We start from the raw sequence: 70,418 nt of genomic DNA on the forward strand, positions 1-70,418 counted from the left end.
CAGACTCTCCTGCAGGCAGCAGCAAGTGTCATCAGGGCTTCCTGGGAGCCCCGAGAGCTCTCCTGGCTTCCCCAGCCCTCCCATACCAGGCCCAGGAGAGGGCAAGGCCTAGATTCAGGACCTTCATAGGCTGACCCTGGGCTGCCCAAATACACATTGGGAATAGACGGATGAGAAGGGACAGAGAATGTAACAGTTCAGGGAGGGAGATGAAATCAGCTTAGAGTTTTAAAGGAGAATCAAAAGGGAAAAAGCATTTGCCAATCAATCCAGTCAGTGCCAATCAATCAACGGATTGCCCCGCATCTGGCCCTCTTGCCCTACGTGTGGCGAGGTGCTACTGTCCCCAGCAGAGCAGAAGAACAGGAGAATGTGGGCTCAGAAGTCAGCTGGGCCCTGCAAACTCCGACCTGAGTCATATTTTCCTCAAAAGGGAAATAATTGCTCTCCAAGGGCTATCATGAAGATGAAAGATTATGGTGCATGTAAAACACTTGGTATGGGCTTGTCACACAGTAAGTGCTCAATATATGTTTACTGTGGCCGTTATCAAGGGAAGGAAGACATGTAAAGGAGGAAAGGCAGGGAGTTTGGGGGTGCTGGGGGAGAGATAGGAAGGAAAACAAGGAGGAGGAGGAGGAGGGAGAGGAGGGGCAGGAGGGGGGGAGGAGGAGGGAGAGGAGGGGGAGGAGGAGGAGAGGAGGGGGAGGAGGAGGAGAGTAAGGGAACATGCCATCAGTCTGCATCCCCAGACACACCCAGCCATGCCAGCCTGGCCCGGGCTACTCCCCCAAGGGGCCATTAAGACTACTCACGCATTCCCCCTGCATCCTTCTGCCACATCTGTCAGATGTGGCCCTAGATGCCAGCAAGAACAGCTGTCCCCAGACGTGCCCCGCTGCAAAATGAGGACCCAGCGGTGTCGTGAAGGACACAGAGGCCTTGGAGGGGCGGCCAGGACGCAGCCACAGCACCGCGATCACTGCGTTGGACCTCAGTCTCGCCGGTGGTAAATGAGAAGCTAGGAGATGACGTGGCATTTTGTATCAGGGGATGTCAATCCCATGATGTGTCCACAGCCAGAGACCTTGGCCCCCTACATCTTGTCCTGGAAGGTATAGGTATGACCCTGCCCTCCTGGGTCCTGGGAACTGTCCCGCCATTTTGCCGGATAGCCCTTCTAGTTTGTGTGGGAGAATCTCATCAGACAAAACAATTCTCAGATTGGAATGTAAGCTCTGTCTTAGGATTTTTTTTTTTTTTTTTTTTTGGTAGATTGGGGCTCACAGAGGGAGGCAGTGGCTTCCCTAAGGATGAATAGGGAGGTGGGTTTTGTTGTGTTTTAGACCTAGGATAAGACCTAAGTGCCACAGCAGGGGTCTCTGAGAATGGTATCTTAACAGAGACCAAGTTCATCAAGGAGCAGTAGAGTAGAGCAGATAAACGTAGTACCTTTGACATCAGGCAAACCTTGGCTCGAATCCTCTCCATGGCTGACTCTTTCTGTGACCTTAACCAAGTCCCTTATCCTCCCCAACTCTCAAGTTTTCCATTTGTAAGATGAGAATAAGAATGTGGTAAAGAACTTGAGCTATGGAACCTAACTGCCTAGGGTTGAGTCTTCAGTACTTACCTGCTGTGTGACCTAAAGGAGCTTATTCTCTGGGCCTCAATTTCCTCACCTGGAAATGAGGGTGATAAGAGGACTCGCCTCATGGGGTGAGTTTAGATGAAGTGACGCACGTACAAGGCCTGGTACTCAGTAAATGGCAGCCATTCATTATTATTGGTGCTGATGTTGTTAACAGAATCCCTTGGTGCCCAAAATGTATTTTAACTGCCTGGGCACTGATGATCTGTCTACCAGCCCTTCATTCCAGCTCAAGGACCCTGGCCACAGAGTTCTCTGGCATGGAATGTTCCTTGCCCTGCCCACACTGGATGTGCTAGAATAGGAGCTGGCACTGGGGCAGCCCATCAGAGCTGCATAGATTCCTGACTGGAAGAATGCCAGAAAGGCTCTTTCTTGCTGTCACTGCAGAGGCCCAGATAGAGCCTGATGGTCAGTGTTAAAGCTGGCACCAATGGGACAGCCAGGCTGGTAGGGCCAGGGGGAGCTGCTGACCAGCTTGTGCCAGGAAGCCGAGGCCGGAGGGATAAAAGGGCAGGAAAGGGTGGGAAGATGATGCTGAGTCATGAAAGAGCTCACACACAGGCAGGTGCATCAGGAGCCTTAGGTGTTCCTGGTGCACCTGCCTATACATGACCCCACCCTCTAATGCTTGGGCAGCCCCACCGGGTGCTCAGAAGCCTCCCTCAGGTGTAACTGAGTTATTCCTGAGCCTCAGCACTGCTCACACTGACCTTCACACCACCTCCGAGGGGCCAAAATGTCCTCAGCCCTTCGCCCTTGCCTCAACTATGGCTCAGGTGTTTGGAAGATGTCATCAGCCACTGTCTATGGTTCTAAAACATCCCCAAAGACAAGAACTGCGCTGGGGACTTCTACCCAGCCTCTCCCAGGAGCTCTGAACCAGGCAATGATCTTTTTTTTTCCTGTCTTGATCAAAGGTATGTGGTTACTTTTACCGAGGCAGAACCAACAGACTCTAGGCTTAACTGTGTAACTGGTTTCGTGTTCTTTTGGCAGTTCCATCACATTTACCATTGCTGCCATTCACCCTCTTGAAAAATTGGGGATTCCATACTCCCCACAGCTTCCTACTCACCTTACACTCATTCCCTCTACCCACACTCTCTTGGAAGATCGTAGTTAGAGGGTCTCTAGAGCTCATCTAGTCTCATGCCCTCATTTGTCAGGTTGGAACAAGAGGCCAGAGTGGAAAGGGCACCAAGACCACGTTGTAAGTTGTAGCAAACCTGGGGTCAGCATCCAGGCCTCCTAACTCCCCATCTACCTCATTCCCCATCGCCCCACACTTCCACTCCCCTGCCAAGGGAGAGGGAACTCACAGGAAGCATAGAATCTCTTTCCAGGGCTCCTTCCATATAGAACACAATAGCTACCATTTATTTCCAGCTCACTCTGTGCCACTAGCTGTGCTACTATGTGCTTCTGTGCGGTATCTCCCTCCTTGGGGAGGTGTGGCCACTGTGGCCAGTTTATAGGTAAGGAAATGAGCTCAGAGACATGAAAGGATTTTCCCAAAGCCACAGTGCTAGTATGTGACTGAGCTGGGATTTAAACGAGAACTTTTGGGGTATTTCTGACCTCTTCTTTTCAAGCCAGTTCTAACAATAAACCTGCATGGAATCTACTTAAAACCCACAACCTGGAGGTTATACTTTCTCCCTCAAAATGAGACAGTCTCTGGCTAATGCCACACTGTCCAGATCTTTGGCAGGGTCCTGCTCTTCCCTGCTAGTGCTTTAGCCCCGCTATGTACGATGCCCCTTGGGGTCTAACCCCTCATTGATGTTCACTCTTGAAGGCCTCTACTTGGTCTTCTCCAGATGTTGAAGTCAGAGCAAAGGCCTCTGGAAACATGGATGGGGAATGAGGGGACGGCGTGTTGGGAGAGGATTATGTGGCAGCATGAACACTGCTGATGCTGTAATTGGCTCCCTCTTTCCAAGCCGAGGTGTCAGCAGGCCCAGGCGCTGGGGCTAATTGTCGCAGGCAGTTAATAACTTGGATTGTATTCACTCTGGCATAAGTTGCCTGCTTCCTTGGAGGAGGCAGGCGAGGCTGGGAAAGGAGTGCTAAGCCTGCTGCTTGCAAAGTTCTGGAGAGGCAGGAGTGAAGGGCTGCCACCTGCCCAGCCTCCCCCAGGCCCTGTCTGCAGCATCCCCACCCCAGCCTGGCCCCATCACCTTTCCCCAGACCTCTTTTTCTTCTCTTGGATTATTGGCCCCTCTATCCTCTTCCCCCCATAAACTCACACTCACTTCCTGAACAGAACTTCAGGGAGAAGGGGGCTGGGGAGAGGAAAGACGCTGTCTTGGCAGAAGCTCGAGACTGAAGGAGGCCTGGGTCCAACCCAAACTATTCCACTGACTTGCTACACGACCTGGAGTCAGAAATTCATTCACCATGAACTTGGGCAAGTTTCCTGAGCTCTTTTGCATCCATTATATCCCATGATGAGCAATCGACCTTGAAAGTCATGGAAACAGGGATTGTTCTTTCTATCTAGCATATGGCTCTCCAACTATATATAACTATATATATGACTAATTACCTAACTGTTACTTATAAATCGGTGCTCCACCTCAGCTGAAAAGATAATTGCAGGTGTATTATAGGCAGAGTTCATTATTACTCCCATTTTGCAGTTGAGGAAACTGAGTCTCAGAGAAATGAAGTGACTTGCCCAAGGTCATACAGTTAATAAACAACACATAGAAAAATCAAACTCAGTTTCGTAAATCCAGAACTCTTTACAGCACGCCCCAGTTCACTGGCCTCTGGGCATCCTGGAGAAGGTGAGATTAGAGGGAAACCTCTAATCTCTTTGGGTTGGGGCCAAACTCAGTGTGTTAGCAGACTGAAGAGGGAAGCACCTATAAATATAGTTACTCTATTCCTTGATGTGGGAACAATGGAGAAATTGCTTTAATCTACTGCACTGTTAAAAATAAACACCCCATCCATCACCATATACTCTTTCCCTTAGCTGCTCAAACATTTAGTGGGAGGACTTGATCTGCACACAGTACCCCCACCAGGGGTGGGGCAAAGAAGTGAGAGGTATTATGGTCACCTGTAGGTCACTCTTGCCCAACAGGCAAGAAGAAGAAGGAGGTGGAGGAGGGGGAGGGGAGGAGGAGGAGGGGGAGGGGAGGGGGAGGGGGAGAAGGAGACGAAGAAGCAGCAGCTAATATTTATTTAGAGCTTGGTTTGTGCCAGGCACTGTGCTAAATACTATTTTTTCACTGAGATTATCTCATTTAGTAAACTCTTTATAGCCACTACTGTGAGATAGGTACTTTTACCATCCCCATTTTATAGATGAGATGATTAAGGCTCAGCAAGGTGAAGTGACTTTCCCCTGGTCACATAGCTGGTAAGGAATGGAACAGAAATATGGCTTTACTGGGAGTAGTGGAATCAGATGCTGGGCGCAGAGGCTCTGCTTCAGACATGGTTGAAGAGAAACTAGAAATAAAGGGATAAGAGCTAAGGACAAAGCAGCCCTTTATAGCTCCAACTTCTTTCAAAAGAAGGCCTTACAATTAGTCATGAAGACAGAACAGGGGAAGCAGCTTATCGGCACCAAGAGGCATTTAAATCAGACCCTGGAAGAACTTCCAACAGACATCACTAGAGTGGGGGGGGCCAGGGGAACGTAGAATCTCATTCTCTGCAGCCCTGCAGTTGGGTGGATCATTTGACTATCGGAGTCATCTTTAATTAACACCTGGAGGGAAAGAAGGCTTCAGGGAGGTGCCCCGAGGTTGGGCAGGGATCTCTGAGTCCAGCATTCCCAGGCCCCTGTAAACAGGCATTCTCTCCTGCGGGCAAAACGTGGAGTAGAGGGCAGAGAGTCTGAGGCTGAGGCTCCAGGAGGGGGATTCTTGTGACTTTCCACACCGGCGCCAGCTTCCGCGGCCACCACCAGTTCCACTTTATGGCAGGCATATTTCAAAGGCCCAGTTCCATTTGCATTTTTAAAACCCCGCTGATGGCCTGAGAAAATTGCATGCTTCCAGTGTCCATGGGTACCACACTCCCACCTCCTCCTTTACTCCATTGGGCCTCTGCCTCTGTACCTTCTGTTCCCAGAAGATCCCACATCAAGGGCTGACCAAACCCAGCCCCCACTGGAGATCATCTGGAGGCCCCAGGAGACCAGGGAGGACTCCAAGGAGGGTGTGGGTGAGGTGGCCACAGCTATGACCAGCTAGACAGCATGAAGTTAGCACCCAAATGCGCTAAAACTAGTTCCCAGGGAAGTGAGGGCTGTGTCCCCAGGCATGGGCTGAGGGTGGCACATGGAGCACATCAATATCGCTCCCTGTGGATTTGTCCGACTGGGAGGAACAGGGAATGAGCCTTGGAGAACTTTGAGGAGGCTCCTGGAAGCAGCCTTCAAACCAACGGAAAAGAGTAAGCCATTCGCCTGCAAAAGAAAACCCTTTGCTCTCAGCTGGGCTTGGGAACACACTTTGTGTCTCCCTTATAAACAAATCTTCTCCTGGTTCTCCTTCCTCCCACCCTCTCCCATGGTGCCACGTTCTCTGCCCTCCCTCTGGGATGTGGCAAGAGAGACTAGACATCTGCAGGGCCAATCTGAGTCTGTCCCTCCGTGCGCATGTGTCAGATTCGGCCTCTGATCTGGGGGCAGTCACACATGCGCTCTCCACTTCTCGGGAAAGGTCTCCTGTCTCTCTCTCCGCTCACAGCTCAGGGAGACACCCTTCACACAGGAGCTGTCCTAAACCCTAACGTCTTCGAGGCCAGATGGGACCACTGGGAGTTCCCTGATAGATTTGGCCAGCCTGGCAATGGTTCCCACGACGATCTTGAGTACATAGGGAGTGAGTGCCAGGGTAGGGACATCGGCTCGGGCCATTTGCTTCTGCATAGATGAGCTCTCAGGGCATCCAGAATCATAAACGTCCATGTGTCCGGTTGGCAGCCAGCCACTGGGAACAGCTCCCAGGGGCTGCACACCAGAGAGACAGAGCAGGGATGCAAGGTGAGGAACAAACAGAAGCTCCACTCAGCCCTTCGATGTTAGAGGTGCTCCCAACTCAGTTTTCCTCTTTTAAAAAGAAGGGCTGCGGTACGGATTGAGCATCTGTGTGTGGGTATGGGGCCTGGTGCTTCATTTTGGAATTCAACCATGTTTCTATCTGCCCTATAAGCTGGGAACTTCCTAGAGACAGGGGTTGCATTTCGACCCCCTCTCTATTTCCTCTGTTCTGCTCTCAGCACACAATGAGGATGTATCATAAACTCCTGGCTCACCCCTCACACAACAGTAGCAATGGCCTCCCTTCGTTCTGGCTTCTATAAGTAAAACCCCTCCATCCGGCTGCTAGGGGCTGGCAACCGGTCCTCTTTCAAGGCATCCCCCTTGGCTCTCCCTGGGTGACACCAATGCCAATGTCCTCTGAGTCTTTCTCTCCTGATGGAGAGAAATGAGCCAGGCAATAGCCTTGGCTCCCCGGCCCCTTCTCCTTGTGGCCCGCGAACCAGGGATATAGGCAGACCGTGTACTAAGGCTGGAGGGATGCCCGGTCCCGGGAGCTGGCATGGCTCTGGGCTCTGGTGCCAGAGAGATGAATGGAGATGGGAGGAAGGGACGGCGCCAGGAGCCTGGGCTTGGCAGCTCCCTCCGGAGGAGACCTGAGGATGCCCTCCAGTGTCCAGGAGGCTGGTGACCTGCCAAGGCTGGGCGGACGGGGAGAGGAGCGCGGGCTAGGAGAGAGGTGGGAATCTAGGAAAGGGGGGGCGGGGCAGGGGACCCTGTCAGGGCCGTTTGCAGAAGCGGGGACTGACCCACAGGGGTCGCTGCGCCCCTCGCAGTCCCCGCCCGCAGGCTTTGAGAGCCCGGCTATACCACAGCGCAGCTCTCGCAGGGGGTGCGGCGGCCGCCGTGGCGCCTGGCGGCGGGCTTTGGAGACAGCAGGGAGCGGCGGAGCGCCAGCCTTCGCCGGCTACTGACTCAAAGCCCGGCGGCGCGGAGGCCGGCGGCGCCAGGGTCTGGGGGGCGGTGTGGCCCCAGAGCCTGCCCTGCACACCCCCACGCCCCGTGGTAGGAGCCCGGACCCAAACAAAGGCGGGCGGCGAATAAAAGGCGGCGGCGGCGCAGCGAGCTCTCGGTGCGCGCTGGGGAGCGAGACACACACTTGGTCGAGCACTGTCTGTGCGCTCTGGAGCGGAGCGGGAACCCCGGCCTCCTGTAGCTCCGAACAGCTTCTCCCTGCGACTCCCGCGAGGGGACAAGTCCGCGCGGCAGGGTGGCCGCAGCCCTCGGCCCCTACGACGCGCCTCCCTCCCGCGCCCGCGGCTCAGCCAGCTCAGCTTGGCCAGCCGAGGTGAGTGCGACGGCCGCTGGGCGCCGTCCGGGTCGGGGCAGGGGGATGCATTGCTCGGAGGAGGGGGGGCAAGTCCTCCGCGCCGCCCCCGCCCCGGCCTGCGCGGCTCTGTATGTGAAGTTCTCCCGCTGTCCAGCCAGCCCGGGATGCGGGCCTCGGACCCTCCGGGAAAGCCGGCTGGTGGGGGGCAGAGCCCAGAGCTAGCCCCCCGCGGCCGAGCTCCAGCTCCGCACCAACTCCCCGCGGGGCCCGAGCAGCCTGGGTCTGCACCAGCCTGTTTGATGCCCACAAACGGCGAGGCTTCCGACCTCTAGTCCCCTGCTGGTCCCTGCGGATGGATGACTGATTCCGTAAAAGTTGAGCATCAGTGTGAAGCCGCCCGGGATCAGTCTCTCACCCCAGCTGGAGCTCAGGGAGGGGACTGGAAAAGGTTAATGACCTCCTCTCCATCCACTTTCTACCTTAGCGCGCTCATGCTCTCGAAGGGACCTTCCCGGAGTGCTGGGGCCCAAGTAACCTGGCAACCGGTCCAGCCGGGCGCGCGAGAGCTCTGGGGCAGACCGGGTAGGCTTTGGAAGCTGAGCACGCACGAGAGGGTCTCCGGGCCCTGCTGAGAACGCTAGTGAGGGTGGAGATGGGGTGGGCAGCCAGCAGTGGTGGCGCTGAGGGTGTGGGGAAGATTCTCGGCGCGAGTGGCGCTGACTCCTGGGAGCAACCCCGCCACTGGGAGAACTTTTCCAAACTCCCTGGGGGGCCCGCAGCTGGGCTAGGAAGGCGCCTCCTAGGAGGCGTCCTTTCCTCGGCCCCTCTTTGCTCCACAGTTGGCCCCAGGTTCGTCTTGAGACTGGGCGCAGGTGCCCGCCCGTCCACGCCCGGGGTCAGTTCCGCGGACAGCACCTGGAGGCGGCCTTGGAGACTCACAACCCCCGCGCACGTGCCCACGGACCCAAGAACACACAGACCCCCAGTCCATGCACACGCTCACACAGGTCTACCCGCAAACCACAGACCCGCAAACAATCCCCACACAGATTCATAGTGCACTCACGCGATATACATCCACCCACACTCCACACAATCGGCACACGGAGGGAAGATCCACACGCACGTGAACAAACACAGATCTTCCCACAAGCACCAGCAAGCCGAGCAATATCTTCAGTCAGGTCCTGCTGTCTCTGGACGTCTGACTGAGCCTCAGACTTCAGAGCTCACCTCCGGCTGCTCACAGGGATGCCCGGTGACTCACAGAACTGCTCAGGCTCCGTCCCTCAGCCTCAGCCCTCCCCGCCCCCCCCCCACCCCATGCACACACACCCTTTGAGGGAAGCAGCGGGTCACAAAGAAAACCCTCCCCCCACCCCAGTGCAGACTTGGTCAGGAACCAGGGTATCTGCCAGATGGAAGGAGTAGCCTGGCCCAGTGGAAGCGGCAAACAGAAGCCCAGCCTTACAGAATCTTGGTATTGGGCTCAAGAGTCCATTTTTCTCAGCTCACCACCCTCATGCCTGCTCCCCTTTCTTACTTCAGACAAAGCTCCTGCAACCAAGGTCCACATCCGTCTCTCTGCATCATTCTTTGCTTGCACTTTCTGTCTCTTTGTTTCCCTGCTCGGTTCCCCTCCCCCATGTTTATCTTTCACACACACACACACACACACCCCTTTTGTCTTTCCCAATTCCTCTTTCCCAGCTGCCTTCACTCTCTCCCCAACTTTCCTGCAGCCTGGGTCTGATCCAGTCGGTGTTTGCTCCAGTGCGGCCACAGCTGACCCTTAGGGGGAGCTGACTTCATTCTCCCAGCAGAATCTACGCCCCCATACCTCTCTCTTTGGAAGTCTGACCTTCCTCCCCATGGGGAGCTTCTGCCCCCTCCCCGGGAAAACCTCCAGGGCCAGATGACACAGATCCCTCACAGTCTCTCCAAGGGGCCAGGATTCCTCAGTTCTGGAATCGCAGCAAGCCCCTTAAAATCCAGAAACTGAGCTGAGGAAGAGTCACAGAGTGATGTAGTGGGAGGAACACTGGAGTGGAAGTGGGGAGTGGGGAGGCAGGTCCTAGATTCAGCGTGGCCACAGGCTCCCAGTGTGTCCATGGGCAAATTCCCTTCTCTGAGCCTTAGGCTTCCCCATCCGTACAAGGACAGGGCTGGTTGAGGTGACCTTCAAGGGTTCCAGTTTGGCCCTAATAATGTGGGACATTGGCTTTCTCCTGAGTCTCTTGAGTGTGGGTGGGATTGAAAATTGTGATTCTAACCCCAGAGTTTATGGTACCTTTCCCCTTCCTCAGAGCACCCACCACCGGTGAAGGCATCCTGTCCCCTGAGCAACGGATGTTCAGATGATTTCCTTTATAGGACCAGAGATGTCAAGTAATTTTCTTGAGGTCACACCACTGAAGTGCCATCTCCACTGGGGCATGCACTGATTCTACTGTCAGTATATCCTCTGCATGAACCACTGGTTGTGCTGGTGGAAGCTTGGTGAATGAATGAATGAGTGAATGAATGAATGAGAGGAAGGGTCAGGACTAAAACCTGGATCCCCTGACCCTCGGAATCTTGGAATTATGGTTTAAGGCCTTTTCTCTGATGGTATAGGCATGTTTCCCTTGTCTCCTCATTTCCCCTTCCACTCACCTGGTCATTCAAAGGCAGATGGAATTGTCTGAGTCCCTTCCTCCCTTAAGGCAGACTCTGGGCTGGTTGCAAATGACCACAGAGAAGGGACTAGCTGAGAGCAGCTTTAGAGGCCGTGCCTGGTGGGTAGAGGCTTGGCAGTCAACTCCAAGTCCCGAAGACTCTACCAAGTAGGCTGTCCACGGGCAGCTGGCCAGGATCTGCAGCCGGGTGGGAAGACAGTCATCGCTACCATTTGGCTAAGCAACCACTTCTCACAGCCCCATGAGCTGGGTACTGCGAAAATCACCTCTACAGATGAGCGAAGCGAGATGCTGAAAGATGAGGTGGCTTCCCTAAGGGCGGGCAGCCAGCCCACTCTCAGTCATAAAAATAGGTGCCCCCAAACGGTGGTGGTGGTGGTGGCAGCAGTGGTTGATAAAGATGTTATTGGTATTGATAATGATGTGAGCATCATGGTGCTTGGAAACTCAATGATTTGCCTCTTTGGTTCCCTTCCCCCTCTTTGAAATTGCTCCCCACCCAAACCTCTTGTATTCTTCCCCCACCTATACTTGGAGAAACTGAGAGCTTGGATAGTGAGGCAGGGGTGTCTGATCATCTGTCACTCTTAGCCAAGGAAGAGGGCTTGTCATCTGAAAGCTTCCTTCTCTTGCCCACCCTTCCCACACCTGAGCATGTCTCCTGCCAGAGAAGCCTGGAGCAGTGTCAAAGTCTGTCAGAACACCCTTGCAAGCTGGGTTCCAAATGCAAAGCCCAGGGAAAATAAGTAAAGAGGGCAGTGCTGGCCCGAAATAGAAACATGCACCAACTCACAAATATGCATGTTTTCCAAAAGTCGCATTTCACGGCCAAGACAGCGTGGCTCACGTTCCAGCTGCTCGACTAAGGCCGGAAGCAGGTATGCTGCCAGGACTGGTCCAGGGAAGGTGGCAGAGCCTCCCCCGCCAGCTCACTCCCTGCCTGGCCCTGGGAGACCAGACGGCGCTCCGCTCCTCACCAGCTGGAAGGTACACAGTTGGGAGGACTGAAGTAACGTGTCTCTGGTAGTCAGAGCTCTTTGGAAATGGGCACCAAACAAGGCTGATGGCCTTGGTTCCTCTGCCTTACAATGGCAGCAGCAGGCTTGTAATAACAATCCTGATAATAATAGCTGCCATTTGTTGAGTACCTACTATGTGCCAGGTACCAAGCATTTACACGCGTAAATGGAAGGGGTCACTTAACCTCGCAACCATCTCATGGCACATGGATTGTTATCCCCATTTAATATGAGGGGAAACCAAGGTTCGGAGAAGTCAAGAGGTCTGCCCAAGGCCACACAGCTAGAAGGGGCCAAGTTGGGGTCAGATTTCCATCTGAATGAAGCAAGAGCCCCTATTTTGCCCAGTACTCTACATTGTTTCTGCCATTCATTCATTCAATACATTTTTTTGGTCAAGAAACTCACTTATGTGATGGTTTTCAAAAGAATGTAAATTCATCTGCCAGCTGGGCCAGGGGTAAAGGGCAGACTTTAGCTCTGGCCATCCCAGGATCGGTACTCCAGGCTTCCAAGCTGGGGCTGGAACTGGGTGTCTTACCTCTGCATCTTGGGCTCTGTCCCCAACCATGAGAGCCCAGACCTGTCTGCCTGGCGGGATGGGCTCAGGCGGGAGTCCCACTGTGAAGCCTGGACTATGAAAAACAATTTAACTCCATGAGAGGTTAGGGCTGCGAGAGGCCTCTGCAGATGGGGAAGTTACTTCAGAGAGGGCAAGTGAGCTGCCCAGCATCACCCAGCATGTTGGTGGCAGAGCCTGAATCTCAGAATCCCAGGCTGGCGTGCCATGTGGCCAGGCTGGCCTCCCTGAGTATGTGGGAAGCGTCCACATGGCCCCAGTGAAGGGGATTGAACGGGTGCAGGCAGTAAACCTAACGCTTCCCTTCCAAGCACAGAGGTGAGATGCAGCTGGTTTTCACTGCCAAGTCCTCTCTTCCGCATCCCCCCTTATATCAAGACTGACCCTGCTGACCTGCCCAGGTGCCCCCGTTCATCACCGTGAACAACAGCATTAACAGATACAGAACATTTGCCATGTGCCAGGCACAGTGCTAAAAGCTTGACGTGGGGTAATTGATGTAACCCCCACAACGACCCTGGACGGTAAGTGTACTTATTCCACTTTGCAATCGAAGGACCCGGGCTTGAGAGGTTGACTCGCTTGCCCAAGGCCACACAGCTAGGAAAGAGGCATGTGGAGACCTGCAGAGCCCCTGCCAGCAGGTTTACTCTGGGGGTGAGGAGGGAGAAGGTTTGGAACCAAAGCCAAGGGGAAGGAGGAGCCGATGGGCAGCAGCAGGCTATTTATATCACACCTCTAGGCCTCGTCACGCTTGCTGGCATTGGTGCCAGCAGCGGCTGACCCTCTGCCAAAACCTGGAAGGAAGAAGCCCAGCGCAGGGTCCTGGGACCAGCCCCTGGGGGACGCTAGCGAAGCGTAGGGTCTGGGTATGTTTCTCCCTGAACTCAAGGGAAAGAACCCGCTAGGCATGTGGGACTCCCAGAGATGCCCTTAGTCCTGGCATCCTGCTTTCTCTCTTTGCTCCTCCCTCTGAGGGAACTAGACTGGGAATCTGGGCAATTTGGAAAGGGCCGTTGGGTGGAAGATTAGGGTCTTGCTGTATCAGTGAACCTGACCACTGGGAATGAGGAAGTAGTGGTGACAATGGGAAGGACTGGCTTGGATTTAGATACCAGCAGGTGCCATCCAGGTCTCTTATAGGGGGCACTCCCTGGAACTAGGGAATGGTGTCCTGGGATACAGTGTCCAGAGGCTTAAATCTCCTCTACCAGAAAAAGCCTTCTCCTTAATCCCGCATCCCACGAGTGTCTGCCTGAGCAGCCCCACTGTGTGCCAGGCATGCAGAAGTGGAAAAGCCTCAGTCTCTGTCCTTGTAGAGCTCACCAGAGTCTCCCATCCCTGCCCCAGCACCCCCTACCTGGACCAGAGGTGATGAATGATAAGTAATAGCTCACCCAGGTCCCCCACCAGAAGTAGAAGAGGGACCCAGGTGCCCTCTGGGGCTCAGAGAACATGATCCAGGCCAGTGGTCATTTCACAGTGAGAAGGAAATTTCCTGTGGGTGGTGCCTGCAGTACACTTGGGTGCCCTCCGCAGCTTGATGTCTTGGTGGGAGAGGGGGTACGGTAGGGAAGGCTCATCCCCGCTCAGCCATCTGCTTGAGGCATCCAACACACATACTGGCACCTGGACGATGCATCCTTTGCCAAACCTTGTTAATAGAGGAGACATGACTGCCAGCTGGAAGCCACTCCTGTCATGAAGGAGAATGTGGCGATCGTGTCTCGGGGGAAGGCAGCTTAAATGGGGTCGGAGTTGGAACAGTTGTGGCAAACTGGAGTTCCTGGGATGTTTGGGGAGGAGCATGTGTTTCCCCGCCACCCCCTTCCCACTGTATTGGCCTTTGCACGGTCCTGGAGGATTTCTCTTGTTCTTAGTCGGGAGGGTTCTGCAGGGTGATCACCCCGATGATAACGATGATTATCATAACGGCCAACATATTTTGACTGTTTACTACCTGCTAGGCACTGGGCTTAGGGCTTTATAGGTATTATCTTATTGCATCCTCATACCTGCTCTATGAGAGAGTTACCATTATTGTTCCATTTTAGGGATGAGAAATGTGAAACACAGACTAAACAGCTTGCCAGTAAGCCACAGAAACAGGGCTCAAACCCAGGCAAGCTGGCCTCAGTGCACGATCGTGACCACCATATGATGACTGCAGCTCGTGCTTTGGCCTTTATATCAACTTGATTTGGGTCCTTACAGATGAGTATGATTGAAATCAAACGACCTTTTGGATCCTTCAGTCATCTGGGTGATTTGTACATATGGGCTCGGTCTGCGTCCTGGTTGACAGGGTGACGTGGATTGACCATTTGCTCCTTGACTACCAAGCCACCGAACAGATCACTTTTTGGATATCCAGATGTGGGCAACATCTGGCAGACTGGCAGGGCTTTTCTGGCTTTCATCCAGAAGTTTCCCCTTTTCATCCCATGTAGATACAGCTGAGACTTGCATCCCTCTGGACATAATCATATGTGAGAACTTTCTGTTTGAAATATTATTTGCTGGTTTTATAATATCATCTTGTGACTTCACAAAGGCAGGATGCTGGTTTTGGTTCCTCTCTGCAGTCCAGGCCTGGGAGACATTCAGCTGAGCTAGAGAGAAATCAGGCTTTGATCTCTCAGCAGCCAGAAGAAAAATAACCCCCTTCCCTTCTCCAACCAGAGACGCTGGGAAGAGGCTGGCTGGTGAAGAACATTGTAGGTTAGTAGCTGCTGCATGTTCCCTGCAAGGGTTCCTGACTTGGTGACCTGGTCTTCCAGAGGCTTTGAGTGGAAGATCCCAGAGTAACAGAGCCAGGAATTTGTGATGAACAGGGACGAGTCAGCCAAGAGGCACTCTTGGGCATTAATGCTCATGAGAATAGACCTGGGATGCGAAGGTTCATGGAGCCTTACAGAGGAAAGGAGTTCAAGACACCACAAAGTTAAGATAATGATGATTTAACAGAAAGTCCTTATTTTATATAGCAAACACCAACAAGTGAATGAATGAAGACGATGAATGAATGAATGAATGAGTGAATGAATGCATGAACATAGAATTGGTGAATGGGGCCGAGAGACTTTGACAGCCAGGGCTTGGATTTGGCCGCACCGGACCCCAAGTACTGACAAGGCAAAGGATTCTTTTCTTGTCCGCTGGAACACCCTTCAGCTCAGAGGCAGGGAGACGGAGTCTGAATCCTTGAACCTTGCCCTCTCACTGCATATCCCATCCCCACCCCATTGTGCAGGGCCCTCTGGTCACCGGGCTCCTCTGGCTCTTGGCCGTGGCAGGGATTGGAACCCAGGAGACTGCCAAGCTGATGGAGACTGCAGCCCCAGTACCCTGAAAAATCTGCAACCCTCTTCACCTTCCCAGCTGCTTCCCTAGCCCTAAGCCACCCCGTCTTCTCTGTTATCACACTTTTGTGTCCTGGCTTTTTGAGGACTCCAAATGACAGAACTAGGAAATACCTGAAATCTCATTGAGTCCAGCCCTCCCATTTTACAGAAGGGCAAACTGAGGCCGAGGAAGGAAGAAAGACTAGCCCAAGGTCATGAGCAAATAGGACACTGAGCCCTATCATTGTGGGAGGATTTGAGGGAAGTTCCTATGAGGCCTCGGATAACACTGCATCAGAGAGCAGGGTGGGGGTGGGACGGAAGGGGCCTGACATTCTGGAGCCCAGGTGGCTTCATTGGGTCTTTCCTGGCCTCTGAAGCAGGGCCAGGAGCAACAGTTCTGAGTTCCTGGGGCCTTGAATCTCCCAAGCATTTCATGGGAAAGGCAGCAGAGTTGGGAAGGGGTGCTACTTGGGGTCTGTTCTTCATCTTGGACCCTCTGCTCCAGCAGCTGAGCTCCAACCCTCTGTTCCTGTCTCTGTAGGCAGCTACACCATCATGGAGGGTGGGCTGAGGGCCAGGGTCAGACTCCCAACCCTGCCAGGGGCCTCTCTGCTGGCTCCGGCTGTGGAAGGGCTCTGAGTGCACCTCCTGGACTGACCCCTCCCTCCCCACTATACGCACCTGCACTGCCAATCAGCAGGGTAGCCAGGAAGCACTTCCCCGTGCAGGCACGGAAGGTGCATTTCCACCCGGCCAACTAAGATGATGAAGTTGGATGTCACCCCCTGGTGCTTTTTCTCTCCTCCTTTCCCAGGAGCCAGGGTTGTGCCTGTGGCCAGAATGACTCCTGGGGGCAGTGGCTGGGCGGGGGGATGGGGGGCAACATGTGCGAACACCAGTGGGGATTGGGAAGGCAGACTCTAGCACTGTGAGAGTTTTCCAACACATGAGACTCAAAACCTAATATAATGAGACGAGTACTGAGCTTATCAGAAGTCAGGTTCAAATAAATCCCTTTACTTCTTTTAGCCTCAGTTTTCTTGCTTGCAAATTGGAAATAATTCCTAAGACTAGAAAACCTGTATGAAAATCACCTACAGGCTGTAAGTTGCTGCAGAGATGAAGCACCATTCAATCCCTCAGGATGAGACGATCAAGGACAGGATCAAGGCTATGGCTTAGGGACACGAGAGCCCCAGCAGTCACCAACATCTCCTTGCTGTGCTGCTTTCATCTGGGGCTGGCCTCCTTGGCCTTCCACGAGTCCAGGCAGCAGGGGCTGGGGGAGTCCCAGGTTCTCAGAAGGGGAGATTTGTCCTAAGACTTCTCACTTTCTTTCTGGGCAGTGAGGCTGGGGATACAGCCTCTTTCTACAGCTCCATCCCAAACCAGCCGTGGTGGCCAGTCGGTGGGTTTGAGTACTTTGCGTGTCTGCTTTCTATCTTTCAGCTTCCAATTAGCCCTCAAGCTTCGCTTTTGTGGTATGGGGCCAAGAAGAGTCTTGGAACGTCCCCAGACCCACAGATGTGGTCTGGGTATGTGGGGGGAGAGGAGGGGTAGTGGTCTCCAAAGCGTTCCTCAGAGCTAAGGACTGGCAGGTTACCACCTGCTATGTCCCAGCGAAGCCGATGGCATCCAGCCAGCACACTTTATTGGCTGTTCCTGCTTCTTGGCCTGATGAACATCAGGACCCAGCCTGGGTGTCCCCACCCCCACCCAGTTATATGTTAGCTTCTGAATAGGGATGAAGGGGAACACCTCCCCTTCTTCTGCCTCCCCCTCTTGGGCAGCAGCTAAGAATCAGAGGTGGAGAGTTTAAAGAGCATCTCTCACAACCCACCATCTGACAGATGGGGAACCACCCAACCAGAGATGTTAAGTGACTTGTTCTAAGTAACACAGCAGGCTGGTGGCAGGGCAGGTCCCTACTCCCAGCCTCCAGGGCCACTGCTGCTGCCCCAGGACCCCTCCCCCACTGACGCCTCCTCTCTTGTCCCTGAGCTTGAGCTCGCAGAAAGAGCCGGCTGGAGCCGGAGAGGAGATGCAAGGGGAATTGTTTTACATATTTGTTAATTGGGTCTCAGAGAGAGAGAAGGGCTCTGAGCTCATCAGCCAGGAAGGAATCCAATTTGGCTTTTATGGCCATTGTTATTGGTTGTATTTTGTGGGGATCTTTTTATTTTTTATTAATCCAGCGGTCTGGGGGCTGGGGAGCCGACCAGCTGCTGGGTCCCGTGGGCCCTCCTGCTCCCACGAATTCCAGGCAGCTCAGGACTTGGGACTGGGGGTGGGGGAGAGGTGGTGGGAAGGGGCGGCCTGGACAGGTTGACCAAGGTATGCAGTGAGGGTTTTCAGGAACCTTCTGATCCTTCGGGCGAGGGGTGTCAGGGGCCCTGGCTGTATTTCACAGGCTCTGCAAGTATCGCTGGGTTTATTAAGCTTTTTTTTTTTTTAATTTATTTATTTATTTTTGGCTGCGTTGGGTCTTCATTGCTGAGTGCGGGCTTTCTCTAGTTGCGGCGAGCGGGGGCTACTCTTCGTTGCAGTGCGCAGGCTTCTCACTGCGGTGGCTTCTCTTGTTGTGGAGCACGGGCTCTAGGCGTGTGGGCTTCAGTAGTTGTGGCTCATGGGCTCTAGAGCGCAGGCTCAGTAGTTGTGATGCACGGGCTTAGGTTGCTCCGTGGCATGTGGGGTCTTCCCGGACCAGGGCTCGAACCCGTGTTCCCTGCATTGGCAGGCAGATTCTTAACCACTGCGCCACCAGGGAAGCCCTTAATTTATTTTTATTTATTTATTTTTGGCTGTGTTGGGTCTTCGTTTCTGTGCGAGGGCTTTCTCTAGTTGCGGCAAGCGGGGGCCACTCTTCATTGCGGTGCGCGGGCCTCTCACTATCGTGGCCTCTCGTTGCGGAGCGCAGGCTCAGTAGTTGTGGTGCACAGGCTTAGGTTGCTCCGTGGCATGTGGGATCTTCCCAGACCAGGGCTCGAACCCGTGTCCCCTGCATTAACAGGCAGATTCTCAACCACTGCGCCACCAGGGAAGCCCCCCTATTAAGCTTTTATTGCCTTTTTCTCAGAAATGCAAGACTGCTTGGAGGGCAGGCCTGATGAGTCTGGGCCGTGAGGCCTGAGTTGTGCATGTGGAACAGGGTGGGGAGGGAGGGACAAGAGTGGGTCAGTGAGTGGAATTCCCTTGGGCAGTGGAGCACAGTGGCTAAAAGGATGGGCTCTGATTCAGGCCTGCAGAGGCTCAGATCCCAGCCCCACTCCTGCTGCCTTGTAGAGCTGAGGCTGGATCAGACAAGGTGTAAACAAGTAAAGCACCAGTGACGGCACGCAGCAGTGCTCGGTGGATGGGAAGCCCCTTGCGTAGGGCCTTCTATTTTCTTTCGCTGCCTGCCCCACCAGAAAGAGCTGGATGGCAGATCTGGACGGCCTGTGTGTGTCCTTTCTCTGGACATAAAGTACTATTCCTGGCCCAAATGGCATCATTTCTCCCCTCCCCATGGCTGAAGGAAGGGGTGCTTGGAGGAGTGGGCCCTGGCCAGAGATCCAGGAGCCTGAGTCCATCCCTAGAGCCGAGGGGGTAGGACAAGCCTGAGGAGAGGCTAGTGTGAGCCCCAGCAAGAGGAAGGCCAAAGGCAAGGTCACCTGCTGGAGGAAGCCACTGGGAATAGGGGAGGGTGGCCAGGGCAGCAGGGTCTTTCACAGAATAGTCCTGGAGTACCTGCAAAAGAGTCACCTGGGGAGGTGGTGTAAATACAGATTCCTGGGCCCCATCCCCTGAGCATCTGATTGACGGGATCTAGTGTCTGGCCCAGGAGTTTGCCTTTTAACAAGTGCACCTGGTGACTGATCCATATTGAAGTCTGAGGGCCGATGTAGCAGAGAATAGAAAAGTCAGCTCCAGCCGACTTGTAGACCTGGCCACGAGCAGGGGACAGGTTTGGGGCTCTTCCCATCTTTGAAGCTCATCATGACAGTACTAGCTGCTGTGACTTAGCCAGCAGGGTGTCACCACCCCATTTTTCAGATCAGGAAACTGAGACTTGCCCAAGGCACCCCGTTAGTGGCAGAGCCAGGGTTTGAACCCAGGGCTGTCTCTCCCCCTTCCCCCCAAAATCAGGCCCTGGTGCTCTTAATACCTGACATCCCTCTTAGTGTTGGGGGACCAGTTCTGTTCCACTGAGCCCACCAGAGAGAGAACACACAGAATGGGGGTAGCTTAGGCCGTTGTGACCATTAATGTTGGGTTCCTCTGGTGCTGGCCGGGATGTTTCCCTGGGTGATATATTGATGAGATCAAAGCTTGTTTGCCTGATACATATCGAGCTGTTGGGCTTCTGAGTCAGTGCCCACAGTTTCCTCACCAGCTGTCAACCTGGGGAGGCCAGCCGTCCTTCATGTGCTCCATTGCCGCAGCCTGCCCTTCTCTGAGAAATGGGGCGCCTGGACGGGCTCACCACAGAGCCCCTCTCCCAGATCCCTTCCCTCTCCCACCACACCTGGGCTCCCAATAGATAAGCCCAGACTTTCTTTGGGGGGAGAAGTGGTCGTGTACATCCCTCTTCCTGCCCTCTGTTGGCAAATTTAGCCGATAGAATGGTATTTCTTAGGGGGCAGGAGGTCTAATGGGGGGTAGGTGCAGGTGTTTGCTTCAGCTGCAGCTGTGAAGCCAGATTTCTGCAGGGCTGGGGCAGGGAGGATGGGGGTGATAGATTTAGGGTCTTCTTGCTGGGGAGAAGGCTCAGAAAGCCACCCAGCCACACTCCTTCCTCTGTGGATTTGAAGGGCATGCCCTGTCTCTGTTGCCATTTTCATCTGAGATTCTGGATAGGACTTGGGGCTTCTTGAGAGAAGAGTCCAGGAGGATCCTTGGATCTAGCTGCTGGGATGGGGCTCCCTGCTTTTCCTCTGGGGAAATTATATTAGTGGGGGTCCTCCAGAGAAACAGAACCAATAGGATGTTTATTAGGGAGAGAGAGAGAGAGAGAGAGAGAGAGATTGAGAAGAGTTGAGGCATCCCAACATCTGCAGTTGGCAAGCTGGGACCCAGGAGAGCTAATGGTGTAGCTCCAGTCTGTGTCCAAAGGCCTGAGATTCAGGAGAGCTGATTATGTAAGTTCCCGTCTGAAAGCCAGCAGACTCGAGACCCAGGAAGAGCCAATGTTTCAGTCCGAGTCTGAAGACTGGAAAAGACCAATGTCCCAGCTCAGGCAATCAGCAGAAAGCGTTCCCTCTTACTCAGCCTTTTTATTCCATTCAGGTCTTCAACTGATTGGATGAGGCCCACCCACACTAGGGGAGGCCATCTGCTTTACTCAGTCTGCACATCCAGAATCATGTTTGGTCAAATGTCTGGCATCCCATGGGCCAGTCAAGCTGACACATACTATGAACCGTCACATCCATGCTTTCCTTGAAGGGAAGGCCAAGCATCCAAGGCTGGTGGAGACTTCCTTTGCATCATGCCCTGAGCTGCCTGTCACCTACTAAAAGCAGAATTGCTGAGACTTGCGTGCTTTCAGATCTTACGGGAATGCTACAGGCTTGCTAAAGGGCAGTGGGTTTCCTCAGTGAGTATTTACATCTCAGCTCTCAAGGAACTCGAAGGCTGCTTGGAATGGTGAAAAGAACATAGGCTTCGGGATTAGTAGACCTGAGGTTCAAATGCTAGTTCCATGCCTTATTAGCTGTGTGACCACAAGAGAGTCCCTTAACCTCTCTGACTGTTTATTACTCTGTAAGATGGGGATGCTTATAAAACTCCCCTGCAGAGCTGATATATGAGAGAGGGTGCTTGCACATGGTAGGTGCACAGCTAATTATTATGTTATGATTCTCTTCCTGGGTGTCAGTTTCTGCATTGAGCTAGCTGGGTTTCTGGCTTCATCCCATCTGCGTGATTTTGACCCAGTTTTATCACCATGTCTCCAACGTATCTGCAGCCTCCTGGCCTGAGATGGAGTACTCAGGTATCCAAGAAGAATTTGGAATTCTGGATAGCAGGCACATAGTTGGGGCATATGGAGGCTGGCAGACTCTTAGAAGATGGGGTATTAGGATTTAGGACAGTGACGCCTGGTAGGGACCAAGCCCTCGTCTTTCCTTTCCTCTCTTCTCCACCTCTGATGAGCTAAATTCACCAAAGTGGTAGATCCATAACCAGAGAGTGGAGAAGGGCACAATGTCCCCACTGCAGCACATCAGGAGGAAATGGAGCTGTTTGACTCAAAATATCCCATTTTGAATTTCTGCCCAAATCTCTTAGCCCAAGAGTAGGAAAATCAAAGACCCCAAGATGTTTCCAAGAACCAGAGCTGAACCAGGGAGGCAAAACACCCCTAGACAGGAAGAAAAAGCTGATGAGCTCCTAATTACCATTAAATTATATATACATATACGTGCTTTAAGCCGAATCTGCAAGGCTAATGTGATTTTTTTATTACATTTTAATAGTCTGGCTGGGATGGGGAAATGAAGAAGGAAGGGTTCTGTTACCCTTCATTAGAAGGAGGGAAGTTGTAAACAGGGATACAGGCAGCTCAGGCATGGGGCCACATCCTTTGGAGCCTTTCTGGAGAAGAGCAGGGCCCAGTGTGGGGCTGAGGGTGTCTGAGAAAATACCGCCTCCCACCAAAGCCCCGTTCTGTCTGGATGGGGAAGTCCATCTGGCTTGTGACTTGAAGAATACCTCTTTCCTCGACCTTAAAAATAGCTTCCCTATGTTGGCTCTTTGGGTCCCCATGTCATCTTCCCCAGGCCTGGTTCTTCCCTAGGGCTGCCAAAAACTGCCTCCAGAATCTGGTGATGGAGCAGGTAGAGCACTCCTTTGAGCCAAGTGTCCTGGCTCTGCCACTGAAATATGACCTTGGGTAAGACCCTTCTCTGGGCTTAGTTTCTAAGCTGTGAAATGAAGGAGTGGGATCAGGTGTGCTCTGATGTCCCTTCTGAGTCTGATAAGACAGGATCTACTTCCTGGTCATTTTAAAGACTCCTCTGTCCATCTCAGGGGAATAGAAGATTCCACACTCACTCACTCATTGGGCATTTGCCACCTCCCGCTCTCCCCAGGTCCTTCCACTTTCTAACCAGGATCTCTCTTGCTGCAACTCTCCATGTTGCCTCTCCTTGGAGGACAGAACCCTCCCCCCTCCCATGCCTATTATAGTAACTCCTCAAAGAGTCGAAGGCTGTTAACAAAATCCCTTCTACACACATACACACATGTTCTATTTTTAAATAACGTTTATTTCTGATTCTAAAAGTCCAGCTGTACCTGATCATTGTAGAAAAATTGGAAATAGACAAGTGTAAAGAATAAAATAAAAATCACCCATAATTCTCCCAGACAGAGATAACCACTAGTAATGGGGTTTTTTAACGCATATATATGTAGATTTTTTTTTCTGTTATAAAATTGGGATAATGCTGCAAATGTGGCCTTGGGTTGCCCCAAGCCTGGCCCTTGAAATTGGGCCAGGTTCTTTCTTCTGAGGCTCCTCAGGGTCTGCTGTTCCCTTTTAGGCTGCTGTCTCATTTGCTTTTCCCAAGAGGAGGGGAACCATGTTCCATGGCTGTGTGTTCACCTTGGTTCATGGGCCCCCGGGAGGCCCAGAGTTTTGACTGTCTCTGAGTGTGTGCGTGCGTGTGTATGTGTGTGTGTCAGAGACAGATGGAGAGGGAGGGAGAGAGCAAACATGTCCGTCACTGAGCAGGAACAGCACCCTAATGGGAGATCATGAAGGCAGGATGACGGGCCCCCGTGATCACAGCCCTAATGGGAGATCATGAAGGCAGGATGACGGTCCCCCGTGATCACAGCCCTAATGGGAGATCATGAAGGCAGGATGACGGGCCCCCGTGATCACAGCCCTAATGGGAGATCGTGAAGGCAGGATGACGGGCCCCTGTGATCACAGCCCTAATGGGAGATCATGAAGGCATGATGACGGGCCCCCCTGATCACAGCCCTAATGGGAGATCATGAAGGCAGGATGACGGTCCCCCGTGATCACAGCCCTAATGGGAGATCATGAAGGCAGGATGACGGGCCCCCGTGATCACAGCCCTAATGGGAGATCGTGAAGGCAGGATGACGGGCCCCTGTGATCACAGCCCTAATGGGAGATCATGAAGGCATGATGACGGGCCCCCCTGATCACAGCCCTAATGGGAGATCATGAAGGCAGGATGACGGTCCCCCGTGATCACAGCCCTAATGGGAGATCATGAAGGCAGGATGACGGGCCCCCGTGATCACAGCCCTACTTTGGGCTCTTTGTCTGAGTCAATGAGAGGTATTGAAGGAACCATCCTTATCTCCTTTCCATGGTGCAGCTGGAGCTCTTCACTAAGCGAATCAATTCCCATAATTTGAGAAAGGAAAACAAATTTGCGATTTGCTGTCCATCCTGGGAGGGGCCGCTGAGGACAGAGTTGCCAGCTGAGGCATTGGTGTCTGACCCCAGCTGCCAGCCGGGCCTCCCTTGGTTTGGTGGAATCTCTCAGATTGCACCCACCCCCCCACCCTTGGCCTGCAGACTAGGGCTTCTCAGAGAGTCTGGAGGTGTCACAGCTGGAGGGACCTGGGCTTTTACCATCCCACTGCCAGATGGGAGAGACAGGGTACCAAGAAGGGATGGGACATGCCCAGGGCCACACAGAAAGTTGGAGGCTGAGCCGGGTCTGGAGCCATGTGTAATTTCCCACCTGGCAACTTTCCTTTTCAGGAGTAGACTGAGAAGGCGGGCATGGTGGTGGAGGCAGGAAGTGGAGCGCTAGACAAGTCATCAGGTCCACTTCCTCCTCATCCATCTCATCCTCTCCAAGATCCTTCCCACCCCAGGCAGAAGAAACCATACTCTCTGCCCTACGCTTATACTGTTTGGTGTCTGACTGTCCTCTGTCCAGGGGAAAGTTCTACCTAATATCAAACCCAGCTTCTTCAGAGATTCCCTTTCCTTCCTTCATTTAACAAATATCTGCTAGGCACTAACCTCCCTCCCCAGAGTATTTTAGGCCACAGGAACACAGCAGGGAACGCGACAGCCAAGTCCCTGATCCCTTGGAGTTCATGTCCACCGAGCTGTGGGGCTCTCACTGGGAGGCAGAATGGGTCACTTAAATCTAGCAAGTACAGTCTGCAGGGCAGAGTCACACATATGTGACAGCGCTCCACTGCAATTGTTCAGTTATTGTTGCCATGGAACAAACTATCCCAACACTTAGTGATGTATGACAGCTGATATATTATGTTCATGGATTCTGTGGGTCAGGATAAGGCACAGGAGAGGGTGGCTTAGCTCGACTCCACAGTACCTGGTCCTCAGCTGGGAAGGCTAGAAGGCAGGGGGTAACTTGATGGCAGGGGGCCCAGAATCACTGGAGGCATTTTCATTCATATGTCTGGTGGTTGATGCTGGCTGTCAGCCAGGTTGTCAGCAGGAGCTCCTACATGTGGTCTCTCTGCATGGGCTAATTTGGGCTTCCTCACAGCATGGTGGCGGGGTTCAAGGATGAGTGTCCCAAGACAGCCAGGTGGAAGCTGCATCTCCCTTTTTACCTAGCCTCAGAAGTCACAGGGCACCACTCTGCTGTGGCCACAGCCCACCCAGACTCAAGGGAAGGAATGCAGACATTACTTCTTGATGGGAGAAGTCTTAAAGTCACATCATGAGAAGAACATGTGAGGTGGGAGATACTGTTGTGGCCATCTTTGGCAAATACAATGGGCCCCATGGGTGTTTTAGGAGTTCACAGCCTTTGGGGAGAAGCAGAGTGTAAAAGAATAGTAGCTGTCATTTCCCAAGCACTTACACCTACCAGGCACTGTGGTTGGCCTGCTCTGTATATCATCTAGCAACCTCGATGGTGAGTACTGTGAGCCCCGTTTTGCAGATGGAAAAACTGAGGCTCAGAAATGCTACACTGTCTGCCCTAAGTCATACAGCTGGGATTTGCACCCAAATCTGTCTACCTCCAAAACCATGGCTCTTAACAATCTGCTACACTGCCTCTCCCTCCCTGTCCCTAAGTAGCTTTTACCCCCAAAGTGTGGTGAGAAGCTTAGACAAGTAGCTTGGGGGTGGGGGGTGGGCGGTGTTCAGATCTGGGAAGGCTTCTTGGCAGAGGTGACACTTGAGCAAGGCCTTGAAAGATGTTTTAAACTTGGACATCTGGGGAAGGGAGTAGCATTCCTGATGGAGTAGCAAAGGGATAGAGGGATCACCCAGGGAGTGCTGACTTGACTCAGAATCCTGGTCTTAGGCCCGCTCACACACCAACACATTGTAAACTGTACCCTGGGCAAGGCAGGCTGAGGCTGGAGGCCAGTGGATGAACTTAGTCCCCAGAAAAAAAATGCAAAATTGGCCCCTGTCCCTTTCCACCATATTACTTACCATCAGCTTCCTCCTTCAGCGGCTGGGAATGGGGTGGAGGTTCCCCCAATCCCCCACCTCCACATGCAGACCTGGGTTTGCCCTTTGGAGATGGGGTGAGTCTGAGCTGCCTCTGGTTCACTCCCACAAGTTTCTGCTAAAGCAAATTGGGCTGCAGTGCAGGTAGAATCCCCTTGGCAGGCTTGTGTTAGGGCCTCAGAAATGGGAAGTTAAATGTTTGCATCCATAGGAATCTCGAATATTACAGAAGCAGTTCCCGCCCCTTCCAGGCCTCTCTCCCTTTCAAGTCTTCCTCTCCCACCCACCCTCGGCACCCCCTCCCTCCTCTTCCGTCCCCTAACTCCACTCTCCTGTCCCTCTCCAGTTTTCACCTTTCTCTGTCTCGCATCTCTCCCAGGTCCTGTCTCTCAGTCTCTGTTTCCCTCCTTCTCCTTGCCCTCTCTTCTTCACTTTCTTTGGGCTGAGGGCAGCCCCCTCTCTTCCTGGACAGACAGTCTAATTGAAATGGAGCATTCTAGAGAATGTTAATAGGAAAGACAGCATTAATTAGCCAGCGCTGGCATAATTAGCTTCCCCTTCTCACTGCCTGGCCTCTAACTGGATAATGTGTCTCTCTCCGTCCAAACAGAGGGCAGGCAGGACAAGGGGACAGGCCATGCCCGGGGATGCCGGAAGGCCTCTTGCCTTTGGACCACCCTGCTGGAGTCCTCAGGCTGCCCTCTCCTGCCAGGCCCTCCTGCTGCTTGTGCCCACATCTTGGGGAGACAGATGCCCGGCCCCTGTCTGTGCCTAAAGGTTTGACGTCCCTGGAGCTGCATATTAAGTGGTCTGAGCCTGACAGACAGTGGCCACAGCTGCAGTGTCCCAAAGAGGGGGTGGGGAGCTATTGAGAGTTCTTGAGCAGAACTATGACAGGCATCTAGCCCTGGCAGAGCCGCATGGGCAATGGCTGAGCACATTACAGTCCTCAGAGAGGAGCAAAGAAATCTGTTCAAGTGACAGATAATATACTACACAGACTGAAAGTGCTTCCACCCTTGACACTCCCCGCAGTCGTGTGAGGCAGGAATGGCCACCTCTATTTTATAGATGAAGACTCTGAAGTTCAGGATGCAAACTAGGGTCTGACTCCGAAGACCATGTGCTCTTTCCCTTCTACCCTGATACTTTTGGATGCCTTTATAGTTGCTCGTTAAATAAAAGTGATTGCAGCAAAGTCACACCTCACATTGGCTTTGAGTTCTAAAATCAGAGGATGCAGCAAAAATTGGGAAATCACACATCGTCAAAATTCCGCTCGAATATCCCTTACACGGGGAGGAATATCTCTTCTGTTTGCAACTGGGCTGTGATTCTCCTCCTTCTGTGACCTTGAAAGCCCTGATCTAGCTGGGAGATGTGATGGGCAAATAACAGGATTTTTCTTTCTGTTTTGTACACATGTGGTTGAATTCAGTTAAGTGCCTGCTTGATGCAATTCCATTGCAGTATTTGTCTTGGTTATGAGTGGGCAGGGTTAACACTCAGGGTGGGCGACTGCAGCTACAGGGCACCATCCTCTCCTTCTCTGCAGCCTGCTGACCCTCTCCCTCTCCTGTAGGCTATGGACTCGGAGGATGACCCCTTGCTGCAGGATGTGTGGCTAGAAGAGGAGCAGGAAGAGGAGGAGGAAGCAACGGGTGAGGCCTTTAGGAGGGCCCAGAAGCCGGGGCCCCAAGCTGGGGCAGGGGGGCAGTGTTGCTGGCGGCACTGGACCTTGCCCTCCCGGCCCCCAGCGTCAGGCTTCTGGAATACACTGGGCTGGGCCTTCACCAATCCGTGCTGTGCGGGGCTGGTGCTCTTCCTCGGCTGCAGCATCCCCATGGCTCTTTCAGCCTTCATGTTCCTCTACTACCCGCCGCTGGACATTGACATCTCCTACAATGCCTTTGAGATCCGCAACCATGAGGCCTCCCAGCGTTTCGACGCCCTCGCGCTGGCGCTCAAATCCCAGTTTGGGTCCTGGGGGCGCAACCGGCGCGACCTGGCCGACTTCACTTCTGAGACGCTCCAACGCCTCATCACAGAGCAGTTGCAGCAGCTACATCTAGGCAATCGCTCGCGGCCGGCCGCCCGGGCCCAGTACCAGGTCCCTGCGGCGCTACAGCTTGGCCCAGGATTGTGGGACACCTCCACCGCTCAGAAGCCAGCAGCCAATCGGAGCGGGCGTCTTCGGCGAGAGACTCCACCCCTGGGGAGCCTGGCAGCCAACCAGAGTGAAGCTCAGGTGAACCAGGGGCTGGACAAGAATGGGCGGCGCCAACCCAGCGCCCCTCCCCCCACAGCGGCTGCAGCCAATCAGAGCCGTGCCCGCCGCGGCGCCTCGCGTTGGGACTACTCACACTCCTATGTGAGCGCCAACACCCAGACGCACGCGCACTGGCGCATCGAGCTCATTTTCCTGGCGCGTGGCGACGCAGAGCGCAACATTTTCACGAGTGAGCGGCTGGTCACAATCCACGAGATTGAGCGCAAGATCATGGACCACCCGGGCTTCCGGGAGTTCTGCTGGAAGCCCCATGAAGTGCTGAAAGACCTGCCGCTCGGCTCCTACTCTTACTGCTCCCCGCCCAGCTCGCTCATGACCTACTTCTTCCCCACTGAGAGGGGTGGCAAGATTTACTATGATGGCATGGGCCAGGATCTGGCCGACATCCGGGGTGAGCAGCCCTGGGTGTGGGTGGGGCGGGGCCTGTAGGGACCAGGTCTGAAGGAGGCTGGAGGCGGGGCTTGTAAGGGGTGGAGACTGAGGGTAGGTGGGGCTTGTAAGGGAAGGGGGTGGTTAATGAGGCTGGGAGCGGGGCTTGGAGGTTAAGGGAAGGTTTGATTCTTGACTCAGTACTTGACAGACTGGTCGGAGGATGGGGTCAGAATTGGCTGTGAGGTAGAGTCAGGCTGGAGCTGAGTGCTGGGCGGGCCTCGGGGCCATCATTGAGGAAGGGCAGGGAGCTGGGTTTGGGTGTAAGATGGGATCTGAGGGAGGCAAGGAAGGAGGTTTGTGTGCACACCTGGATTGAGGGAGACTGGGAGTTATGCTGTGGCCAGAGTTAGGCTTGGGGTGGGGCTTGGGCGTGAGGTTGGTTAGAGGGAAGGTGGGGTGTGGTTACAGAGAACTGGGCATCTGGAGAGAGGCTGGGGTTGAAGGAAGATCAAGGTGCATTAGTTTGAAGTACATTAGGGATGGGACTTGAGAAAGGATAGGGAGGGGCCAGAGGCTAGCTGTGGAGGCGGGGCTTGGGTTTGCCTTTTAAGGGGCACATGGGCGGGGTTCTAAGCAGATGGAGGCGGGATGAGAAGGAGTTACAGGACTGCAGAGACTGAGCCTTGGAATTAGGTGAGGTTCAAACTGAAATGAAGGTGTAAACTTAGTGGGAGCCGCCTGAGCATATCTGGGGGGCTGCTCCCCTTGGACAGCTGTGATTTCTCTAAACCATCCATTCTATTAGAGACAGTTGGAGGTAGCCCAAGCTGGGACAGTTTTCCATTTCCTTAGAAAGGGGGTGAGGTGTTGAGGAGGGCAGGATGACCCTGGTGGAGGGTTGTTGGGAACCGACCCACTGAGCTCCTTGGACCCCTTGACCTCTGTCCCTGCAGGCTCCCTAGAGCTGGCCATGACTCACCCGGAGTTCTACTGGTATGTGGACGAGGGCCTCTCTGCAGAAAACCTCAAGAGCTCCCTCCTGCGCAGCGAGATTCTCTTTGGAGCACCCCTGCCCAACTACTACTCGGTGGACGATCGCTGGGAGGAGCAACGGGCTAAGTTTCAGAGCTTTGTGGTCACCTACGTGGCCATGCTGGCCAAGCAGTCCACTAGGTAGGCAGTCCAGCTGCACCCAGTGTGTGCCTGGCCTGTCCTTGTTTGTACCAGGAAAGGGCTGTATTAGCGTAGGGAATTGGTTTCCAGGTGGTTCTTTTCTCATGAACCCCAGATCCCCTTACCTGCAAAGCTTTTCCCTAGGAGGTCTTTCTTTTCAGATCAGGGGCAGAGCCAGATACATCCTCATCAGCACTCTGACAGATGAAAAGACGCTTTTCCTGATCAGTGCTGATGGTTTAGTGAACATGACAGCTCTGGAGGAACTTCTGTCCTGGAGGTCTTTGGTATTGATTTTCTCCTGAGGTGGTGCTAGGAGGCTTTCTGGAAAGAGTATTGACCAGGGCATAAGGAGTTCCTCTCTGCTTCTACTATCCAGGGAGATAGTGGGCAAGTCACTTCACTTCTCTGGGCCTCTGATACTGGTAAAACGGGGATGATGACTCCTGCTACCCTTCTGCAGTCATTAGGAGGAGACGAACTAAGAGATGTGAAAGAGCTTTTGGGCAGTGGGTGCTTTGATCGTCCTCCAGCCCTTGGGATGTGTGTCTGAGAATACAGCTGGGCCTCTCCCCACCAGGAAAGAGCATTGTATAGTTCATCTGTCAGTCCTGCAGGGCAATAACTCCAGTGCCTCTTGGTCTTCTGCCCTGACAAGTCAGCCCCTGGCACAGGAGGAATGATTCTGACTGAAATACCCTCGTTCCTTTATTGAGCAACTACTGTAATAATCAGAGCTAACATTTATTGAGTGCTTACCCTGTGCCGCACACTGTTCTGAGCCCCTTATACACACCATCTAACTTAATTCTTACACCAACCCAGTGAGGGAGGTGCTGTTAAGATTATCTCCATCCTACAGTTGAGGAAACTGAGGCACAGTACAATTAAGGAAGCTGGCCAAAACTTTAAGCCTTGTAAGTGGTGGAATGGGATTAAAATCCAGGGTTTCTAATTCAGAGCCTTCGCCCTGTGTGTTTTTACAGCAGTTGCTTTGCTAAGAGTCTTCTCCCAGTCCTGCTTCATTGCCAGGCAAACCCCTGTTCATCCACTGAGATCCAGCCTGGACAACTTTTACTTGAGGCCTCATTAAATGACCACCCTACCTATTTCCACAGTCCCTTTCCTTCTCCATAGGGAGGCAGGAAAGAGCATACACAGGCTTTGGAGTCAGATGTATCTGGGGTCAGATCCCAGTTACTCCACCTAATTGTGGGAGATTCAGCGAGCTATTTCACCTCTGAGCCACAATTTCCTCAGCACTTGCCACTCTGTATTTTAGTTTTTTAATTCCTTGTCACTCAAAGTACAACTGTTGAATCAGCATCACCTGGGGACTTGTTAGAAATGCAGAATATCAAGGCCTTTCCCAGACCTACAGGCTTTGCAGGTGACTTGTTTGGATATTAAAGTCTGAGAAAGTTCTGGTTTAATTATTTCTCAGTAGAGTGTGAGTTTGTTGAGGACTGGGGTTGCTCCTGCTTCCTTTCTGTAGGCCTGGCCCCTAGCACAGTATCAGGAATATCTTACTAGGGATTTGTCTGGGGAATGAATGAATGGATAGATGGATGATGGATGGATGGATGGATGGATGGATGGATGGATGGATGGATTGGAGGTAACTCAGGGAAAAGTACTTGGCTGGGTTGGGAATCTGGGAGGGACTCGCTGTAGAAGGATCTTCAAGGTTTTAGATACCAACAATTACCTCTGCTTAATATGTTCAGCTGCTGAGACAAAACCCCTGTCCTGGGTAAAAAGAAAACTCTCCTCCCCTTACCATCTCCCCAGAGCTTCATAGGAGTGGTGACAACCAGGGCCCCTGTAGACTTGACTTTAGTGCCTTCTTTTGGATTAATAAAATCTTTTTTATCAGTCTATTGTTGGTTACCCAAGAGATGGCAACATGCACTTTGACTTATTACAAAGAATAATACAAATTATCACTTTTACTACTTCCCTGATAATACCAGAATCCTAGAACTCATTCATTGCATTTACACCCCTTCAGCCTTTTGCATTTTTGTTGCATGCATTTTAATTCTATATATACGTTAAACCTCATAAGACATTACATTATTATTTTTCTGAGTCAGAATCCATTTATATTTACTCACATATTTACATTTTCTGTTGCTCTTCATTACTTTCTACAATTTCATGTTTCCCTCTGGGATCATCTTCCTTGTATCTGAAGAACTCTCTTTAGTTTTTTGTTTTTTTTTTAGTGCAGGTTTGCTGGTGATAAATTCTCTATTTTGTTTGCCTAGAAGGCATCTTTATTTTACTTTAATATTTGAAGTGTATTTCTGCTGGTACAGAATTAGGAATTTGCAGTTATTTTCTTTTAATACTTTAAAGATGTCAATCCATTGGGTAATGACTGCCATCATTTTTTTGGGAAAAGTCAGCTGTAAATCTTTTTGTTGCCTCTTTGAATGATTGTCTTTTTATCTCTGGCTGCTTTTAAGATTTCTATTTGTTTTTGGTTTCAACAGTCTTACTATGATGTATGTCAGCATGGTTTTCTTTGTATTTGTTCTGCTTGAGGTGCACAGAGCTTCTTGAATCTGTGGGTTGATAACTTTCATCAGTTTTAGGAATTTCCTGGCTATTATGTCTTCAAATATTGCTTCTACTTCAGTCTCTGTCTCCTCTCCTTTAAGGATTCTAATTACACAAATGTTAGATATTTTCAGAGTCCCATGTGTTTTCTTTTTTTTAATGAATATGATAATAAGAGGTGGGAGCTGGAAAGGTAAGCTGAAGAGTCTGGGTAATTGGCATGCTGCTTTCTTTATTTTTTAATTTAATTTAAAAAATTTTAATACAATTTTTAAGGTTACACTCCATTTACAGTTATTGCAAAATATTGGCTATATTCCCCATGTTGTACAATACATCCCTGTAGCCTAACTTACACAAGTTCCATGTGTTTTCAATGCTCTTTTCCAGGCTTTTCTTTTCTTTCTTTTCTTTCCATGTTTTGGTTTAGATATTCCAATTCACTGATCCTGTCTTCTGTTGTATCTAATCTGCCATTTAATGTCTATTGAGATTTCAATGTTAATGTTATGTTTTTCTGTTGAGAATTTCCAATGATTCTTTATTATAGATCTAAATCTCTGGTGAAATTTTTCATCATTTAATTTATTTTGTCCATATTCTCCTCTGTGTTCTTAAGCATATTAAGTTATTAGGTTATTATGGATAACTTGTGGATTTGTTTCTGTGGTCTGTTCTTTCACTTGGTTTTTGGTCATGTGGTCCTGCCTGTGAGTATGCCTGGTAATTTTTACTGAGTGATGAACATTATATATAAAAACATTGAGGTCCAAATGATGTTATTTCTTCCAGAGAAAGTTTATCCTTCCCTCCACTAGGCAGATGGAGTTGTGACTGATCACCTTAAATAGTCAGCAGTTACACGAAGTCGAGGCAGGTTTGCAATACTGAAAATTCTCAGCCTACCTCTAGTTTGCCCTTGGTTCTCTAAGATGTTCAACTGAGAGCCCGGAGTATTCTGCAGAGCCCCTTCCCTGGGCAGGTTTCAGACCCTAATCTTTGTCTCTCAAAACTGCTAAAAATATCTCTACTCTGGTTTTTCAGAGCCTTTCTGCTTAGGTTTGTAGCCTCATACTCCACACGGCCCCAGTATTTGGCAGAAGTGCTGAGGAAGATACTGGCTTTATGCTATGCTGGTCTGCAAGTCTCTGCCCAAAGCTCTGCTAGTTTTTCTGACTCCCCGCCTAGATTTTTAGCCTCATGCCTGTGTTCAGAATCAGCAAATACCTCTAGGGTAAACACAGCTATAGAAGGGAAGCTTACCTTTTGTAGGTTCTTCACTTTCTGGAGTCTTAGCCCTCTAGTTCTCATTGCTTCAGGAAGTCTCTAATGTCATTAAACAGATGATTTCTCAATTTTATCTGATTTTTTAGTAGCTCTAGGCAAGAATATTGTTCTTGCATGAGCTATTCCTTTCTACTTGAGAGTAAAAGTTTGGGCCCATGTCTTTTTATACCCAGTAACTAAGACAGGACCTGGAACCTAGAAGGCATTCTATAAAAGCTATACAAATGAATGAATGAATAAACAATTGATTGAACTTTCAGTTTTCTACTCTAATGAAAGATCAATTAATCCATTTAGTTCAACAAAGTAGGTAATCCAAAGATCTTTTCTACTTGGTTTTTAAATGTCCTGTTTGGTTTTTTAAACAACTTTATTGAGGTATAATTGATATACAACCAATTGTATATCATATACAGTTGCATATACTTAAAGTTTACAATTTGATTAGTTTTGACCCATGTATACACCATGAAACCTTCACCACAATCAAGATAATGAAGAGACCCATCACCCCCAGAAGTTTATTTTTTTAATAAATTTATTTATTTATTTATTTTTGGCTGTGTTGGGTCTTCGTTTCTATGCGAGGGCTTTCTCTAGTTGTGGCAAGCGGGGGCCACTCTTCATCGCGGTGCGCGGGCCTCTCACTATCGCGGCCTCTCTTGTTGCAGAGCACAGGCTCCAGACGCGCAGGCTCAGTAGTTGTGGCTCACGGGCCCAGTTGCTCCGCGGCATGTGGGATCTTCCCAGACCAGGGCTCGAATCCGTGTCCCCTGCATTGGCAGGCAGATTCTCAACCACTGCACCACCAGGGAAGCCCACCCCCAGGAGTTTATTCATGTCCCCTTGATAATCACTTGATAATCACTGCCTCACCTTGCCTTCCCACTGCCACCCCAGGACCACTTTCTGTTTTTTATCACTGTATATTCATTTTCATTTTCTAGAGTTTTATATACATGACATCATATAGTATGCACAATTTTGATTGCTCTCTTTCACTCAGCCTAATTATTTTGAATTGTATCCATGTTGTTGCATGTGTAGATGGTTTATTCTTTTTAAATGCTGAGTAGTATCCATTGTGTGGAGATGCCACCTTTTGTTCATCCACTCACCTGTTTATGGGTATTTGGGTTGTTTCCAGGTTTGGCTATTGCAGATAGAGCTGCTGTGAACAAGCCTTTGTGTGAACAAGTGCTTTCATACGTCTTAGATAAATACCTAGGAGTGAAATGACTAGATCATATGGTAGGTGTGTGTTTAACTTTTTAAGAAACTGCCAAATTGTTTTCCAGATTGGTTGTACCATTTTGTATTCCCACCCAGTGTATAAGAATTCCAGTTCCTCCACAACCTCTCTAACACTTGGTATGGTCAGTGTAAAAAATTTTAGCCATTCTACTAGGTGTGTGGTGATATCTCATTGCAATTTGAATTTGAATTTCCCTAATTACCAGTGATGTTCACATGCTTATTTGACATCCATTTATCTTCATTGGTGGCTATTTAGATCTTTTGATCACTTTAAAACTGGTTTTACATTTAGATCTGTGATATTCCATTTTTAATTAATCTTTGTGTATGGTGCAAGGCATACACTATAAACACTTTGTATATATTGTAACGTGCCGATATTTATTTATTATTTTTATATGACTATCCAGTTGTTCCAGCATCATTTGTTGAAAAGATCATTCTTTCTTCACTGAATTGCCTTTGCATCTTGGACAAAAATCTTTTGTCCGTATATATGTGAGTTTGTTTCTGGATGCTCTGTTCTGTTCCATTGATCTATTTTTTATTTGCACACCAGTATTACACTGTCTTGATTATGGTAGCTTTATACCATGTCTTGTCCAAGTGTTAGCCTTCCAGCTTTGTTGTTCTTTTTCAAAGTTGTTTTAGTTATTCTAGGTCCTTTGCATTTCCCTATGAATTTTAGAATCAGCTTGTCCATTTCTCCAAATAAAAGTCTGCTGGGATCTTGATTATGATTGTGTCAAATACACAGATCAATTTGAGGGGAACTGACATCTTAACAATATTAGTCTTGTGACTAATGAATGTGGTGTATATGATGTCTTTTGTCAGATTTATCCCTATTTCATATTCTCATGCTATTGTAAATGGTATGTTTTAAAAAATTTCATTTGGCTATTGTTAGTTGCTAGTATATAGAAATATAATTGACTTTGGGTCCTGCAACCTTGCTAAGCTCCCTTATAAGTTCTAGAAGATTTTTGGTAGATTACATTTGATTTTCTACATAGTTAATTATGTCTTTTGCTAATAAAGACAGTTTTACTTCTTGCTTTCCAATTTGGATGCCTTTTATTTCTTTCTCTTGCCTGAATGCACTGGCTAGAACATCCAGTACAATGTTGAATAAGTGATGAGAATGGACAACCCTGTATTATCCCTGACCAAAGTATGTAGGTTTTTTGTAGATGTCCTTTATCAGGTTAAGGAAGTTCCCTTCTATTCCTAATTTGCTGGTGTCTTTTTTTTTTTAGTCAATAAGGAATATTCAGTTTTCTCAAATGTTTTTTCTGCATCTAGAGAGAGATCATACAGTATTTCTTTTTTCGTTTAATATGGTGAATTACATTGATTGAGTTTTTAATTTTAAACCATCCTTGCATTCTTAGGGTAAATCCCCCTTGGTCATGATATATCATCCTTTTTATATAGTGTTAGATTCTATTTGTATTCTTTGTTCATTGGTATATGTTCATGATGGATACTAGGCTATAGTTTTCTTGTAATATCTGTTTGATTTTGGTATCAAAATGTTTTACAGAATGAGGTGGAAAGTATTCTCCTCTCTTCAGTTGTCTGGAGAGTTTGTATAGAACTGGTATTATTCTTCCTTAAATGTTTGATAAAATTCACCAATGAAAATGTCTGGATCTGGAGTTTTCTTTATGGGAAGGTTTTAACTACAAATTCAATTCTTAAATATACATATAGGGCTATTAAAGTTATTTCTATGTTCTTGCACAAGCTTTGGTAGTATATTTCATGAAATTTGTCCATTTCATTTAAATTGTCAAATGAAATTGTCAAACTGTCAAATGACATTTCGTTAAAATGTCAAAGTGATTCATAATATTCCCTTATTATCTTTGAATATTTATAAAAACTGTAGTGATGTCCCTTCTTTCATGTGTGTTTTATCTCCTTTTTTCATGATTAGTCTGGCTAGAAGTTTATCAATCTTATTGATCTTCTCAAAGAACTAGCTTTTGGTTTCATTGATTTTTCTTTAGTATCTTTCTGTTTGTTTATTTATATATTTATATATTTATGCTCTGATCTTCATTATTTCCTTTCTTACACCTACTTTATATATAATTTTCTCTGGTTCTTTCTTGCAGTAGAAGCTGAGGTCATTGATTTGAAAGCTTTCTCCTTTTCTAATATAGGTGTTTATTGCTATAAAATTACCTTTGAGCATTGTTTTAGCTCATCTCACACATTTTGACATATGCTTTCATTTTCATTCAATTTTCCCTTTTGATCTCTTCTTTGACCCTTGTATTATTTAAAAATGTGTTTGTCTCCAAATATTTATGAATTTCCCAGATAGTGTTTTGTTGCTAATTTTGAATTTAATTCTATCATGGTCAGAGAACATGCTTTGTGTGACTTAAGTTATTCTAAATTTATTGAGTTTTGTTTTATGGTCCAGGGTATGGTCTGTCTTGCTAAATGTTCCCTATGCACTTGAAAAGAATATATATTTTGCTGTTGTTTGGTGGAGTATTCTATAAATGTCAATTAAGTCAAGTTGGTTGATTATGTTTTTCAAGTCTTCTATATCCTTACTGATCTTCTGTCTAATTGTTCTAGCAATCATTGAGAAAAGGGGTTTTGAAATGTTCAACTATCATTGCAGGTTTGTCTATTTCTTTTTTCATTTCTATCAGTTTTTGCTTCATGTATTTTAAAGCTCTGTTGTTAGGTCCAAAGCATGTAGTATTGTTGTATTCTTTTAACGAACTGAGCCCTGTATCATTTTTAAATTACTTTCTTTATCCTTAGTAATAGTCTTTGCTCTGAAATTGATTTCATTTGTTATTAATGTAACAACTCCAGCTTTCTTTTGATTCATGTCAGCATGGTATATTTTTTTCTGCACTTTTGTTTTTAACCTATTTGTGTCTATATTTAAAGTGAGTTTCTTGTAGGCAGCTGGGTCTTGATTTTTTAAAAATCTAATCTGACTGTCTCTGCCTTTTAATTGGGGTGTTTAGACCATTTACAGTTAATGCATTGTTAATATGGTTAGACTTAAGACTATTTTATTTTATTCTCTTTGTCCCATATATTCTTAGTTCCCTTTTTCCTCTCTTCTGCCTTCTTTTAGACTGAGAATTTTTTATTATTCCATTTTATTTCCTTTGTTGTTTTTTTAGCTATAAATATTTAGTTTAGTGGTTGCTTCAAGGTTTATAGTATACATCCTTAAATTATCAGTGTATCTTCAAATGATGTTAAACCACTTCATGTATAGTGTATACTATATATGAATAGTATACCACCATTTCCTTCTTCCTGGCCTTTATGCTATTGTTGTCATATATTTTATTTTCATATATGTTATAAACCCCATACCACATTATTATTATTTCTGTTTAAATGGTCAGTTATCTTTTTAAAAGATTTACATAAGAATAAGAAAATTTTGTACATTTTTTCATGTTGTTACCATTTCCAGTCCTTTTTATTCCTTTGTGTAGATGTATATTTCCATCTGTAATCATTTTCCTTCTGCCTGAAGGACTTCCTTTAACATCTCTTGTAGTGCAGGTGTACTGGAGATGAATTCTTTCAGATTTTTAAAAAATTTATTTATTTTTGTCTGCGTTGGGTCTTAGTTGCTGTGTGCGGGCTTTCTCTAGTTGTGGCAAGTGAGGGCTATTCTTCGTTGCGGTGCGCAGGCTTCTCATTGCGGTGGCTTCTCCTGTTGCAGAGCACAGGCTCTAGGTGTGCAGGCTTCAGTAGTTGTGGCATGCAGGCTCAGTAGTTGTGGCTCCCGAGCTCTAGAGTGCAGGCTCAGTAGTTGTGGCACACGGGCTTAGTTGCTCCACGGCATGTGGGATCTTCCCGGACCAGGGCTCGAACCCATGTCCCCTGCATCGGCAGGCGGATTCTTAACCACTGTGCCACCAGGGAAGCCCCCTTTCAGCTTTTGTATACTGAAAAAGTCTTTATTTTGCCTTTGTTTTTGAAATATATTTTTCAAAATATAGAATTCTGGGTATAGAATTCTGGGTTGACTTTTTCCCCAGTTGATAAAGGACCTTGCTCCATCGTCTTCTCACTTGCATTGTTTCTGAAGAGAAATCTGCTGTCATCCTTATTTTTGTTCCTCTGTGTGTAATGCATCTTTTTCCTCAGGCTGCTTTTAAGATTTTATCTTGGTCACTGATTTTGAGCAATTTGATTATGATGTGCATTGTTGTTGTTTTATTCATGGTTTGGGGGGGCTTGGGGTCCATTGCTTGAGCCTTTTGAATCAATGGGTTTATAGTTTTCGTCAAGTTTGGAAAACTTTCAGCCTCTTTTGAGAAGTCACTAACCCATATATTAGGCTGCAGTGAAGCCTGGAAACTCTCTCAAGCCAGTAAGTCAGGGTAAGCATAGGGTCCATTTTGTTTCTCACCTCTCAGAGATCACCATTCTTTGTTATCTCATGTCTCATGTATTTTCCTATTTTTTTCATTAGTTTCACTGGGAAGGTAAATCTAGATTTCATCTTGTTACTCCATCTTGGCCAGAAGCAGATCTCACTCCTGTTTGTATTTTAAAACTCAACTTGACTTGCTTGGTTAAGTTTTTCTTATTAAGAATAACTGCTGTTAAATGCACACTAGCGGTGTAAAACAGTATCTGGAAGCTGGTTTGAATTTAGAATTTTGCTGTGAATAATTGAGAATTGGAAGATGACAGAATTTGTCTATAATTGATTATTATTTGTGTAGAGCAGTGGTCTCAACCTCACTGATAATTCAGTCCCACCCCAGACATTCTGATTTCATTTGTCTAGAGTATGGCCTGGACATCAGGATTTTTGGAAGTCCCCCAGGTGATCATAATGTACAGCCAAGGTAAAGAGACACTGGTGAGGTGGATGGCTCCCAGTCCTCCTCTATCTCTGATCCACTCCGTCTTTCCTCTCTCTGTGTCCTCCCTTCTTCAGCAAAGTGCAGGTTCTGTATGGGGGGACGGACCTCTTTGATTATGAGGTTCGCAGAACCTTCAACAATGACATGCTCCTGGCCTTCATCAGCAGCAGCTGCATTGCCGCCCTCGTCTACATTCTCACCTCCTGCTCAGGTAGGGTTTCTTCAAAAGCCCCGCGTGGAGCCAGCCCCTTCTCTTCTTCCAGTGTGCTTCTCTCTGGACAAAGGCTTCCTGCTCAGGAATGCCAGAAATGGTCTTGAATCCACTGTGTCAGAACTGGTGGGGGGAGGGGTGCTCAGACATCACCTTCTAACCCCAGGCAGGTAGACTGAGGTTCAGAGGCAGGTTGGGCCATGCCCAAGGGCCCCCAGCCCCATGACCTCCCACAGTTGAACCTTTTTCCCTTTGACCATCTTTTTCTTGCTGATAAGTTTTGGGGAGTCTGGAGTATTGGACACCTTATGAATTATTCTGTAGCCTGTTCTGTAGTGCCAGTCAGCTGCCCTTTGTACCCCAGTTTACTTTTCCACCACCATCTCCCCATATACCCTAGCTGCTTCTTTCTGCATATACAGTAGGTACTCTCTGTTGCTCAAGTGAATGAGAGATTGGTCATACCTTCAAAAATGGAAAAGACATTCATTCATCCATGTAACAGATATTAATTGGGCACCAACTATGTGCCAGATGCTCTAAGGTGCCAGGGATCCAGACACATGGTGAACATCACAGACACACTTCCTACCCCCATGGAACCTCTAGTCTACTGGGGTGACAGATGTAAATATATAATAATTCCCTACTAGCACTTGAGACAAGTTCTGCAAAGATGAGGGCCCATAAACAACTTGACTTACTCAAAAATGGCTTCATTTGCCACTCAGTCCTCCTGCCCAGCCCCTTCTCTGGGTGCAAAAAACTGTGCTGGGCTCAGATGGGGTGGTGGAGGTACTCCCTGGGGGTGGGGGGGTGTGAGGCAGGACCCAGCAGGGGCCAAGGACACCGAAGAGGTGTGTTCCTCTGGTCCCCCAATTCTATCTGTCCCCTGTGCCTCTTTCCCTGCCCAGTGTTCCTGTCCTTCTTCGGAATTGCCAGCATCGGCCTCAGCTGCCTGGTGGCACTCTTCCTGTACCATGTGGTCTTTGGTATCCAGTACTTGGGCATCCTCAATGGGGTGGCTGCCTTTGTGATAGTGGGCATTGGTGAGTTGCCTCTGTTGCCATGGTAATGGGCCTTGGGAACTTGGGAACTCTGTCCCCAGAAGGGCCTTCTTCCAGGAGGCAAAGCCTGGCTTCCATGGGGGCTCCAAAAAGTCCCCTTTCAGACCTCGGAGGCTTGGAATTGGGGTGGTGGGTGGGTAGAATATGAGTGGTGGGTGATCCTTGGCATATGATGGGTGGAGCCCCCAAGGGGTGGAAGGAATGGGTAGCTATTCTGGGTGGAGGTTAAGAATGGTGGGAAAGGTGAGAAGGGGGCTAAGATTTGGAGGAAAGGGCCTGGTTCTGGTGGCGGCGGGGGTGGGGAGCAAGGAGCATGGAGGGTGGGGCTTGGGTTCCTGGCCCAGGTTGGGTCTGACCATGGACACAGCAGAGTGATCCTGAGCCCTGCTGGCCCGGGACTCCCTCCTATAGGCGTGGACGACGTCTTTGTGTTCATCAACACCTACCGCCAGGCCACCCACCTGGAAGACCCGCAGCTGCGGATGGTCCATACCATCCAGACGGCGGGCAAGGCCACCTTCTTCACCTCCCTGACCACGGCTGCCGCCTACGCAGCTAACGTCTTCTCCCAGGTGGGAGCCCGCCCTCCCCCCCGACCTGACCTCCCCATCCCTCCCGTGCACACCTGGCCCCCGGTCTCTGCTCTTCCTACCCGCCCCTTCTCTTGGGGCCACACAGCCTCTGCCTCAAGGTTCCTGACATGTCCCTAGAGTCCACTTTTTTCTCATTTTTAAAAAAATTTTTAATGGAGTATAGTTGATTTACAGTGTTGTGTTAGTTGCTGCTGTACAGCAAAGTGAATCAGTTATACATTTACATATATCCACTCTTTTTTAGATTCTTTTCCCATATAGGCCATTACAGAGTATTCAGTAGAGTTCCCTGTGCTATACAGTAGGTCCTTATTAGTTATCTATTTTATATGTAGTAGTGTGTATATGTCAATCCCAATCTCCCAATTTACCCCTCCCCCGCTTAGAGTCCATTTTTGCTACTAATCATCATTACCAGAACTTAACAAATGGGAGAATTAAAATAATACAAATAGTGTTTCTTATTGATGCTTGTTAATGATAATCCAACCTCTGTCCTGAAGGGCGTTTGGCAGTTTCCAAAGGTCCCCCAGCTGGTAAGTGGTGAGCCTGCCTGGTCTCCTGACCGGGGTCCAGGGCCCTCTCCACCCACTGGCTTCACACCACGTGGTCATTCCTCACACTCACTTTTCTCTTGCTGGCCCCACACTCCTTCACGTCTGAGTTGGGCTCAGGAGAAGGCTCTTAGACCAGGTCCTTGGTGTCAACAGAGCCTATAGGACAGTGAGCCTGCCTGAATCTGAGAGGTTTTATGACCTGGCCTGAGGATCCCGTCTAGAAACCACTAGGTGCTTTGGGATTCTCCAGGCCTTCCTCGAGAACCACGTCCAGAAAACAGGCAGAGCTGGGTTCACATCCCACCTCTGCCATTTTCTGGCTGTGTGACCTTCGGCAGGTTGTTTAACGTCTCTGAGCCTCGCTTTCCTCATGTGTGGATCATCAGGGACTGACATGAGATGACTGTGAAAGTGTTTCACAAACAGTGAAGGCCTGTCTGCTTGTTGGCTACGGTTTCCTTCTGGCTGCCACACCCTGTGCAGGGAGCACACCCAGCCTCCCTACTCCCATCACAGCAGCTTTCCCTCCCTTCCCCCTCGCTGACACGTGGCCTGCTCCTACAGGGCGTGTCTTCCTCTGTCCTTCACATAATGACAGTTATGGAGCGCTTGCTCTGTGCTGAGCGCTGTTCGGGGCAGAGGGCTGCAGCGTGGACCAGAGGTGGGACTCTTCTTCCCCTGCCCCGCCCCTGGCACCAGCCCGGCCCTCTGACGTCCTCCTAGGCCAGTGCCTCTGTTCCAGCAGCCCCGGCCTCCTCATCCTGCCTCCGTCTGAGGGTGGTCGGGAGTCCTGAGTGCCTCGCTGCAGAGTCCCCAGGCTCCCTGGGCTCCAGGCCTGATAGTCCCACATCCCCCCTCTACTTCCCCATTGCCAGATCCCGGCCGTCCACGACTTCGGCCTGTTCATGTCTCTCATCGTGTCCTGCTGCTGGCTGGCTGTGCTCTTCACCATGCCTGCTGCCCTGGGCATCTGGAGCCTTTATATGGCACCGCTGGAGAGTGCCTGCCAGACCAGGTGAGCCAGGCAGGGGGTCGCGTCCTCCTCTCACAGCATATCCATAGCAGGCCCTTGGGGGGCCATTCAGCACACCCTCCTATCTCCCAAGAGCCTCGTGATTCGCCACTGAGCACCTTCTGTATGCCCAGTCCTATGCTGGGCACTACTGGGGGAGCAGAGGAAGAAGAGAATCCTGTCCAGGAGTTACATCTGATCACCTACTATGTGCCAGGAAGTGGGCAATGAGCTTTTGTACGAGATCTTACTGCCACCCTCCCCAAGGACCCTGGCAGCTGGGTCCTCTTATTTCACCCATTTTATAGACAAGGAAACAGAGGCTTGGAGCAGTTGGGCAACTTTCTCAAGGTTACCCATTTAATAGGCAGTGGGGCTGAGATTTAGACCACATAATCTGACTGGATCCCATGCTCTTAGCCACCACGTTAAATGTCCTCAAGTTTCTCATCTTGGGGGAGGAACAATATTTAGGTGCAGTGAGTGGTGTGCAGAGTTGAATGGATCGGCCCAGAGCCACTGCTGAAGGTCTAGAGGTTGGGGTCTCGTGGGCCAGGTGGTCAGTGGCGGGGGGGGCGGCGGAGACAGTGAGCAAATGGAATCCAGCCTGGGTGTCTGCCTGGGTTGGGAGTCCTGAGGAATGATGGAGGGTCTGGGCTTGGGGCAGGGCATGCAAGGGCAGGACTGTCAGGGGTCCATGACAGTGTCCACCTGACCATGGTGAGCCCAGGAGGGGCAGACTCAGGCCCGGGACGCACTCCTCAGCTCTCCCACACACACCCCCTGCTTCAGGGCCGCCATGTATGGTGGTACGGGTTGGGCACTGGACAAGGGCACTCTGGCTGAGGCACAGCGGTCTGCACTATAGACGTTCAGATTTGACTATTTCTCTGACAGTTTTGTGACATAGAAGCAAAGTGTCTTGGGTGAAGGGCTCCTTGTTTCTAATCTCTACAGAGACACCAACTAAGCCTGCCCTGTCCCGCCCCCCAGTCTGGGGCAGTGGACGCAGCAGTCTTCCCAGTCCTGGGCTCCAGCCTCAGCCTCTTTGCCTGGCGGCTGCGGACCCTTAGATATGTTACCTAACCTCTCTGCATCTCAGCTTCCTGTTCTATAAAATGGGTACACGTAACCCCGTGAGGATTGATGAGAGAATCTCGCTCACTGCCTGGCACGTAGTATTCCTGGCACATTGACCGTGTGCATTGTTCTCGTCCCCAGTCCCTAGGGTGAGCCTTGTCTCCCTCGCATTCACTCCAGCCGAGGCCTCAGCCACGTCCTCAGCCCAGCCCCGCTTCCCCGTCCTCCTGGTGTCAGGGCCCTGGGCGCACGATGCGGGAGCCATGATTCCCCTGCATTGGTCACCTTGATGCTTGGGCAGCAGCGAGTCATCATCCCCTCTCCCTGGGTGATGGCTGTTGTCACCATTTGTGTCCCCAGAGGAAGAGTGGCACCCAAGGGCCCCAGAGGAGATGGCGCTGGAGAGAACTCAGGTGCAGGCTCCTGGAGACCTGTGATGCGTGTCCTGTGTGAGCTGTCGGCAGCAGTGTGATACCTGGGTTCACATGTAGCCGGGACCTTCCCCCCGTTCCCTGGACACCCAGGGCTCACCCCCTCCTCCCACTGTCTCCACAGCTGCCACCAGAAGTGCGGCTGCAAGAGCTCCCTGCACTTCCCTGGGGACGTGTTTGCTGCTGCCGAGCAGGCTGGGGGCAGCCCTGCTCAGGGCCCCATGCCCTACCTGGACGATGACATCCCCTTGCTCAATGTGGAGGAGGAGCCAGGTGAGAGCTGGTGCAGGCCTGTCCCGCTGAGCCTGCCAGGACCCAGGGGCTGCCTCGGCCAGGGGAAGTAGCCCTTGGCGAGCTGGTGTGAGGACAGGCCGGTCCTGAGGAGGGGGGCAGGACGAGATCCCCATCGAGCGTTTGGGCTTCCCTGGAGAGGGCAGGGACCAGGGTGGGCTCTGGCCCGCTTCTGGGCCAGCCCTCTGACAGGCCGCTGCTCTGCCCCGGCAGTGTCGCTGGAGCTGGGAGACGCGTCCCTGGTGTCTGTGCCCCCCAAGGGCCTGCAGCCAGCCCCCGACGGGGGCAGCCGGGGGCAGCTCATCGCCCAGCTGCAGGAGCTGCTGCACCACTGGGTCCTGTGGTCGGCCGTCAAGAGCCGTTGGGTGATTGTGGGTAAGTGGGCTCTCCACTCTCCTTCCCCCCATCTTGCAGCTTCTCCCAGTGCCTAAGGCGTGGGGGACAGACCCCACCCCATGCAAAGAATGTGCAGGCATTGGGAGCCTGCCCCAGTTCCCCAAATGAGCTAGAGGTCAGAAACCTGGGCTGGTGTCCCTCGCTCTCTCGGAGCTTTACCCCCTTCCTGCGTAGAATAAAGCTGGTTCTGCGATAGCTGTTGCTTATTGAGCACCTACTACGTGCCAGTCATGACGCTGGGCAGCAGAGCAGAGCGCCCAGTGCTTGGGCTCTGGATTTAGACCAGCCTGGCTAAGTTGGAATCCTAATTCTACCGTGTTCTAGCAGCGTCACCTTGACTGTGCCAGTTAGTCTGAGCCTCTGTTTCCTGTCCTATAAGTGAGGGTAAGAATAGCATCTATCTACTAAGGCAGTTATGAGGAAAGCCACAGTGTGTGTAAAGAACTTAGCCCAGTGCAAGGCATGTAGTAAGTGCTCAATGAAAGTTAAGTGCTCCTATTATTATTATTATCATTATTATCATCATTGACTGTATTTAGGTCTGTGTAAGATCAAGTGGATACGCTGGCTCTTTATAAACTGTTAAGGGCTCTAAGATGGGGGCTGGTTCTTGTCCAGGAATGTGAGCTTATAGCTTATAGTCTGACCACCAGTGACACATGTGACAACCGGCCCCTACCTCCAAGGGACGGACCCCTAGCAGCCTCACCAACAGGCTGGCACGCTGGGCCTTTGCCTGCTCCCTTGGGATACCTGCCCCCCTTTCCCCCTCCCATCCCCACAGAGGGAGCAGCTCTTTCCCAGGGCTCTGGAAGCCCCGGCTGTGCATGCCCCCACCCCCGGCCCCAGCCCTGCCTAGTGCAGCATCCTTTCCTCGCAGGCCTCTTTGTCTCCATCCTCATCCTGTCCCTGGTGTTCGCCAGCCGGCTCCGCCCCGCCAGCCGGGCCCCGCTGCTCTTCCGGCCGGATACCAACATCCAGGTGCTGCTGGACCTCAAGTACAACTTGAGCGCCGAGGGCATCTCCTGCATCACCTGTTCAGGTGAGGGTTTCCTGCCAGGGTGTCCCCTGTGGGCCCCTGCCCCTTTTGGAGTCCACGTCTCCAAGACGAGAGATGTGAGATCCAGGCTCCCCATCACAGTATGACCTTAGGCAAATCACTCCACCTCTAAGCCTCAGTGTTTTCACGTTTCATTAAACGAATACTTACTGGGTGCCAGCTGTGCTGGTGCTGGGGAGACCGCAGTGGGCAGGACAGGCTTCTCGAGCTCAGGGAGTCCATTCCACTGCTGGGGCAGGCCATATAATAGTAGATCTGAGCTGTGGTGGACTAAAAGGAGGGCGACTGGGGAGCTCAGCATCGTGGAAGCCTTCTTCCTGGAGGAGGGAATGTCTAAGGCAAGACTTAGCCTGCCTGGGTGGTGGGGGGAGGGAGGGAAGGAGTTGGCCAGGCTGGGAGAGGAGAGGAGGGAAGCGGTGTAGGCAGAGGGGAGCACCAGAGTGGGGAAGACCAGGGCCAAGTCTGATGGAGGTAGTTGCAGGAGCTAAGGCTAGCCAGATGGGCTGGGCCAGGGCCTGCTGGGGTACAGTGAGGAGTCTGGATTGTATTGTAATCGGCACTGGAAGCTAGTGGAGGGCTTTAAGCAGAGAAGCTGCTGTGTGGTCGGAGGGCCAGCGTGGAGCGTGGCTGGGAGCCCAGGCGGGAGTCTCGTGCAGTCATCTAGACAAGAGATGGTGGGGGCCGGAGCCGGTGTGGCCGATGGTGACAGTGAAGACAAGAGGTTCTTAGGAGGTGAAACCCACAGGACTTGGTGATGGAGCGTGTGCCGGGGATGAGCTAAGAGGTGAGATAAAGACGTCTGCTTGCCTTAGAGTTAGTCTGATCCAGGCCCTCGTCTTACAGAGGGGAGCCTGAGGTTGGAGTTGGGGCGGGGGAAGTCGACCCAAGGTCATACAGCTTTGCCGGGTGGTTAGAAACCGAATGAGAAGACGCTTGGGTGAGTGCTTCCGGCTCCTGGGGGACGACCCGCTGACTGCTGTAATTGCCTTCATGTAATTACGGTGGTGTTCAGATTAACCTGGCCTTCCCCTCGGTAAATGGCGTTAGCCAAGTGCATGATAATCGGCTGCAGCTCAGAGAGGTGCCCGAGGAGCCCCTCCTAAACTGGCCGTGTCCCTGCTCCTCTCCCACCTGCCTGGGCATCGAATTTCGCTCCAATGTCACTGCCGCTGCAAGGCCTCCCACCATCCCTCAGGGCCTGTCTGCTCCCACTTCACAGATGGGCAAACCCTGGGATGATCCCGAAGTTCCTGCAAACATCTGGAGAAGGGCCAGGACCCCAGCCAGAGTCCAGCCCCAGCCCCTTGTATCTCTTAGCCTCTGAACTGCCTCTTAAAGGGGCCCTTCAGGCTGTAGCAAAAAGATTTTCGGCTTTAGGGGCAGACAAGACCCATCCTGATGGGGCTCTGCCTCTCACTTCCCCTGAAGGTCATGTAACCTCCCTGAACCTCTGCTTGCTTCTAGGTCAAATGGGATTAATGATCACGACCTCCTAGCATTATCGTATTAGTTTTTTGAAGGTGTAAAATTTCTCTCATTAAAAAAGAAAAACAAACAAACAACTCATCTGCAACGCTTGGGGCAAAACAGGAGGTCTCCCCTGTCTCTGCTAGTTGATAACATGCCGTTTCTAATTATTCCTATTTATCAAACGTTCATCACGAGCCAGACACGTTGCCAAGCGCGTGAGATGCAGCACCCCCTGTTGTCCCTCAGCCACCCCCTGGAGGTACCCTCTGGGTGTCGTCCCGTTTGACAGAGGAGGGAAGTGAGGCGCGGTGAGCATGAGTAGGGTAAGCTGCCCAGTGTCTTTCTCTGGATGGGACTGGCGGCTTCCTTCCCTTTGCCTTGAGATTCTTGTAAAGTCAGCATTTGGCCTCTCTTCAGTTCCATCTAGTTTCTTTCAGACCCCTGATACCACCCCCTTCCCAAGCTGAGGGCCCTGGGGCCCATGTCCCTCAGGTCGTCTCTGTCCCAGCCTTGGCCGGGCCCAGCCAGGGAGGCCCTGCTGCCTGACACGGTGCGGGGGGGCGGGGGTAGGTCTGTTCCAGGAGAAGCCCCACAGCCTGCAGAACAACATCCGGACGTCCCTGGAGAAGAAGAAGCGGGGCTCAGGGGTGTCCTGGGCCGGCCGGCCTGAGGCCACCCTGCAGGGTCAGTGGGGAGTGTGCACTGGCTGGGTGGGGCAGTGGGAGGTCCTGGTACAAGGGTGCACGGGCCCTGTGGGGAGAGCACATTAAATCCATGCTTTGATTCTCCTTCGGGAACAAAAGCCTGTGTTCTTGGGTCACCGTGGAAGGGTCGGTGCGGGGGTGAACCTGAGGCCCTTGCCCGTCGTCCCACCAGCTCTCTTCAGCCAGAACAGGGCGATCCCTTCCTGCTACCACCCCAGCCTGGCTTGTGGTGCACGGTGAACCTGCCTTGTGTGCCAAATCCATCCTGAGTGTCTGGGGGAGGGCTGGGGCGTCCTGAACGCTGGAGGCTGGCTTATCCCTGCTGGGGTCTCCATCAGATGTGGGATGCCGGGATGCGTGTGGGAATTAACCCCCGACATGGGGCAGTTGTGTGTGTTCTTGTCACCACACGGCCATCGTCACCCCTCTGTGCCCACCATCTTCATCAGCAACACACCTCCACCGTTCACACCATGCCTGGGGCATCGTTGTTGGTGTCACTTCCACTACCCTAGTCCCTACTGGCACATCACACCATGGCTCCCACCATCACTGTCATTCCCTCTACCCGTGCCGCCACCCCATCAAGTGTCCACCACCACCTCCCCCTCCATCTATACCACCACCCCATCCAGTGTCCACCACCACCTCCCCCTCCATCTATACCTCCACCCCATCCAATGTCCACCACCAACAACCAGTCCCCCATCATTGCCATGGGCTCGGTCCAGTAGAGAGGAACAGAGCCACCATTCAGAGAGGACCCCAAGGTCAGGCTCAGCTCCTCAGTCAACAGAGCAGAGGCTGGGCTGTTGCAGGGTTAGGGGAAGCCAGTCGAGGTGATTGTCCCTCCTCCTCCACCCCTCGTTTGTCCCTAGACTCCCCAGGCACCGTGTACGTCTCCAAGGTGAAGAGCAAAGGCCACCCGGCTGTCTACAGGTTCTCCCTCAACGCCAGCCTGCCTGGCCCTTGGCAGACCGTGTCCTCTGGGGACGGGGAGGTGCCCTCCTTCCAGGTGAGCCTGGCTGTCGTTAAGGGAGCTGCCACTACCAGGGGAGGGGGCCCTCAATGCCACACTGGTGGGCACTGGCCACATGGGGGTGGGGGCAGGGCCTGCGAGGATGGAGCTGCTCCAGGCAGGTGAGGACCCTCTCCCACCGTCAGCCAGGCCTGCGGCAGGGACCTGCAGAGTGGTGAGAGCACGGGCTGCCGAGTCAGCCAGGCCTGGGTTCGAGTCCTGGCTCTGCCATTTATAACCTGTATGTCTTTGGGAAGATTATGTAATCTCTCTGAGCCTCAGTCTCCTCATCTGTGATACGAGGACATGAAAGGCACCAGCCAGGGATGTTGGAGGTACATGAGGCAAGGCCTGTGCGTTCTGTAACATCTGGAACGTAGTAGGTGCCCAGTAAAATGGGAGCTGTTAGTTAGATTGTTGTTCTCAGCCGTCTGTTCTAGCGCCCCAGAAAAGGGGCTCCCAGGGCCAACCCAGGCCTCTGATTTTTCCCTCTCAGGAATCATTTGTGTTTCTTTAACATGTTACACCTCCAGGGTGACAGTTACACACGTCAACTCATTTGTTCAGGGTTTATATTTCCATTCGAAAGATGGGGTGTGTGAGGCGTTCCCTGGCTCTGACCTTTGCACTGCGGTTCTCACTGCCTGGAGGGCTTTCCTTCCAGCTTCATGCGTGGCTGGCTCCCCGTTCAGATCTCAGCCTAAATGTCACCTCCTCCTAGGACCCTATCCTGGCCATCCTTATCAGTTTGGCCTCCTCTTCCACTGCCCCATTCGTCCTGTGCCTTATCGTCCTAATATTTAATTCAAAGCCCTTAAAAGAATCTGAGGCCATCGTAATTGGCAGCTCCAGGAAGGAGGGCAGGGACCAAGCCCGTCTGGCTCGCAGCCGTATCCTCAGAGCCCAGCTCAGGGCCTGGCTTGGAGTAAATCCTCAATTGAAGGAAGGACTGAGGCTCAGAGAGGTAGGGAAGGATTTGCTCCGTCCTTAAACTTGAACCCAGGCCTCCTGCGCCTCTGCCCAGGGCTCTACCCCCTGACTCTGGGGGCTGGAATGGGGGCGGGGGGCGGGGAGCACTCCAAGGAGGGAGGGGACCGAGCCTGAGGCTGGGCCCAGGCCAAGGCAGCCTCCCAGAGTCACCTGTCTTGTCTCTGTCAATCCACTGCTTAGGTGTATAGAGCGCCTTTTGGTAACTTCACCAAGAAGCTGACCGCTTGTATGTCTACAGTAGGGCTGCTCCAGGCGGCGAGCCCCTCCGGCAAGTGGATGGTGACGACCTTGGCCTGCGACACCAAGCGGGGCTGGAAGTTTGACTTCAGCTTCTACGTGGCCGCCAAGGAGCAGCAGCACACCCGGTAACAGAGCCTTGCAGATAAGTCGGTTCCCGCCGGCCCGGCCCGCTTGTTTGCCCCGCTCGCGACACCTTGAAGAAACCCCTGTCCATTTCTGCCCATCTGTTCAGATGTTTCTCGCCCGGGACTGGGGAGTGGGGGACACCAAGACGCCAGGCCCGCAGTTCGCTCCCCGATCTGCTGCCTTCCCTCTGGATGGCTCCCGCGGGAGGCACAGCGGCCGTCTGGCCCCTCAGCACGCCAAGCAGTTCCCAGCTCAGAGCTTTTGCATTTGCTGTTCCCTGGGCCTAGGATGCTTTTCCCTAGCTCCTCCTGGGATTGACTTGTTCTCAAGATTCAGGTCCTTACCCAGATGCTTACCCAGCCCCAACAAGGTTTCCCTGACCAGACCGCCCTCCCCGGCGAAAATAGCCACACCCGCCTCCCCCCGTACATCACCCGCTGCTCTCTTTCTGGCGTCTACCACCACCTGGAATCATACTGACCTGCGGGTTGATTACCTGTCCTTGCTCAGGAGCACGCAGGCATCCTGCCGTGATTAGCTTCCTGTTCTGTGCTGTATCCGCTCACCTAGTGCTGTGTAGCGGGTGCTCAGGAAGCACTTGCTGAGCGAATGAATGAATGCATGAGTACACTCTGCATTCCTCTCCAAGGCACTATCCACACTCTCAATACCTACAGTTAATTCAGAAAAATATGATTTAACGTTCCCCCTCCCTCAGACTGTAAGGTGATGGGAGAGAGCCCGCGTCTGTTGTCTTTACCTACTGTATACGCACGCCCTACCTAGCGCCTGGCATGAAGTAAGTGCCCATGAACACCTAATGATCAACTGCCCTCTGTGCCTCGGGGCTCCCCGAGCCAGCTGGGGCCATCTTTTCCCAGGTTCCCCCCGTCACGTTCTGACCATTGAGGCTGTGTCAGCCGAGGGCCTTTCTCTCATCCATTCATTCATTTAACATTGAGCCCCGACTGTGAGCGGGCACGGCGCTAGTGCTGGGGATGGGAAACAAGACAGATGTGACTCCTGCCCTCGGGCTCACTAGCGGGAGACAGCAGCTAACAAGTCAAGCACAGAGTCATTACAGATTACAATACGTGCTCTGCAAGGAAGAGCCCGCTGCTGCTGTAGTCCAGAGAACAGCAGCGCGGGGCCTGCACTGGTGACACCGGGTCTCTGACAGGGCCTGGCCTCAGGACATTGAGCACCCACATGAGGCTGATGCTTGGGGCAGGGGGATGACCAAGATGGGCTCACTGGGCCCTTCTGGCCTGGCACACCTCGGCTTGGGGGATGAGGGGGGGTGTCCCTCTGCCTCCCCTCCAGGGTCGGGCTCACGCTGCACATATACAGTAGCCACTGGGGTCAGGCTGCCTGGCTGAGCTTAGAACATTCTAGAAAGAGCCTTGAGCTACATCAAGTCCAGCGGTGAATAAGCTAACCGTGGAATCCTTTCTTCAAACAGAATCTTGAGGCTCTGTCACCGTTCAGGTTAAAGTGGGGCAGGGGGCTTCTGAGCACCGACCCCCAAGGCTAGCCCTGGGGCCCCTCAAGGACCGTTTGGAAGCTGCTGGTCTCTTCCACCCCTCCCGCCACAGGCGAGGAGACACATGCAGGGAGGGGAAGTGCCTTGGGCAGGACCACAGGGTGGGCCTTGGCAGGGGCGAGACTAAGAACAGGTGTCCAAACCCCGGCCCTGAACCTAAGATTGAATCCCTGTGCTGGGAGAGCCCGAGTCCGTGCCCTGCGCTCTTCCAGCCCCAGCACTCGGCCGCCTGTGACTCTCCCCCGCCACTGCTCCTGGCCCTCCTGGCCTCAGTCCTGGCCTCGCCTCCTTTGCCTCCACAGGAAGCTGTACTTTGCGCAGTCCCACAAGCCCCCTTTCCACGGGCGTGTGTGTGCGGCCCCTCCTGGCTGCCTGCTCGGCCCCAGCCCCGATGGGCCGACCAGAGGCTTCTTCTACGTGCCCAGCGAGAAAGGTACACGCGGGGAGGCCGCGGCGGGGCCTTGGGAGGCTGGGCCCCGCCTTCCCCTCCAGCTGTGGCTCCCTCTGCAGCGCCCAAGGCCCGCCCCTCTGCCACCTCCGGCTTCAACCCCTGCGTGAACACGGGCTGCGGGAAGCCGGCAGTGCGGCCGCTCGTGGACACGGGGGCCATGGTCTTCGTGGTCTTTGGCATCGTTGGCATCAATCGCACGCGGCAGGTGGACAACCATGTCATCGGAGACCCGGTACGCGTGCCCACGTTGGGCAGATGCCAGAGGGCCCGGCTACACCAGGCTTGCGAACTAGCGCCAGCCCAGGGGCCGCCGGCGCGGCTCTGCACACTCCCCCTCGGCTCCTTGGCTGCTCACCCGGCCCACAGGCTCCGCTACGTGGCACCATTTCTCTTGAGGACTGAGCAGCGCTGAGCTCTTAGAATCGCCCAGGAATCTGGGTACAGTGGGGCCTGAGCCAGCTGCCCCGCATCATTAGGGGTGGAACGGAGGTGAGGGCAGTACAGGTGTGCAAAGCCTCCCTGCCCGCCTCCTCCTGCACGGGGCCCTCCCTGTGCCCACCGCCCTCGCTGCGTGCCTCGGCCATGGTGCCCTCCCTCGGGGTGGTCTCCCCACCTTGTACATGTTTGTGCCAGGGCTGGGCTCTTGGGTGTTGGAGGGGAGCGGAGCTGACACGGAGCTGTGACGAGGTCTGTGCCTGGCACTGGGTGGGTACTGAGACACGGTGGGAAGGACTGTGGACGTCGGTACCCTTGGTCATGACCCCTGCCTTGGGAAGTCAGCCTGGCTGGGTGTACAGGGTTTCAGACAGAAAGTAATTCGGGAGCCAGGTGGGGTCAGAGGAGATCTGTCCGGTCTGGACCGGGAGTCCGCAGGTGTTTGGAGGAGGGGTGGGAGGCAGGGAGGAGAGGAGGCCGACGCTGGAGGACAGTTGGGACTCGGCTGTGCCGAGGGAGAGGGGAAGGCAGGGAGCCCAGGTGAGCGCGTTGTAAGATCAAGGAGGGGAGGCTGGGGGGGCCCGTGCGGGTGGGCAGCAGTGGGAGCAGAGGTGCTGCCGGGGGCAGGGCAGAGCAGGCTCGGGCAGGACCGCGGGTGACCAGGCAGAGGGCTCCAAGTGCTGGCGACGACGGTAGCAGGAGCTGCCGGAGGTTCCTCCCCGGGGCTGGGGCCCAGGAATGAGTTCCCGACTCACTGAGCTGTCGCCCTGGCTTGTGTCTCCTTGGGAAAGGGCAGCGTCATCTACGACAGCAGCTTTGACCTCTTCAAAGAAATCGGGCACCTGTGTCGCCTCTGCAAGGCCATCGCGGGGAACTCGGAGCTGGTGAAGCCGGGCGGGGCCCAGTGCCTGCCCTCAGGTGCGTGGGGGGGACCCGAGGGTGGACAGCCCCGAGGACGCGTATGCCTGGCGTGAGGGCGTCTGCAGACATGTGTCCGAGCTTATGTGTGTCCACACGAGGGTGGGGGGCGTGCAAATCTTCCAGATGAGAGCGGGCTCGTGCCTAAAGGTGAACCGGCGCAGAGTCGCACGGGCGTGGGGAGGTGTGGGGTGTGTAGGGCGCACCTGCAGGAGGAGCTTTTCCAAAACTGAGAGCGAGGCCGGGGGCCGGCCCAGATAATAACCTGGGTCAGGCCAGGGCTCTTCCTGAGAAGGCACAAGATGTCAGTTTCTGCCCTGCCGGCTAATGGGTGTTGTAGGTTTCCCGATGGCATTGCCAGTGGTTCCAGACACTTTTACACTAGGAGGTTGGGGGAAGGGCGCGTGCCCCTGTGCACACACACCCAGATGGGTAAGTGCGCGTGCGCAGGCAGGATGCAGGAAGAGGTGCTCCCTTCCCGGGTCCCCGCCCCGACCCACCTCTCCCCTCTCCCCACAGGCTACAGCATCTCCTCCTTCCTGCAGATGTTGCACCCCGAGTGCAAGGAGCTGCCTGAGCCCCACCTGCTCCCAGGGCAGCTGTCACACGGGGCCGTGGGCGTCAAGGATGGCCGAGTGCAGTGGATCTCCATGGCCTTCGAGTCGGTGAGCCCCGGCTGGGCCACCGGGTGCGGGGCAGTGTGCTGACCTCACAGAGTGCATTGTCACCACGGATCCCCGGACCTCAGCCCAGAGCAGAGCTGAGTGGTTGTTCTTCAGACGAGAGGCTGAGGCCACGAGGGGTGAAATTGCTTGCCCAAGGTCACGGGGTTAGTGGGCGTCAGCGTCAAGTGCTAAACCAGGCCGTCTGACCGCCAAGCTCGGCCCTTCTGCCACACGGGACGCCACCCACCTCCCACCACCCTCCCTCCCCGGCAGCCCGAGGTCCACATCGTTTTACAGGGGCAGGTGACAGTCCAGGACACTCCCCTCTGCCACTGTGAGGGGGCAGGTTTGGGGCCACAGAGCCTCCGTGCTGGGCCCCCCAGGAGAGATCGGAAGACAGGGGACCAGCCATTCGACACTTCACTGCTTCCTCTCTCACCCCCTAGGCTCTGCCAAGGAGACACCCACGCATACACACCCATGCACACACATGCGCACACACATATGCACACTTGCACACACGCACATCCCCGACCTGGGCATTGCGGGCCTGGCCCTAGCACTTGGCACTGTGAGACTTGCCAGGTCTGCCCCTGCTGCCTCCGTGCTGAGCCCCGGGGTCCAGTCCTGGCTCTGATCCTGCTGTGCTCTGTGTCCTTGAGCAAGACACTCATCCCCACTAGCCTCCAGTTCCTCCTCTAAAGACTAGAGTTACGGCTCCCTGCCCGCCCTCTGGCAGTCATCGAGAAGCTAGGGTAGGTCAGTCTCGTGAAAGTGTTGGGGAACAAGAATTCATATGACGAGGGCGATTCTTGTTCTTTGGCCCCAGCCCTGCTTTCTGTCCCACCACCTGTGCCACTCACTGCACGAGCAGCCAAACCCCTGGCCACCACGAGGAGGACCCAGACCCCCTCCAAGCCCTCAGTGAGCCCCAGGCTAACGCAGACACCACTTCAAAGCCCCACGTAGTTTTTTTAAATTGTGGTAAAATATACATAATAAAATTGGCCATTTAAACCATTTTTAAGTGTATAGTTCAGTAATATTAAGCATAGTCACAATGTTGTGCAACTATCACCACCATCCATCTATAAAACTTCTTATCTTGCAACACTGAAACTGTCCCCATTAAACACGGACTCCCCAGGCACCCCCTCCAGCCACCACTCTGCTTTCTGCCCCCATGGATTTGACTACAGAGGCGGAATCCCACAGCACTGTTCTTTTTGTGATTGGTTTGTTTCACTTAGCACAACATTCTTCACATCCATCCATGTTGTAGCTGGCGTCTGAATTTCCCTCCTTTTTAAAAAAGGCCGAAGCCGCAGACAGTTGGAGGAGAGAATCCCTGCTCAGGCTCCTCCACACAACAGGACGTCACTTCCCAGCTGACCCCCACCAGCACACAGACACACACGTGCACACAGACACGCTGTAAGCTGGTTTGTGCTCAGGGAGAGCAGAATTGGACCAGCGAGGTAACATATATAAAAGTTCCAGAGCTGGCCGCCGTGGACCAGACAGGTCACCTGCCCTCCCGGACTCACAGCCCAGCCAGGAGAGGAGGGGCAGGTTGCCGGGCAGTGACGAGAACTGCGATGGGGGAGCACCGAGGACTTGCAGAGCCCAGAAGATGACCGTCTTGGGGCATCAAGGAAGGCTTCCTAGAGGAGACGGAAACCTCCTGAGGCTTGAAGGAGGGGTGGGAGCAAGCTGTGCAGAGGGCAGAGGGACAGCGTGGGCCGAGGGTGGGACGCGGAGCTGGGGGGCTCTGGAAGTTGGAGCTGGTTCTGTTGGAAAGGGATGGGAACTTTGCTTGAGTGGGGACCTGCCGCCACTGTGAGAGTCACACGTGCACCCAGAGGCTGGTGGGAAGTGATCTCGGATGGGCTCGCCTTTCACACAGCACACTCTCTTTGCAAGTGGCCAGAGGCCAGCTGCAGCTGTCACAGAGCGGCCCAGCTATCACCAGGGCAGCAGCATGGGCCACAGCTGCCCGCCCGTCTCACTGGCTCATGTGTCCGCAGACCACGTACAAGGGCAAGTCCTCCTTCCAGACCTACTCGGACTACCTGCGCTGGGAGAGCTTCCTGCAGCAGCAGCTGAAGATGCTCCCCGAGGGCTCAGCCCTGCACCGCGGCTTCCAGACCTGTGAGCACTGGAAACAGATTTTCATGGAGATCATAGGCAAGTGGCAGCCCAGCACCCCACCCCCAGGGTGCTGGTGGTGTGGGCGGTGGCAGCAGTGACACGGGGAGGTGACCTGGAGCAGGAAGGGCACGGCCTGGCCTGTCTGAGCCACACTTGTCTTCTCAATTCTGGCCGAGAGCCCTGGAGAAACTGGGATGACACAGTGGCCGGGAACACTGATCAGAGACCAGAGTTTGGGTCCCCTCCTGCTTGGGGGCATCTGGCCACATTCTCTGATCCTGAATTTGGCCGCCTAAAAAGTAATGGTAATGACCCTCATGGCAGTGGTCTCTCATTAGGAGCCCTTCTTGATGCCAAGCCCTGGCTGAGGCCTGACCCGTGTTATCTCTTTAAACTCCAAACGAGGCCTAGGGAGTAGGTACTATTATTACCCCATTTTACAGATGAAGAAATGGGGGCTCAGAGAAGTCAAGTGGCTCACCCAGAGTGACACAGCTAGCTGTGACGGTGCCCATCTGCATAACCCCAGTACCTCTGACCCGTGAGGGCGAGGGGACTGCGGGTGCCCCACGGTGCAGCCCAGCTGAGGGCCCTCTCCTCTCCCTCCCAGGGGTGCAGAGCGCCCTGCATGGCCTGGCCCTCTCCTTGCTCATCTGCGTGGCTGCGGTGACCGTGTTCACCACGCACGTGCTGCTCCTGCTGCCCGTGCTTCTGAGCATCTTGGGTAAGTGGCCCGGGGCCAGGAGCGGGCAGGGGTCTCACTGCTGGCTTCCGGTCAGCAGGTTTCTCTCCACCCTTAACTGTCCCGTCTTTTCAGTGAAGGTTTCCCGACTCCCCACCCCAAGCAAAAAGAGCCTCTCTGACAGTCGTTCACAGGACCGTGTGCTCCCCGAGGGGAGCCAGGTGTCACCAGGTGGTAGCTCTCGTCCCAGGGACATGTTGCTGCACTTGTCCCCTCTTTCAGCCCCCCCTCCCCCCCCCAGCTCTCTCTGGCCCCGTCCCTACTCATCGCACCTGTCACCAGAGCTGGGGGCTCCACCGTAGACCTTACCACCTTCCCCAGGGGCCCTTAGAATTTGTCCAGCAACCCTCCAGGACTGTACGGGTGGGACCAGGTCCACGCTGCCTCCCTGCCGCCTCCCGCCCCCGCAGGCATCGTCTGCCTCGTGGTGACCATCATGTACTGGAGCGGCTGGGAGATGGGCGCCGTGGAAGCCATCTCCCTGTCCATCCTCGTCGGCTCCTCCGTGGATTACTGCGTGCATCTGGTCGAGGGCTATCTGCTGGCTGGAGAGAACCTGCCCCCGCTCCAGGCCGAGGTGAGCACCCTGCCTGCCCCACCGCTCCCCAACAAGTCTCCTGCCCCCTCGGTGCCAGTGAGGACCCCCAAGGGTAGCTGGACACCCCTGGTGCCCAGCGCCCAGCCAGGATGTGTTCCAGGAGGCTCAGTTTCCAGGGCCACTCTCCACGCCCAGGGAGCCCAAGTTCTAAGGCAGCTCCACCCAAGCATTGCTGTGGGCGGTGGGCGGTGGGCGGGCCCACTCCCCCCAGCCTCTGTCTCCCTAAGTGAGCATGAGGGGTTGAACCAGGCGATGTCCAAGGGTCCTTCCTGCTTCTCGGTTCCCTGAGTCTAAGTCTCATTCTGTAGCCCGGGGAGCAAGTCTGAGCCCTTCTAGTCGTGGCCTTGAGGCCACCAACCCCTGCCCCCACTGGGCCTCGTGGCTTAGGGAGGACATGCCCGTGTACCAGTGCCAAAACTAGCTCTGGGTCTCGTAAAGTTTTTGGTTTTTCTTAGTTTGGAATTGTGTTGGTGTGAAACATTCATAAATATGTAAATTAAATCGGTTATACATTTAGCTGCTCTTGGTCAAAAGAAGGAAATCAGTTCCAATCACGGCTCACATGTTTGAGGACCTACTGTGCAGATCATCAGTGTTCTGGCTGTCATAGCCACACTTAATGCGCCCCTACTGTGTGCTGTACACTGTGAGCTGCTGCGGGGGAACCGTTTCAGCTTCACGCCAGCCCCAGGGACCGGGTGCTGTTACTACCCCCATTTACGGAGGTGGAATGAGGAGCCCGTGAGAGCAAGGCTGGCCTTGGACAGCGTTACGTGTTTATCCAGGGTCCAAGCCCCCTTTCCAAAGCCCCAGGCAGGGAGGCACCCCCTCCTGCGTCTGGGGCCCCAGCTCTCTCTCACCCACACCCAGGATGCGCACTCGCGGCGCCAGTGGCGGACGCTGGAGGCTGTGCGGCACGTGGGCGTGGCCATCGTCTCCAGCGCCCTCACCACGGTCATCGCCACGGTGCCCCTCTTCTTCTGCATCATCGCCCCGTTTGCCAAGTTCGGCAAGATCGTCGCACTCAGCACTGGGGTCTCCATCCTCTACACGCTGACGGTCAGCACAGCCCTGCTCGGCGTCATGGCGCCCGGCTCCTTCACCCGGACCAGGACTTCCTTCCTCAAAGCCCTGGGTGCCGTGCTCCTGGCAGGGGCCCTGGGGCTGGGCGCCTGCCTCCTGCTCCTCCAGAACGGCTACAAGATCCCCCTGCCCAATGGGACCTCCCTATAGCCCTGGCACTACGTCCGGACTTGCACACCTTGGGTCCAGTGGGTGGGGGACGAGATGCTCATTCTCTGACCCCAGAGGCACTTTGTTCCCAGCTTGGCTACAGCTAGTTATGTTCCCAGGCCTGGGCCAGACGTCACTCACCTGTGTGACCCACACTGCCTTCATCACAGTGCCAGCCACCGCTGGGTGGTCAAGCTGGCAGCCGCCCTGGCCTATGCCTGGCGGTGGAAGAGACCAGCCTTCCTCCTGTGCCTGGTCATCATGAGGGTCAGGTGATTTTTGCAGGGGGTTTCCCTCTCACACTGCCTCAATGCTCACAAGAACTTTCTGATGTGGGTGTTACAGTTCCCCCATTCTACAGATGTGAAAACTGAGGCATCCGGAGGCAAAGTGACTGACCTGTAGCGGCACAGCCAGAGCTGCCTCCCTCGGGGACTTTGCAGGAAGAGCACAGTGGGTTCAAGGGCAGGGCCTCGCACTCCCTGCCCCCTCCTCCCCATCAGTTTTACAGCGGCCAGTGCTGGGTGGTCCTGTGATCTTCCCCAGGCCTTTTAGTCCTGGCCAGGGAGCATGGGGGAACCGGCCTGGGGTACTGCATGTCCCACCCCTGGCCCCAGCCCCAAGGGGCTCCTGCTCTTCGGAAGCCATGGGGCCCCAGCACAGCCTTCCTCACAGATCTGAGCCCCTACCTCCCCCACCTGACTCTGGGGGTGGAATTTGGGGGAGGGGGCAGCCCCTGGGAGGGGGAGCTGGCCGTGCCTGCCGCCTGCTCACAGCAGATGGTTCTTATTAAAGTGAAATGAAACTGCAGACCGCTGCCATTAACACGAGCATTTTAAGCATCGCTGGCTCCATCGTATTCTTAAAATTGAAATAACTAAGTGTTCGCATGCCGCCCGGCCGGAACCTGGCACGAGGGGTGGGGCCGGGCCTGGAAGGAGATGGAGGTGGGGTGGAAGGTGCCAGACCCTCTGGGGAGCAGGGTCACAGAGTGCTCTGCAGGCTCAGGAGGAGGCTGGGTACCACTGGGGGAGCACCGTGGGAGGGGGCCCATCTGGCTCCCCACAGGGACGTTTATCAGCCCCTTCAGCGTGTCTGGTATTGTGCTGTGACCTTCTTCCTCGGGACAGATGTTGGCCCCTGGGCTTTAGGAAGCTGGACACAGACTGAGCTGGGACTAAAGCCTTAGGGCGGGGAAGACATCCCTGAGAGTTGTCTCCAGGTCAGCTCACCTGGTCATCTGTGAATATTGACCGGGGTCGGGGGGTTGCTGGGCGTGCACGACAGACACGCAACACCGTGTCCCCACCCGGTGCATGCCTGGCCCCCAGCAGGTGCTCAGTATTTGCTGAGGGAGCATCAGACAGACACCAAACACGCGATTAATGGTACAAGTTGACACATAGCACTTACTGTGCCAGACGCCCTTCTCAGGGTTTGTATTAGTCTGCTTGGGCTGCCGTAACAGAGTGCCCCAAACTGGGTGGCTTATAAGAGGAATTTATTCTCTCACAGTTCTGGAGGCTGGAATTCCAAAGCAAGGTGTTGGCAGCATGGGTCCTTCTGGAGGTTGGTCCTTCTTCTTTCTTTCTTTCTTTCTCTCTCTCTCTCTCTCTCTCTCTCTCACTCTCTCTCTGTCTTCATTCATTCACTCATTTATTTATGGCTGGGTTGGGTCTTCGTTGCTGCGCGTGGGCTTTCTCTAGTTGTGGTGAATGGGGGCTACTCTTTGTTGCGGTGCGCGGGCTTCTCATTGCGGTGGCTTCTCTTGTTGCAGAGCACAGGCTCTAGGCACGCGGGCTTCAGTAGTTGTGGCTCGCGGGCTCAGTAGTTGTGGCGCACGGGCTTAGTTGCTCCATGGCATGTGGGATCTTCCCGGACCAGGGCTCGAACCCATGTCCCCTGCATTGGCAGGCAGATTCTTAACCACTGTGCCACCAGGGAAGTCCACAGCTCATGGTCTTAATGAGCTTTTGCCAAGCATTAATGAGATGCCCTTCATTAGCTCAGGTACAGCAGTTAGCTTGGGGTCTGTGAGGATGTGCAGGCATTTGGAGGGCTAAGGAGAGGCAGAGGACAATGAGGGGAGCCCACAGAGAGGGACCCCTGTCACCTACAAAGGTTCCCTGAGCCCTTGCTTCTTTCTCCTTCACTTGGAAGCCAGGAAATCAATGAGAGCCGGGTGCTTTGAAGTGCCGGCCGTGTCCCAGGCCCCATCCATGCATTCTTGGGAATTCTCGCAGGGAGTGTTTTTGTCCTATTTCACTGCTAACAAAACTGAAGCCCAGAGACGTGAAGTAACTGGCCTGAGGTCACACAGCTTGTGAGAGATAGAGTTGGAATTCCCACCCAAGGCTGGTGGCTCCTGAGTATATGCTCGCTCTCTGATACAGCCTCTCCTGCAAGCAGATTTAACTCACAGAAGCAGCCAGCCCCAGGCCAACTGGGCAACCAGGGTCCTCCCTCCTTCACAGTCACCCACCTGTGTGCTACTTGGAGAGGAAGGAGCACCAGGCCTAGAGGGGAGAGTCCAGCGTCCAAGTCTGGGTTCCAGCCCTGCCTGGGTGACCTAGAGCAAACCACTGCACACTGATTCAATGCCCTGGAAAGTGGGGCAGGGGACAACGTGATGTCCAGGGCTCTGCCTCCTTCCACCGCTATGCTGCCAGGATTTGAGTCTCCTTAAATCAAGCTGCCCCAGTGCCCACCATCGGTGGCTGTCTTCTCCTGTGAGTCTCTCCTGTTCTCGTCATGTTCACATCCAATAAGCAGGAGGAGGCCCACTGGAGCTGTCGTCTGCTCATCAACAATTTATTGAACACCTACTATGTGCCAGGCACTGTTCCAGGCCTCAGCCATCCAAGAAAACGCAAAAACAGACCCAGACCTGACCACATGGACCTTACAGTTGAGGTGGGGAAAATCTTTAATAAAAGAACCCCTCAGAAATTTAACCACAAACCAGAGAGCTGTGAGGGAGAAGGGTGAGGGGTAGGGGCACAAAGCCCTGTGTCTGGGGCTGGCAGAGGGGTCCCTGCCCTGGGATTGAAAGGGTGAGGACCACGTATACGTATAGCTGATTCACTTTGTTGTACAGCGGAAACTAACACAACATTGTAAAGCAATTATACTCCAATAAAGATGTATAAAAAAAATAAACAGAAGGTTAATGCCTTAAAATAAATACGTAAATAAAATAAAGGATGAGGACCAGTTCCCTTGCCTCTGGGGGGTTGGTCCTATCAGACACAGGCCTTCTTGAGCCGCAGGACAGCCTACCGCAGGCTGATGCCAAGGCATAAAAGGAGGGATTCCGTTGTATCTTAGGGGACAAGGCTGGAGCTTCTGGGGGCAGCGGACAGGGAAAGCGGCGACACACTGGGTCAGGAGAGAACATCTGGCTGTTCTAGAAGCTCAGAGTCGCACACACACCCCACCCAGTGACCCGAGAGAGAGGCATAGAGTGGCCTCTGCACACAGTTCTCAGTCATGCCTTGGTCACCGCAGAGAAAGTTGCCCAGATAGAACCGAGTCTCCTTTTCCTCCTGGGGCCTCCAGAGGAGTTCAGAGTGGCATTCATGTTCTCTCCAGCAGGCTAAATACCATTGCCTTTGGCATTCAAGGCTCAGTGGAGTCATGTGAAAACCCAGCCACTCCAAACGGACTTAAAATAGGAGCCCAGCAGCTGGAAGCCGTGGGTCCACACACCACCATGCCTGGAGGTCTCGGGCTGGCATAGGGCCTGATGTCTTTGCCCAGCCCTGCCCTCCAAGGCTGCCTGGATTTGCCTGAGACTAGCTCTGCAGTTTTCACCTTGGGACCCGGGTGCAGCAGCGGGTGGGGTGCGCCTCCCGGCCACAAGGAGGCGCTCAGGCCCCCGCACCACACCTCCAAGGGAGGAGCTCAAAGGGAGCCTCTTCTAGTTCTCTCATCCTCTTCCTGAACTTTACAGCCTCTGCTTGGGTATCCCCACCTTTAATTGTCTCCGATATAAGCCCATCCTTCCCTCTTCTGGTCACTGCACCTTGATTTTTCTTTGAGGATCCTCCCCCAATCCAGACCTTGTGATGCAGGTGAAGCTGAGGCACCCTCGCCATACACACTCCTCCCATTACCCCCTTACATTATCCCTACCCCCTCCTCCACCAGGTGGGTAGGCATGTGACCCAGACCCAGCCAATCAGTGCATTCCATCCTCCTGGCCATAGTGATTGGTTGAGGAGCTGACACCTGACCCAAATTAGTCCCATGAGCATCTTCTTGGGAAAGATACACTCTCTTTTGACCTATATTTCTAGGCTGTGGGGGGAAAGACTAGAGCCTGCCTGGGAACGAAGCAACACAGAGGAAAGCAGAGCCAAGGGTGAAAGACAGATTTTCTGATGACATCACTTAAGCCCCTGGATCCAGCCATGCCTGAAGCTAATGTATCCCTAGATTATTTTCATAAATAAGCCAATAAATTCCCCTTCTCCTTAAGCCACTTTGAGTAAGATTCTCTCTGACTTTAAGTCAAAAGTCCTAACTAAACATTCCCTCCACCCACCCACTTCACACACCCTCTCAAAAGCCTTCATTGTGCTCCTATCACAGGTTAAATCCCCAACTCTCTCTCACGTGACATTCAAGGTCCATCGTGACCTGGCCCCGACCCCTCTCCAGGCTCATCTCCTTCTAGGTCCTCCAGCCATCCTGGGCTCTTCACCCTCCCCAGACATTCCCCATCTCCCCTGTGGTCTACACCCACACGTCCCCCTCTCTTTTCCCCCACTGACACCTGTCAAACTCTGACCTGTCCCTGAAGGCTCAGCTTAGATGCCACCTCCTCCCTGAAGCCTCCCTCCTCTTTCTCACTGCTCTTTGCTGGAACACTGAGTCCCATGCTCTGGTTGAGCTGTGTCTACATCCATCTCCCAGGCTGGGAAAGAGCCCTCGAGAAAGAACAGGGCTGTGCTCACCCCTGCACTGTCCAAGGAAGCTGGACTCTGTGCAAGGGGGATGGGGATACAGTGAAGGGTTTTTAAAGCAGAAGACCATCTTATGCCTGTTCAGTGGTAAAAATCTAAACGTTTGGTAACACCCTCTGTTGACAAGCCTACATATGCAAACAGGCTCTCACACGCATTGCTGGTGGGAGTTTAAACTGGCTCAACCATCGTGGAGGGGAACTTGGCAGTAACTATCACAGTGGCACGATCCTTTTGATTCAGCAGTGCCGCTGCTGAGAATTTATCCTGCGGATAAACTTCCACCGGGCAAGTTATTCACTGAAGCCTTGTCTAGTATATCAAAGGACTGGGAGCTCCTAAACGTCCATCAGCGCAGTGACCGATGAAATAAGTTATGATCAGTCCATTCAGACAATAGGATACCCTGTGGCTATAAACGAAGACTAAGGAAGCTCTCTAAGTGCTGATATGCGAAAAACCACCAAGCTATATTAAAAGAGAGGAAAGTTGCAAAAATGTGTGTAAAATATGTTGAAAAAATGGGTGGGAGAGCTCATTTTGCTTGTGTATGCATAAAGAAACTGATGGAAACGCAAGAAAAACTAAGGCAGTAGTTACCTGTGGGGATTGGGGGGCAGGGTTGTGGGGGGGACTAGGCAGATGGCATACAGCCACGGGAGGAAGACTTTTATTACAAATCTTTTCACACTCTTGGATTTTTTGACAGCAGGAATATATTATCTGGATTTTTTTTTTTTTAAAGCAGAAACGAGACATGGTTTTTGTTTACTCCTTAGAAAGCTCACTCTGGCTGTGGGGCAGAGGATGCACTCAGGAGGGTGGAGTGGGGCAGGGAGAGCAGTGAGGAAGGAAGGAAGGGGTGCCCCCCACCCCGAGAAGGCATCAACAAGCATCACCTGAAGTGCTCTAAACCCAGGCGCTGCCAGCATCCTGTGGGGCTAGCAACAGCCTCCCTGGCACCGCGTCTGAGTAGAGATGTGGACCATCACCCGCTCTGGAGCCAAAGAGACCAAGAGCCTTTGGAGTGATCAGGAGTGTGGCATTGCCCGATGCCGCTCCCTCGCCTCCTTGTAGTTGAGCAGGCAGAGGGAACGCTTGGGAGAGGGCAGCACAGGGTAATAGAAAGAGGCTGCCGTTGGGCTCTGTGACCCTCCTGGTGTGGAGTTCCAGAAACCGGGTTTTAGCATCCTTACTCTGCCTCCATTAACTGTGAATTAGGGCAAGTCATGTCCTCTATTTTAACCCGTTTTCTCATCCGTTAAATAGAATAACAATATCTATCATGCATGGTTGTTGTGGGTTTTTGTTTGTTTGCTTTTTTGTTTTGTTTTTTCAGCCGCACCGCACGGCATGCAGGATCTTAGTCCTCTGACCAGGGATCGAACCCGCACCCCCTGCAGTGGAAGCGAGGCGTCTTAACCACTGGACCGCCAGGGAAGTCCCTGGTTGTTGTGTTTTATTAATAAATGAGGTAATATATGCCAAGGGCTTGGCCACAGCGAGAGCTGCTAAACCATCGTAATTTCTGTTATCATTGTTATTAAAATGGAGTTCTCCTAACTCAGGATAGCATTTAGGTGCTTGGAGTAGCAAAGCGCTTCAATAAATAGGAACTACTCCCTCTCTGACTAGTTTCTCTCTGACCATGGGTGGCATATGTCTTCGTGTCCCATCGATGTTGGGTCTGGCCATGTGACTTGCATTGTCCATTGGGATGTCAGCAAGAGTGAAGCAAACAAAGGCTTGAAATGTGCCTGTCCAAGGGGACTTGCCCTCTGAGCTTCTTCCTCTCCATGGGAAGAGCATGCCCCAGGGAGCCCACTGGTTCCAGGAAGTTGAGAGACACATGGAGCAGACTTGACCCAAACGGTAGCCTGGAGCCAAGCCCAGGTGGTCTTGGCCTAGCCCACTGAACTCTCAGCCGACATCAGTTAATGATTGTTTTAAGACACTGAGTTTGGGGAGATTTGTTATGCAGCATTATAGCAGCAATAGCTGATGGAAGCATTGTTCATTACATCCTGTGCCCTGTATGTTTAATGACCTCCTACTTGTCTCTCTCCCCACGAGGGCACACCCTGTGAAGGCAAAGCCCAGGTATTCCCGGTTCCTGGCGTATAGTGTGTTCATTGTAAATGCTTATTGGCTGAATGGACTTCCTACCCCTTCAAGCCTCAATCTGCCCACCTGTTAAATGGGGATAATCACATCAGAACTGGGGCAGAGCGATGCCTGTGCCTTGTTTCACTGCAGGGAAGGAGTTAGCAGGTACCTCATACTCTCCAGCCACCTGCATCCCCTCCTTGCTTTCAGACTCCTCCCCTGCTTCTTCTCAAAGGGACTTGAGGTGAAAGACATGTTTCATCAGCGGAAGATCAATGGAGCCTTTGTTCTGCACAAGTCTATCTACCTGACAGAGATGCTGCTTGTACTTACTTGGCTTGCTCAGGGAGAGGAGATGGGTTTCTGACGGCTGTGCCCACTCACTCCCCCCTGCCTGCTTGAGCGCCTTCAGGACTGACCTGCCTTGTCCTGGTGAGGACAACCAGAAACAGGGCAGGGGAGGGAAGGATGGAGGGAAGGAAGCTGAGATGTAACTCGGTCTCTTCCGCATGCTTTCTCTCCACCCATGAGCTCACTTCAACCCCACCACCCACCTTGGAAGGAAGGTGTATCCCCATTTCTCAGAAGAGAAAGTGACTCGCCCACCTTCACCCGGCATTGGGAGTCTAACCCGGGCTGGCTGACTCCCAAGGTCAATTTCTACTACCTGTAACTGCCTCCACAGGGAGCCATGATCCCGAGCACCTCGGTGTTGCAGGTCGTATCAGAGGGGACAGAGAGTATCAATGACATTATTACAGTAAAGACAGAGACCCCCTAAAATGTGTACAACCCTACGCAATTCACAGAATCTCATGGGTGCCTTGCAACTTTGCAAGGCAGGATTATTACCACCACATTTTACAGAGTAGAAAACCGAGGCTCAGCAGGGTGAAGTGACTTCTCCCAGGGTCTCAAAGCAAATGGTGTAGCTGATGTAAGACTCCTCCCACCTTGTCTCCTGGGTCACTGAATTCCAGAGGTCCCACCTGGTGGGGCCCTTGTCCCAGGGAGACTTTGAGGAATCTGACACCTTGGGACACATCCTTTCCCCGTGGTGTGGTAATCAGACCATCAGCCTGCCTGGGTGCCACCTACAGCTGCTGCGTGACCTTGTGCAAGCTACACGATCTCTCTGAGCCTCAACATACCAGTTATTTCTTGCCATCTAATAAACCACTTCAAAATCTAGTGGCTTAAAACAACAACAATTTATTTAGCTCATGATTCTGTGAGCTAATTAAATTAAGCTGGGCTCGGCTGGGTGGTTCTTCTGATCCTAGAGGGCTACAGCATGTGTGTGCAGTCAGCTGTGGGTTAGCTGAGCGGTTTTGCTTTGGGGGCTGGGCTGGCTGTCAGGCTGAGGCAACAAGGGTCACAGGGCCACGTGTCACTCACCGGGCTTGTTCACAAGGCAGTGTCAGCTTCCTGGAGGATGAGTGGCCATGCACGAGGCCTCCTGTTATGACTTGAATTGTGTTCAACCCTCCTGTTATGGGTCGAATCCCAGAAGACAGGATTATTCAGCTTCGTTTTAGAAAAAGAGAGAAAGCAAGGGGGTGGGGGGGAGGGAGGAGGAAGGATGCACACATTTGCCAACCCCAAAATGCAATTCATAAAATGAAAATCTAGTGTGACATTCAACTAAATTAACAATTTATAGATAATTCACAGTGCTCATACCATTAAGCAAATGCACTTTAAATTGATTTCAAATTAGTAGGCTAATGATTTCCCCCAGGTCCAGTCTCTGCCAGCCCCCAGTGCAATGTTTTTAATAAGAGGTAGGTGTGCAGTAACCGCCTCTTTATTCCATAACTGAAGCCATAATTGAACTTGAGGGCGTATTCAAGGGCCCTATTGATCTACGTAAAGAAGGAAAGTGCTGACAGTGGTCATCTTCAGGCCAGGGGGGTGGGGTAGCCACGGCAAAATCCTGCAGCTGCGGCAGATTCGGAGATCACTTCCTGTACGGCTTGCAGGTAGCCTAGATGGCTGATGGGAACGTTAAATAAACTTGAGACAGACAGAGCTCCCAAGCCCAGGCCTGCAGGGACTCCCTAAAGTCATGTCAAAGATCTATGTGACCCTCCAAGATTCCTAGAGCCCCAAGGTGAACACTGCACCCTCTCTTGTCCCACCATGCCTATCTGACCCCCAACTCTCCAGGCCAAGGGAATTCAAGCCAAGGTACAACCGCAAATGTGTTCTACTTTCCCTCTTCATTCCAAGTATCAAGTCCTTTAACCCTCAGCCCAACCAAGAGCTCCCCAACCCCAACTCAGAAAGGCAGGGTGGAGGGTCTTCAATTCTTGTTGGCATAGCCCTGACTGCTGTCATTTCATGAGGCACAAACCATTACCCATCTCTACTGCTGTCTCTAAAGGGGCCATGAGAAGCTTTGGCTCCATCTCAAAAGAACATTAGAGCCTCATTTTATTCTCCACCAGCCATTTTGGCTGTTCTGAATCCAGAGACCTTTTCTCCAAAGAGTATGCCATACAAGTGGAGGTTGAAGGAGAAAGAGAGAGAGAGAGAGAGGAATTGATTTTACAGGGGAGTAAATGTGGATTGGGAAATCTCATGACCCCAGAGTCAGAGAGAACAGTCAGAAGGGTGAGCAGACTGTGGGCACTTAGTCTACTGATGGATGGATCGATGTCTAAGACAATCTGTAAAGTGCTCCATGTGTGCCCTTGAGGTCGTTGAGCTGTCTATAATACAGTCCAAATTTGAACCCTAAATTATCTAAACACTATATATTAGCAGTAGATATAATGCTCCAAAATCTCATAAAGACTCATAAAATTGGGAAAAGGCAAGAGGGGAGAAGAACAAAGGATAAGGGGCTTGCTCTTTTCCCTGCTATCTGTCCCTCTCCTATTCTTGGAGCACAAAACTCCTTGCAGATTTTCAACTGGGCTTTGAATGTGTGGAGCTCCCAGGATTCCTCCACTGGCACGGGGGGTAAAATACCATGCTCCTAGCTCTCCTTGGCCTGATTCTTCTCTCAGACATGTTGCAGCCTGGGGTGTGGAGGAAGGGAAGATTATTCATTCTAAACTCTGCATCATCTCATTCAGATTCCATTACAGGAATCAGTCATGGTGATAACCAAAAAGAAGAAAGGTCTGAGGGAAGAATGTCTCTCGTTTCTAGAAAGAGATTAGTCGGAAATAGTCGTCTCATCAATATTGATCAATAAAGTGTCCCAGAAAAATCTAAAGCAACATTACTTAAGCAGACCCTCCCCAGAACATCTCTGTTGATTCAGAGAATGCAGAAAAGGCAAAAACAGGAAGGAGGGATTCGTTTTTTTAAAAAATGACTGTAAAGTGAAACAACCACTTTGGAAACATGTGCATACATTATGGCCAGCAGTTCCACTCCTGGGTACATACCCAACATACTCAGTGCTTTGTCCTCAAAGGACGTGCACAAGAAAATTCATGGCTTTATTCATAACAGCCTCAAACTGGAAACAATCCAAATGTCCATCAGCAGTAGAA

The 70,418-nt window shown here is 52.4% G+C and overlaps 1 protein-coding gene across 1 annotated transcript; it reads left to right on the plus strand.

The window, feature by feature from the left end:
- The first annotated feature begins 7,939 nt into the window (after window positions 1-7,939).
- Window positions 7,940-60,558, plus strand: DISP3 (dispatched RND transporter family member 3). The gene is made up of 21 exons (XM_036867588.1): window positions 7,940-8,007; window positions 27,616-28,714; window positions 29,649-29,868; window positions 39,929-40,065; window positions 40,980-41,114; window positions 41,544-41,704; window positions 43,158-43,297; window positions 44,930-45,078; window positions 45,310-45,471; window positions 46,373-46,534; window positions 48,593-48,706; window positions 49,605-49,741; window positions 50,915-51,099; window positions 52,946-53,076; window positions 53,154-53,326; window positions 54,321-54,447; window positions 54,967-55,112; window positions 57,140-57,299; window positions 57,874-57,987; window positions 58,416-58,582; window positions 59,474-60,558. Exons 2-21 carry the CDS (start codon window positions 27,619-27,621, stop codon window positions 59,834-59,836), a joined length of 4,179 nt encoding a protein of 1,392 aa, XP_036723483.1. The 5' UTR covers window positions 7,940-8,007; window positions 27,616-27,618; the 3' UTR covers window positions 59,837-60,558.
- Window positions 60,559-70,418: the final 9,860 nt, after the last annotated feature.

The sequence above is a fragment of the Balaenoptera musculus genome, chromosome 1 (assembly GCF_009873245.2).
Source record: "Balaenoptera musculus isolate JJ_BM4_2016_0621 chromosome 1, mBalMus1.pri.v3, whole genome shotgun sequence".
Classification (NCBI taxonomy): domain Eukaryota; kingdom Metazoa; phylum Chordata; class Mammalia; order Artiodactyla; family Balaenopteridae; genus Balaenoptera; species Balaenoptera musculus.

What these genes read in the sequence shown, in the direction of transcription:
- DISP3 (XM_036867588.1), top strand. Translation starts at nt 27,619, where the DNA reads ATGGACTCGGAGGATGACCCCTTGCTGCAGGATGTGTGGCTAGAAGAG. An exon ending in CTGGCCAAGCAGTCCACTAG is followed by an intron (nt 29,869 to 39,928) that starts GTAGGCAGTCCA and finishes TCCCTTCTTCAG; the next exon opens with CAAAGTGCAGGTTCTGTATG. An exon ending in GATTTTCATGGAGATCATAG is followed by an intron (nt 57,300 to 57,873) that starts GCAAGTGGCAGC and finishes TCTCCCTCCCAG; the next exon opens with GGGTGCAGAGCGCCCTGCAT.